This window comes from Diadema setosum, chromosome 12, assembly GCF_964275005.1.
Source record: "Diadema setosum chromosome 12, eeDiaSeto1, whole genome shotgun sequence".
In the NCBI taxonomy this organism is placed as follows: domain Eukaryota; kingdom Metazoa; phylum Echinodermata; class Echinoidea; order Diadematoida; family Diadematidae; genus Diadema; species Diadema setosum.
In genome coordinates, this window is record NC_092696.1 from 5,765,231 (window position 1) to 5,837,319 (window position 72,089).

At 38.8% G+C, this 72,089-nt stretch overlaps 3 protein-coding genes across 3 annotated transcripts in view; all 3 read left to right on the forward strand.

The window, feature by feature from the left end:
• Positions 1–2,162: 2,162 nt before the first annotated feature.
• LOC140235583 (dynein axonemal intermediate chain 7 homolog) lies at positions 2,163–42,415 on the forward strand. The gene is made up of 16 exons (XM_072315588.1): positions 2,163–2,252; positions 10,437–10,545; positions 18,215–18,306; positions 20,556–20,660; positions 23,195–23,335; positions 24,004–24,150; positions 29,184–29,287; positions 30,094–30,361; positions 31,341–31,416; positions 32,490–32,690; positions 33,352–33,523; positions 34,323–34,429; positions 35,198–35,364; positions 36,292–36,462; positions 37,464–37,613; positions 40,118–42,415. The coding sequence occupies exons 1-16, from the start codon at positions 2,250–2,252 to the stop codon at positions 40,355–40,357; spliced, it is 2,253 nt and encodes a 750-aa protein (XP_072171689.1). The 5' UTR covers positions 2,163–2,249; the 3' UTR covers positions 40,358–42,415.
• A 5,015-nt stretch (positions 42,416–47,430) lies between these two features.
• On the forward strand, positions 47,431–58,853 carry LOC140236315 (1-aminocyclopropane-1-carboxylate synthase-like protein 1). The gene is made up of 12 exons (XM_072316267.1): positions 47,431–47,553; positions 49,457–49,516; positions 50,190–50,330; positions 50,811–50,877; positions 51,871–51,968; positions 53,623–53,700; positions 54,215–54,315; positions 54,919–55,060; positions 55,355–55,496; positions 56,048–56,190; positions 56,575–56,728; positions 58,795–58,853. Exons 1-12 carry the CDS (start codon positions 47,431–47,433, stop codon positions 58,851–58,853), a joined length of 1,308 nt encoding a protein of 435 aa, XP_072172368.1.
• A 3,645-nt stretch (positions 58,854–62,498) lies between these two features.
• LOC140235613 (prostaglandin reductase 1-like) overlaps positions 62,499–72,089 on the forward strand; it is a 12,880-nt gene continuing 3,289 nt past the window's right edge. The window contains exons 1-7 of the mRNA XM_072315619.1: positions 62,499–62,687; positions 63,755–63,800; positions 65,027–65,077; positions 66,596–66,763; positions 67,313–67,430; positions 68,546–68,701; positions 71,012–71,117. Coding sequence (XP_072171720.1) covers positions 62,570–62,687; positions 63,755–63,800; positions 65,027–65,077; positions 66,596–66,763; positions 67,313–67,430; positions 68,546–68,701; positions 71,012–71,117 — 763 coding nt within the window. The 5' untranslated portion in view covers positions 62,499–62,569. The remainder of the gene's footprint in view (positions 62,688–63,754; positions 63,801–65,026; positions 65,078–66,595; positions 66,764–67,312; positions 67,431–68,545; positions 68,702–71,011; positions 71,118–72,089) is intronic.

The following is a 72,089-nucleotide window of genomic DNA, read 5'->3' on the forward strand; positions in this document are numbered from 1 at the left end:
ATGTACGAAATGCGAAGAGATTATTGGGAGAAAAATACAGGACACATTTTCAACCCCTTTTGGCCAGTGCATCATAAAGATTACAGCCGAATAATAATTCATGAAATCATCGCAATCCCGTTGAAGTTTGAGGAAACAATAGGCGCAAAAAGAATCATGATTTTTGGCCGTGTCGTATATCTTTTAATCACGCATTTACGAAATGGGAAGAGTTTATCCGGGAAAAATAAAGGACACATTTTCAACCCATTTTGGCGCGTTATCATAAAAGATTACAGCCGAAGTTATTCATAAAATCATCGCAATCCCGCTGATATTTTAGGTAGAAATAGGCGCAAAAAGGATCGTGAATTCTGCCGTGTCGTATACCTTTCAAGAACGCATGTACGGAATGGGAAGAGATTATGGGGAGAAAAATAAAGAACGCATTTTCAACCATTCTCGCCGGTGCGTGCATCACAAAAAGTTACATCCGAAGTAATTCATGAAATTGCCACAATTCCGCTGATATTTGAGGTAGAAATAGGCGCAAAAAGTATCATGAATTTGGCCATGTGGTGCATCTTTTTAAGAACGCACTTACGAAATTCGAAGAGTTTATCGGGAAAAATAAAGAACACATTTTCAACTTCTTTTGGCGCTTGCATCATAAAAGATTACAGCCGAAGTAATTTATGAAATCGTCACAATCCCGCTGATATTTGAGGTAGAAATAGGCGCAAAAAGTATCATGAATTCGGCCATGTGGTGCATCTTTTTTTTTAAGAACGCTCTTACGAAATTCGAAGAGTTTATCGGGAAAAATAAAGGACACATTTTCAGCCTCTTTTGGCGCTTGCATCTGAAAATATTACAGCCGAAGTAATTTATGAAATCGTCACAATCCCGCTAATATTTTAGGTGGAAATCGGGGCGCAAAAAGGATTGCGAATTCGGCCCTACATGTCGTGTACCTTTCAAGAACGCATGCACAATGCGAATAGATTATCGGGAGAAAAATAAAGAAAATATCACAGCTAAAATAATTCATTAAATCGTCGCAATCCAACTGACCACCAAGAGCAGGTTACGCAGCAAGTTCGTGCGCCGATGTTTAGAAAAAGTCACAAACGCATTTGATACAATCTGATTTTGTTCATTATCATTTTACACTGTAATTCACAAACAAACATTCTATTTTTTCCTATCTTTTTTTTTTAATTTCTTGTGCAATAAATAATGCAAGTTTAAAAAAAAATATTAATCTGTAAAATGTACATGGGTAAGGGGGTACGTCCATAAAAAAACAAGAAAATAAGTTTGCAAATCATTTAATGTTTTTTTAGGTTGTCGTTGTTGACCGGTAAATTTTCTGTTCGGACCGGTAAAAAATGGTAAACCGGGGCATTTACCGGTCCGACAGAGACAGGTTGGACCGGCAGAAAAAATGGGTTAGTGTGCAGCCCTGCCTAATGGGCCTAATACAAGTGATGAAAAAAAAAAGGACGAAATTATGTTTACAATATCAACAACTATTCGTTGAAAATAAGCCAGAAATTTTCGTATACTTATATGACAAAGAATTCCATGACAAAATAAGTTGTGCCTTGCTGTATTACGTTTTTATCTTTGTACAATGAACTTGGCGATCGAGGAATGTAAAAAATCATTTTACAAGTAGGCCTACAAAGAAAAACCGAGTTTACAGTTCAAGTGATAAACGAGTGGTCACCGACCTAACGGGCCGAACCGAAGTTTTAGGCCGGAAGCAGTTGAGCATGTTCGAGGCGGAAAGGAAAAAAGAAAACGTCTTCAGAATTTGGCGGAATTTTTCTCAACGGCGGGCACTTATTTATGCAAATCATCTGCTCCGATCCGTAGAGGAGAATGCCGCGTTACCACCACGTTTGAGGCACGGGTGTGACCACCTCGCGTGCCTTGCTCGTGGCATGCCATTAAAAGCGAAGAATGTCAACAATGCAATTATGCCCCGTTCATATCGGTGATGCTTCATTTGGTAATAAAAAGAGAGATTGAAAATGGGCTTTGTGCATTCAGCCAGTGACATCAAACAAGATACAAAACTCGTATTCGGCAAAAGCTTTGGGAGCGAGCTGTGGCGAGCGACCCGCCGACGACACACACGATATCGCGAGTGTATCATGTGCATGCATTCCTATCCTCAACAAGAATGACGCCGGTATCGTTCGTTTTCTGCGCATGCGCAAGCCTCGCGTTGCCATCTTTCACCGAGAACAAACAGAGGCACCATGGTGAGTAACGAGCCGAAAGTAACCGATAATTTCTTGTGCTGCTTACTCATAGCGGCGTTGAATTGCGCTGATTCTCGTCGATAGCTTACTAAAGACTACATCCGTACCGAGCTTTAGGTCATAATTCTTGCGAACATCGCGAAAATTTAGCTCGACTTCACGGGATGTGGTAATCCTGTCGGCGTGGCGCTTTGAGCGCAGCGTGCATGCAGTGAGCATTGTACACACGCGACATGCTTTATATGTACCAAGTGGGTTTTGATGTGTTCTTAAAATTGTCTCGTACATTCTTGGAAATGTAAACGCTCTTATCCAGCTCAAGAAAATGAATATTAATATCTGGAGCATGTTTAGCCCATGTTTACACCTTTGTCAATAATATGGCTTTTGCAAATTTACCCAACACTTCATCAAAGTGACTTTTATTACCCAGAAACGTTCCCCTTAATTTCGTGGTGGTGATGAGATTGTGATAAAGGTCGTGCACGGAGAAAGGCCTGTAATCTCTGTGCGACTGCCGCTGTTGAGTGATGCTGTGCCGCTCAAATTGGCGGGATGTAGGCAACCGGGGCATGACGTCGACCGTGCGTGGACATGGTGGTGGGACTTTGGATGTGTGCATGTCGTGTGGTCAACTCGGCCCGGATTAATCTGCTTTCTGCACCTGTGAACCTCATGAACAAAGAGAAACACGCAAAATGGTTCACTTAGAATCTAGGCAATGAATGGCATCTAGTTAGGCCTGCACTGCAGCTAAATTTATAGTATGATGGTAGACAGATTTGACTGTACATACAGGCAGTGTAGCTTATGCTGTATCTTGATTTTCTCTTTAAATTTGTGCCATTATGAATTGGGCAACTGACATTGTGAACATTGGGGGTGGTGTGTGTGTGTGTGTGGGGGGGGGGGATATGGAATAATTCAGCACTTTTATTTTACAGTCAATATAGAGTAAACAAAGAGATTACATTTATACCTAATCAAGATTTTTTTTTTTTTTTTTTTGTAGATTTGGTACACATTTGTTGATGTTCATCTAAGTTTTTGTCAAATATGGAATGAAGGATACAGTCGGTGGTATGACCATTTGTAATGATAGCAAGCACACACATTTCTATAGATTTAGATTTTAGATTTAGATTTTATTTTACTCTATAGTTCTAACTAGTGTTATACATCATATACATGTATCATCAATGCTGTGGTCGCCTAAGGTGCCCTTTTCATTGTGAGTTTCCTTTTTTTTTAGTCATGAAATCAAAGAGAAAATCTTGTATCCTTCACTTTCTTGTCTAGATCTAGCATTTGTAGCAATCTACAAATTGTAGCAAAGACTTTAAAGGGGCAAAAGGTTGTCAAATGCAAAATATTCAATAAAAAACAAGAATTACACTTCTTGAAGTGCAAACCAATCATTGCCAATAGGCCAGATGTTGTACAATTTTGTATATGATACACGTACATGGGTAGTTAATTACAATGTACATTGTAAGTCATCACTTTAGTTAATTTACATAAAGTATGTAGGCCCTACATGCCTGTTTGTGTGTGCCTTGAATGTAGGTAGTTTGATAAAAATGTGAAACTTGGAATGCTAAAAAAAATCCTTGTTTTGGATTCTTATGAAACATCTCACATTTTTATCCTTTTCAGTTTACTCAGAAACAATATTGACTTGTAACATGGTGGGGAATGGTGCTTTAAATAGAGCAAAATGTTGAAGGAAATGGCGGTGACTTCAAGTCCTGTCTAATAACGGAAGTGGGTAAGCCTGTCCTCTTGCATCAAGGTTACTGACGCAAAAAAAAAAAAAAAAAATGCATTTTGTATAAAGATTTGTTGAAATATTTGTAAATTGATTACTTATCTTGTGGGGGGGGGGGATGAATCTCTGAGAGCATGTTAAAGTGAGATTTATTGTCATGTATGCATATGTACTTAAAGGGCTGGTATAGTATTGGTGAAGTTAAGGATTGGGCTTCTAACTTTTTGTGAGATATCAAGAAACCTATGAAATAGTACTGAGCATATTTGTACTATTCTAAGAGGAATTCAAAGTTTATTTGATGAAAATTGGTTTTGGAATGGCTGAGACATCCTAAATTAATGTAAAACAAAGCGATCGTAATAAAAGGTGGGTCCCACATTTGATTAGGATCGCTCTGTTTTGGATATCTCACCCATTTCACAACCAATTTTCATCAAATGTTGAAATCTTCTTGGAATTACATGCTCTTTCACACTTCATAGGAGGTTTCTCATTATCTCGCCAGAAAATGTTAGAAAGCTGAAGTTATGACTCGACCAAAACTATACAATCCCTTTACTTAGTCTTCTTTAACCATGCCAAAAATGAAGTGGTACCTACATTGTACATTATTTAGTTGTAGTTCCATTGTTACTGATAACAAACTTGACTTGAGGCACATAACTACAGTATATGGCTTCGAAAATTTAATTTGACTTCCTTCCCCATAAAAATGAAACAAAGAACGGGAGAAACAAATTATTCTACAACCGTGTAATTCTATACTGCATAGGCCCTATAGAGTATAGTGTGCACACCTAAACAAAATAAGCCAGGAAGTGTGAAGATCAAAATTGGTTTAGTTTAATTTTGATCCATGGATGGCATTGAATCAAGTCAACCCAAGTGCATTCTGAATTCAATTCAATTCAATTCAATCATAGTTTATTTCCAATCAACAAAAATCAAAACATAGTACAAAGTAACATGTCATGAAATATTGTTCAAACATTTGTAAAAGATTCATGTAATATCCCGAGAGAAATTATATACCGTTAACAACATTATACAATAATTAGGTGGAACAATGCATTAAAGTTCGTGGGCGTGCGGAAAATAGATTCATTTATGGAAAATATGATCCACTAAAAAGCAAAACTTGTGGGACGTGGATCGCTAGATAAATAATGAGTAAATGATATACCGGTATTATTAGGGATTAAACTTCATAGAATGATGATCACACTTCCAGCCAGTAGGGTGCCAGGGACAATAGTTTTTCATGTTGTTTCTATCATGGTATGGGATGTACAGAATGGCCCGAATTCACGAAGGTGGTACAAATGAAACCATGGTTTAAACCATGGACAAAAACTGGAGTGCCAAGTGTCGCACGGTATATTTCGTTACGAAATTGGTCATTTCGTCGACAAAATGACCGTTTCGTTAACGAAATTATCATTTCGTGGACGAAGTATTCATTTAGTTACCATACGTCATTTCGTTACAAAATAATCATTTCATTGACGAAATGACTGATTTCGTAACGAAATATTCCATGCGACACTTGGCGCTCCATAGATTTTGTCCATGGTTTAAACCATGGTTTCATTTGTACCACCTTCGTGAATTCGGGCCAATATGTACAGTGGACAACAAATTGTTGGCATGCACAAAGCAACCTTTAAAATGTGCTTGAGACTACATTGCAAATGTAACAGCTACTGACACAGTTGCAAATATGTGGGACAGTATTCTAATGCGTACCTCTATCTGGTAGTCGGGTACTCGTGACAAAATCATCCATGTCCAAATATTAAATGCAGATAAGATCAATTTGTTTTTCCCTGTATCACCTACAGTATACTGTATCGGGTATATTCCATGATGTAATGTTTGTACATGTAGCTACAGATCTATGTTGAATTAGAATCATCAACCTATAGTTTAACTTTCCCTTTATACTTAAATATTTTTTTTTTTCTTGGGGGGGGGGGGGGGTGCTGTAGTTGAACAATGCCTCTTTGAAAAAGCACATAGCCTTTGATTTCCTGCCAAATACAATGCCATGAAAAATGATATGTAGGTCTCAATTCATGAAAACAATGTCACTCTTTAATATTCTCACATGGTATCTTGCTAATTTTGGACTCGTCTACCAGTCTCATCCACTACATGCGTGCGCAATACTTTGTACACCCGCAAACGTTGCAAACATTCTCTGTAATATGCATACCCTGTTTGCTGCTTTGATTGAGAATTTTTGTAGTTTGGATGATTATTAGCCCCATTATTATGAAGGTCACATGTATATCAACCATGACTAAGGGGAACCCATCTTCATTCTCTCTCTCTCTCTCTCTCTCTCTCTCTCTCTCTGTGATGCCTATAATAATGTGTATGATAAATGGCAGACCCCATTATGAAATTATCCACAAATGCTAAATGGGAATTTCCTTTTTAAAGTCATCTCCCAAAGAATGTTGATGGCTCTGTTTATCCTGCGAAGAGAAGGGAAGTTATCAATCCCATGCAGAATGCATTGGGACAAAGAGAATGGACTGAGGACTTCTAAGTGTACACTGTACGTATACGTGGCATTCATGGATTGTATACCATATAGTGTTCATGACTAGCTATAAAGTCAATTGGACATACATGTCCAAGTTTATGTCATACTGGAAAACATGATATATTTGCGGCATGAAAATTTTGTGAATCGGAGCCAACGGCCTTTCTCGCAGCATGAAATTTTTTGCAAATTGCCACTGAATGCATATTGTGTAGGCAAGCACTTTCGCATGCATTTTAATTTCGTGAATTTCACGAGTGTCAACATTCGCCGACATGCATTTTAATTTCGCAAATGTTGGCACTCGCGAAATTTACGAAATCAGAATGCACATGAACATTCCTTGTTTTACAGTGTACTATTTTCACTTGCATAATTGATGAAACGCCCATTTGCGTAGAGCAACTAAAACACACTCTAGGACAAGTAGAATAAATGGGCATTTGCCCAAGGGTCCACTTGTGCAAGTGAGAGCATTTAGAATTCATTTTACTTTTTTTTTTGTATACCTTGACAGCTGCAGTATCATGCCCAGCAATTGAATTGTCAATGTAGACTGTGTTAAAAATGATTTGAATTAAAAAATAGAGTAATACAGGGAAAAAATTTCCAACTCAAATTTGATTAGCAGTTTCAGTTTGTGAATGATATTTCATGTGGTAAAACTGTATATCCTGTACACTTCTGTGGAAGAAAACTGGAAAATAGTTTGTGTTGCAATGGTAGAAGAAGTGCATGGCAAATTGCAATGTGATACCAGGAAAATTATTCTCCGTATTAATCAGAACAGCAGATTGGGAGTATTTTCATCAAAATTGGACATAAGAAAGCTATGGAATGTTGACGTTTTACATGTTTTTATAGAAGTACCAGTAACTTTGATTGTAAATACTGGTACACATACACTTGGAGGAGGCACTGATGATGATATTCCTGCACAATTCTTCCTATGGGTGCGTGCACATGTGATATTAAAATCATGTTTTATGCCACTTTTGTAGGAACTGCACTGTCTCCCCCCCCCCCATAGGCATTGCTGTGAGATTATTGCAAAACAACAATTGGGGCAAGGAAGACGTCTTCATTTTGATTGCCTCCTGCCCACATGTTGCTCAATACAGGGGCATTTATTTCTTGTTCATTTATTTCTTTTTAAAAAGGAAATTTAGTTAAGGTCCGTGCATACAGATGTAGTTGAAATATGATAATATGTTTGCCAATGGGGGTACATACATATACAATGTATGTGGTTCTTGAAAACTAATATCGCCTTGATGAAAACACATGGAAACTGAAATGGTAGTACTGGTACATGTACATTCTTTTTAATATCTAATTTTAGATCTGGCTTTGACAAAACCTCTTCAGTCTTGTCAGTGGGATTTTTTTTTTTCCCCTCCAGCATTATTGCTTGACACTAAAAATGATGTGGAAATGCACTTTGGAAAGTCATACCAGTATATTACCCCCAATAGTGTACTGCAGTAGTCTGTGGTCTTCCGGAAAGAGTCGTAACATGAGATGCTCAATGAAATTGCACGTGTACATATTTCTAGGCAGCGGGTCGTTTGGATTGTAATAATACAGTGTAGATGGTAGAGCTTGTATTGAGTGAATGAACATTTCCTGACTCAGCTACATTGTATAGGGACTATTCTGACTTGGGTACAAGGGGTAACAGAAGATGGCAAATTGAGTTTCCTTTCATGCTACGCTTTCTTTCATGTCCCCTCTTTGTGATTTCAAGGATCTCTCTCGTTCCATTCATCTTCTCTGACTGTCTACGTGTCAAAGTGTGTGACTCCTCCTCCCTATTGTGTAGAAGGAAGTGAAAATGATCTCTGAGCTTTCGGGATCGTGGTTAATGAAAACAATGGGTGGCATTCCACATGTACATGCATATTAAAACAGAGTACTTTCCTGTGTAGCACCGTGCACTGTAGCCTGTATGAGCAGCAATTTGTTAAATTTCTTATTATTTGGTGATATTGAGTGGTGGGAGCTTTCTAGGTACTGTTGTAGTCAATACTAGTATCTGAGTAGTACCAGTTAGTACATTTAAAGGGACTGTACAGTACTGGTTGAGGTGGGGATTCAGGTTTATGATATTCCTAAGTGAGATAATGAGAAACCTCTTATGAAATATGAAAGAGCATGTAATTTTAAGAAGGATTCAACGTTTATTTGATGAAAATTGGTTTTCAAATGACTGAGATATCAAAAAAAGTGGAGATAAAAGGCGACAGGCCATGCCTTTTATTAAGATCTCTTTGTTTCACCTTGTTTTTGGATATCTCAGCCATTTCAAAACCAATTTTCATTAAATAAACCTTTGATACCTTTTAGAATTGCATGCTCTTTGACATAATAGAGTGGTTTCTGAATATCTCGCAAAGCGTTAAAGCTAAATCCTCACCTCAACCAGAACTGTAAAGTCCCTCTAATGATTAATAGCACTGGATTACTTGTAAATATATGCAATTACATTGTGCTAACAACTAGATACTTTTGTACTTATTCTGTGAGATTAAAAAGAAAAAATGTCATTTTAATATCACAAATAATAGGAGTACATGTATGTGTACCATACATTAATGGTGTAATCATTTGATACAGTAAACTGCTGATTCAGTTTTTCAAGCAATGGCTGCCAAAGGCCATCCAAATCATTGGAGAAGTTTGAGTGCAGATAACTGCAGCCCCACCCCCTCCCACTTTCACTGAGTATTTTGAAACACTTCTGTAGCCACACACAGGGTAAAAAAAATGTATTCAGCTAGCCAGGCCATTATGTGTGTAATTGATGTGTTTGGAAGCTGCATATAAATTGCAGAGCTAATGAAGGATGTTTTTAACATAGTAAAAGTTTATGCACAACTTCAGAAAAAAAAAAAAAATATCCTCATCAATCAGAAAGCTTGTTTTACGTAGTACAACCTTTAAACAACCAGTGACTGTACCTATCCAGGTCTCGTGTCATGACAGATGTTATGATAGCAATTCTTGTAGAATGGTAACTTCCTGTAGCAACACACAGGAAGCAGGATTCTTGTCATTACTATGGCACTTGCCATTGCAGCAAGAGTGCGATCATTGCAACTTTTCATGAAATGAAACCCATTCAGGCAACATAGGGCCTCATTGCAAGATTTAGTAAAAGGCATATAACGGGTGCAGGAGCCAAAAATTCCTTGCATAATGTTAAAAAAAAGAAAAAAAAAAAGAAAAGACATCCATGAAAGTACAAATGCTACAAATTTCATTATTTATACTTACAGTGCATTGCGGTGGCAAAAATTATAGAGAGTGTTGATAAATGCAATAACATTGCAGCAAAGTTGTGTTGCAGTTATGAATATATGCAAATTGTTGTCACATGAGCTGAAGATAGTTTTGGAAAATGGTGAAGTATGCAAGTTTACATTAAATTTGCTCAACTCTGCAAATCCATGACTTGAATCACTTCATCTGCAGTGGTCAACCATGGATGAGTGAGATGGTGACCATGTGATGAATGACCGTCTGACCCGTATTACACAGTGTGTCTAGAAGACAGCGCTGCACACTGACACTGGTCTGACGGTCCCTGACCTGAAAATGTTGATTTCCAATTTTTTCAACAAACCTCAATATCATCCCTGATTGGACAAAAAGAAATGGAAAAATTGGGTACCTACTGGTCCAACAGACAGGTCAGACCAGTATAAAAAAAAAAAAAAAAAAAAAAAAAAAAATGGGTTCGTGTGCAGCCCTGCAGAAGAAATCATGCTTTGTACATTTTTCATCTTGTCATTTTCCCAGTTGCGAGTGGTGTTGATTATAAATAAAAACGCATCATCCCAATTTCTTTCCGCTCCCTCAGCCTCCGAAACCAAAGTCACCAGCCAAGGGGAAGGGGAAGGGGAAGCTGAGCAAAGCAGAGAAGGAGAGACTGAAAAAAGAGGAGGAGGCACAGAAGCTCAAGGAGGAAGGTAGGTGCCATCCTTTTGTGATGTCAGCTCCGTGTCTGGTTTTTGTTGTTTGTTTGTTTGTTTCATTTTCGACAATTCTTTTGTTTGTTTCATTTTCGATCTGAGAAGATGGCTGGATAGCTCATGTTAGTGGCACAATGCTTAAACAGGGGCAGCAAAAAAAAAAAAAAAAAAAAAAAAAAGAAGCAAAACACACACACAAAAACTGAGGTCCTAAAGCCATGACAATACCTTCTTATATTGAATTCCTTACTATCTCGGGGTATAAAAACAAAAATATTCAGATTTGGGATTTGCAAAATCATCCCATTGTCATGGTTTTAGGACCTCTTTTTTTTTGGGGGGGGGGGGGAATGCCCCTGTTTAAGCACTGATGTGTTCTAATAATGTTGCTGCTTTAACCCAATCCACATCTTATTGCTATTTGGGTTTTGGTTTCCTTTAAGAATGCTGTACTCAACTTTAAAAAAAAAGAAAAGAAAAAAGTACAATACATGTATGTATGCCATGACGGAGAGAGATGGAGAGAGGGGTGAGGTAAAGAGAAAGATGGAGAGAGAGAGAGAGAGAGAGAGAGAGAGATAGATAGATAGATAGATAGATAGATAGATGGATAGATCTATTAGGGAATAATTTTCCAACTCAAATTTGATTAGCAATTTCAGCTGATGAACAATATTTCAAAGTGGTATCCTGTACACTTCTATGGAAGAAAACGGCTTCACATAAGTTGGTTTGTATAGCAGTGGTGTAAAAATGCATAGCAAATTGCGCTGTGATCTTAACCAGGAAAATTATTCCTTGTCTATGCCTGCATGCCAGATGGAATATGGAAGTAATTGCTCCTGAACTGCCCCCACCTCCCCCCCCCCCACACACACACATACTATACGCATGTATACCCTACCACATCTAATCTATCATGTTGAGGGCAGAATAAATTAAATCATAGTTACACACATTGCAAATTATATCAAATGGAATGATAGATACTGCCGTTGCGCTAATCATACAGTATAATTTACCTGAAGGACATCAGAACTTGCTTTGCAGTACGTGTATCAATGACTTGAATCTGAAACGTTTCTGTGATACAGTTGAGACAACAGTATTCAACCAGCTTCTAAAAGCAGGCTATTAAAGCTAGTTTATTGGCTGGTGTGTTTAAGGAAATTAAAGAGTTTATATGTTCTGCTGACTACTTTAAGTTTAAGAAATTCAGAAGAATTCCCATGAGAACAATCGTATGTATTGATATTCTGTTTCATGTGTGTATGATATCCACATACGTCAGGATATTCCCAAAGATAATTCTCTACAGTACCCTTCCCATATTGTCCTGTGGTCATGGGCCCTATAAAAGTTGAATAGAGAAATGCCCACTTTTGTTACTTGTGTGACTACAATAGTATAAATTTTAGTTGCACAAGGCACAAGGCACAGGTATCTGGAGCGTGTTACACCATGAACTGCTGTCTTTTCTGGTGGAAATTTTCTTGTTAGTGCTCATGTGACAGTGTGTGTTGCATCTACAGTGTACATTGTTGTACATGTACTTTCATGTGTCATACTTTGCTTCTTGGTATCTTTAATAGCTCAAGCCCCTGTGATGCAAGGTGTTTCAAACCTGTTGAGGATGGGATGATTTTGCTACAATATGCATTTCCCATACACCCCTGCCCGAGTATACTTGGGACTCGTCCTCAACAGGTTAACTCGATACATGATAACTCGGCTTGTGCACTTCAGCCGTGTAGTATGAATGCATGGATGGTCCTGTGAATGAAATGTTTCCTTTTGTGGGCCATTTTGGTATTGTGTGTGCATTTCCACTGTGTGAGTAACTGGGAGATATTCCCAATGTGAAGAGTGGACAGGACATGAGATAATTGCACAAATTATGGCTATCACGGATACAATGCTTTGCTCACTCATTATGGCACTTTGTCATGAGTGGCAGATCTGGCTAGCAGGTAGAGTTATCACAGGAAGTCAAGTTCTAGGCCATAATGGCGAGGTATGGACATTGATTTGATAAGGGACATCCCCCCTGAGCCTGCTTGCCAGCCAGTGTGGACCATACACCAGCCCTCAACCTGTGAAGTATGGGGACAATTAACGGATCATTGAAATAGGACGTAGCCTCATTAGAAACACTGAGCAACCCATTGTGAAGTTTGGAGCCAATGATAGTCAACTTTCCCCTGCCGAATCACCACCCCCAACCTTAATCCACCCCCCCCCCACCCTGAAGTCCCTGTGCCTGCCTGTCATTGTGACTAAGACCCGTTCTGATTGGTCGGTGAAGTTAGCACTTCCTGTGCCTGAAATCTTCACAGGTGGCTTTATAAAGAGACTGTTCGATGCTGGAGTTTAGCAATACGCTCTGGAGCCAGTCTATGAATCACGCCGTGAATCACGGCTCCTGCCCCGCGTCCTCTTCTTTTCGTTCTGGACCTGTCCGTTCGCCCTGCCGCGGGCCGTGTGAGTTGTACTTAATGGGACCCGTTTTGGGCGGTGGCTGCCAGTTGACGCAGCCTGTCTCCTCTGGAAAGCAGCTCCCGGGGATGTACCTTCCCCGTTGCTAGAACTTGTGAACTCGACTTGGCATGGGCCTAAATATCTACGAAGGTGCCTTTGCTGTTGGGAAGCGCATGCTGCGTGCTTCTTTTGTGTGCTTGGCCAGACTGAGGTATGTTCCCTTCATTTTTGGCAACTTAAACTTACCAATCTTTAGAGAAACATTTATCAGTAAATTCTCATCTCTGCTATTAACTATCTCCAAGCTCTCTTTTATTTTCATCTCGCTATGTGATTGTGCTAGTGTATTGAGTAGTTAATTTTTCAACACTTACTGCATTCTGTACAATTGTGTTTGCTATAGAGTCACTGTGTGTTGCCAAGCACGATTTCTTTTTCTTGGGTGATTTGCACACATTGTGTGTGGTAACAGATGGAGCAGCAGTCTCGGGGCAGATCAGCTTGTAAATGAATATCAACTTCGAACGAATACTAGTAGTGTAGCGCTGTTGTTTGTCATGCTCTCGTATTAACTTTGCGCAGCTGCTGTGAGTGAAACGTTTAGATGGTGGTTACAACAGCTCATACCCAAACGTGCTGATGTGGAAACTGAACTTGATATTGTTTGCATTATTATGGAAGCTTCGATGTTCTGTAGCAGTCAGGGTCAAACTCTTGGTCAGATTTAGCAGGGAATAAATTTGGTGCAGGAATTTGCCCCACGCACGTCTCTGGTGATGCCTCACAAACTTTGAACTTGCCTGCAAATCACAGATGATTTAAAACCCAGTGGAGTCCCATTTTCTGTGCTCAATTTTTCACTTAAAATTCAAACTTGATGCTTGTGGCAGCTTTTTGGTAAAAGTGATGCCCAATTACTGATGAGATTTTTTGCAGAGAATTTGACACTTCTAGTAACAGGGGCAATGCTGGTGGAATTGTCAAATGAGGTTGATGTCATTCTGTGGGAGATGACAAAAGATACATGTACATGCATTTTTGTCCTGTCCTGTCTTTCTGTTTATAGTGCAAATGTTTTCAGCAGCATCATATAGACTCTTTTGTTTTTACATGATTGACTGGTCCAAGGTAGAATATGACTGGCAAGTAATTCCCTTCCTGTTTTGATTGATGTCTTGAGAGTATGAGCAGCTTTTTTCTTTTTTTTTTATTTTAAGCACAACCCTCAATCATAGCACTTTTTTATTAATGGGTATGCTGTATCACGCTTTGACAGATTAATAGACTCAGATAGGCTAGCTACTGCAGTTGTGGATGTGGATGGCATATAAGTGTTGGTGTTCAATTGCTGTAAGCTGCAGGTTAGCGCAACTTCCTCCAGAAATACTGAAACAATGATCAGTCGGTTGCACAATGAATTTGGTTCGGAAGCAGCCTTTCCTAGTCCCTTTCCGGGCGGAGGAAAGCTCAGGTCATCAGCGTGTCACTGTCTTCCAAATATGCACACGGCTTGTTATTACACCTGTAGATAGTCGTCTGCGTTGTGATGAGAACGTCCTGAGAACCTTTACAGAGTGGAGAGCCGCTGTGCAGTCCTCTATCACTGCATTCATCCTTCCATTAATGTGTGTCGGCTTGAGGTTATGTAGAGAGAGATCATAGAAAACCCACCCTCCCAAAGCTTAGTCCTGGCCTATAAATATTCTTTTATTTTTTATTTATTTATTTTTGATGATGACTAGGCTTACAAGGTTTAAACGTTTTTAAAGAACAGTTCACTATTTCACTTTTCCACTTGGTATATTATGCATAAAATGTACAGCTGTACAGTGTACAGTGTTTTCCCACCAAATGTGTATTTACATAGTTATCAACTGGAGCATAGTAATGGCTGTCTGCTTGGCCTACTGAGTGAAAGGACAAGTAAAATATGTATGACTATACCTTATTCAGTTTTCCTTTTTTTTTTTGGGGGGGGGGGGATTAAGTATGGACTGGACTTCAAATGGGAGAATGATTGCACACTATGTGGACCCTCATTGTATTGTAATGGCAGTGTGGTCTTGTGGCTGTAATGGGAAAACCTGGCTTGGACAGCCAGAGCAAACCACAGTCATGATTGCTCTAGCAGGAAATAGAGATTAAGGCTAGGGGTTGGCCTTTGTCTATTCACACATACCTGTGGAGTAGTGCAGTGGTCGGCCTTTGTTCTGGTACCCAGAGTGCCAATGTATGCATGGGCTGGTGCGTGTTCCGCACTGAAAGGAACTGGGCAACTTCCCGCCAGTGCCAGACGGAGCAGTGAAGGAGAGAGCGTCCATGTGTGGATGCCTAGAGAAAGAGAGAGTGCTGAAGTGAAAAGGACTTCAGAGAAGTCTTGTCACTGTTCCAAGTCACAAGCATAGTTGGAATGGGGGCACACACATTTTGAAAGAGGGAACAGCGTTTTCATTTCTTCATACCAGCACAATCATGCATAGATTTTGTGGAAGAATCATTTTGTCGCCATCTAGCGAATGGTTGCCCATGTCGGTACGTATCAAACTGCTTACCGTTTCTGTTTCGTTTCCGATGTTATACTCAGAATTAACTGTACTCCATGGTGTATGATGTTTGCTCTTTTGATTGCTGTAATTTTGCATGGCCTTTTCATCCGCTACGATCAGTCTGTTGACGATTGTTGAAAAGGGAATGATAGGATTTTACTTCTTCGGATGACAAGAGTACAATGTAGGTTGCAGTAGTTGGTGGCAGCATTGGTGGTTACAGTGGCTGGGCATGTGACCTTTGTTACAAGGAATACCATGCTATAATTAGTGGTCTTATTGATGGGCAATCTTACTCCTGTCTGCAGTCTACAACTGCTCAGAAGTTTTGATTGGCACTTCAGTAAAACTCTTCTCTGAATTCTTGTAATTTAAAAAACACAAAAAAATTAATTAAGCTTTTGTGAGGGATCAAATTGTGTGATCTTGATAGATATTAAAATTATAGCTGTTTCTTGAAAGAAGGGCAGGTATAAACCGATAAAAACTGATACCACTCGTGGATGTGGTAAATGTATGCATGCAGAGTGGTAGGTGGAGCGTGTAGTGATGTAGCCATCTGTGCCCGGTACAGGTTAAGAGTTCGCACTGGGGACAGTGACGGGACATATGGTATTTTCAGCGTCCTTGAGCCATTCTGTGGGCACTTGAGGATGTATCTGCACATGCATTTATATTCCAATCCCCAATGGTCTTTTCTGCAAAGATGTAGTGTGTAATCTGACAGGCATACATACCAGTGTATACCAGGGAGCACCTCCCTGTGTATACTGAGCAGAATGATTGTGAATAGGCCTGATGTGTTTGATTTATAGCTTTATTTTTGAAAGTGGCTCTTTAATTTTGTTTTGTTACAAGTACATGTGCACATATGGGATGTTAACACTGTTAACACTGTGTGCCTTGACTGTTTTTTTCCCTTCTATAGGTTAATTGGTAGTCAGTGTAACAATATCTGTCAGTAGCCATTGTTTAGAATCTAAACTGAGCAAGCCCACACCTCTTGACACATAGCAGGAGTTTAGCCTTGATCCAAGGCCTTTGATGTATTATTCATTGTCGACCAAATTGGGCGCATTTCCTTTACTGAAACAATGTAACAATGCACCAGTCTGCTCCACATTGTTAGTGACTGTATCAGCATGTGTGTGCAGCAAATGTGTGCATGCATTGTATGTATGCATAGGCCCTCCTGGTAAATTAACAACTGTTTGCCATAGTGCCTTTTAAGTGTAGAACCTTTAAACTTGCTGTGTGTGTTAGGTGAATTTCAGTGGTCTCTGCTACCACGTGCTTAAACATTAAGGCCCACTTTTGTATGTTTATACTTCTTCCAAGCAGTGCTGGCTGTATTCAAACCAATCACTATTTTAGGCATGCAGAGTCAATCAAGGCACATAGTATTGCAAGATTTGTGTTGATCCATAATTTTATGTGACATGCACACCTTTCCCAGGAAATCATACTAGCAAGAAAGAAAGGAAAAAAAAAAATGAAAGAGAGATAAAAAAAGAAGAAGAGCAAACTGTCTAAGGTATTTCAGAAAGTTCAAAAAGTACAATTATTTCATGAGCAATACATGCATGCTCAAATGTAGAAGACATTATTTAAAGCCACATTAGGCAGGCCATGAACTGATGATGGAAGTACTTGAGAGTTCCATGTTCTATCTTGGGTGGTGATAAGCTCAAGTACCAAGCACACATGCCCCTACATTTCAATCGGGTTGTTACGTAACCGGCTAATCAGTGCTTGCCGCCCAGCAAAATCATTTTGTACTGGACAGGGCTTGATTACAGCTGTAGCTGTACACTGTGCATACAGCCAAAGTGTGCTCGCATGCCATCAGCTTGTTACAGTTTGTGCTGGGTAGGTATGGCTGGGCTACATTTGTACCTCCAACCCCAACTTCATATGAATATGTGCATTCTTGGAAGTCTTGCTTCATGGGGCAGGTATTTTGTATTTGCTGTGTGTTTGTGCTGCGTTTTCAGCTGCTATTTGCAAGTCAGAAATATTTGCCTGTGCTGATTATGTAGTGGAAGAGGCAGTTGACAAAAATATGTTGAGTATTTTCTCTGTTTGCTAAACATGTGCACTGTATTATAAGCTGCTTGGCGGGCAGATAAATGGTGTGAGCAATGGTGCTTTTCAGTGGTGCTGCAATGTCAAGCAGACTGGTGGAATGTACTGATGTCCTCTTGGCGGGAGTGCTCGGCGTTAACGTGCAAGGTTGAAGTGGTGAAGTAGGGCTCATTACAAGGATTTTGGAAGATGTACTTAGTTGAAGAACTTTGATCTTTGAGGGCAAAACTTGATTAATAGTATATTCAAACACAGCTATGTAATTGATGAATGTGTGTAATCAGGCATAATAAGATACGGACAATTTTTCTGAAAATATGTGTCTTTGGAATGCTGTGGAAGTTCTTCCAGGCAATCAGTGAGATCACCTGATTGTTTGTTTCTCTGTCACATGACTGTGATAGGGCTTGCATGATACTATGGTATGTTGTATCTCTTTTGAAGACCTGTCAGGAATCTGAAATTCTTATTTTTCCTTTTGTTTGTGTGTGTGTGTGTTACACTGAATCTGTATTCTGTGTTGATAAATCATTTTTTTGTTCTGTCATTCTTTGCAGAGGAAGAGAAGGCCAGGAAGGAGTTAGAAGAGAAGGAACGGTTGGAGCGGGAGCGCCTTGAGCGGGAGGAACGGGAACGGATATTGGCAGCCGTGAGTATTTGTTATTTCATACTTTGCCAAGTCACCTGTCTGAAAAATATTTGTGAGAAGACAGATCAGTACAGTTTAGCAGGTTAGATAGTTTGATCACCATATCAAACTTATTGGTATTTCAGTGAGCTGTGAAAGTTCGATGTTGCTATTAAAGCAAGTGCTTCTGAGTATGAAATTTATTGACTTGTGGCATTGATGTGGGAAGAGGGGAGACCCAGAAAGAAAAAAACAGACTCCAGAGCATTGGATAAAATGTGTACCTGATACCATCCAGAGACTACATCCAGATTGCCTGGATGAACACTAGATTCTGTTGCTCTGCTCAAAATCTGAACCACAATTCTGATCATAAAGTCAATTGCAGTGCTGTGAAAATGCAGCATTAATATGGAAAAGGGGCTTTCTCCTGAGCTATCGTCTTTCCTTTGGCGGAGTGTCCTGCACAGAGTTCATATCTCTGGCTCTTAACAATCTCGCGATGCAAACTGCACGGTTTCTTGTCGACGGAGACTTCTCAGTGAGTTTTGGTTGTGTGGGTGGCGCTTTTGGAATGTCCAGAGTCAACAAACACTGAACCTTGTCTGAGCAGTAGAGTCGACCCAGGGATGACATGCCGATGACATTCTTAGGGACACTTGTGTGTGACAGGCCAGTCTACAATTAGTATGTCAGGATATCTAGATGTATTTATCTATTATTTTTCCCCCGACTTGTAGATTGGTGTAGTGTAGCATTTCAAAATCTTGAAGAAAGGAAAAGACTTCACAGCGACGAGGGAATAATGTGCCACAATAAAATGACAGGGACTGATGGATACAGCAATGTGCACACCAATTACTGCTGCCAGACATTTGCCCCAAGTTTGTTCTCAAACCTCACCAAGTACACGATGAGTCTCTTTGCTGTGCAGTACACGATAATAAATAACACGATATAAAAACTTGACATGTGTGCCACAGATAAAGGATACAAGCTATCTAAATGCTGTGTGTACGTTCAAAACAATTTGTAGCAGCAGGATATTGTAGTCATATTTGATGCAGCATTTTTGTGTGCACATTCCAAATATAATCCAGAGCTGAGAGGACACAATTTGTTTGAATTTGATGCAACAATTCACGTGTGCATCCGAAATGGTGAGTTCACAAGAGAAGGCACCATTTGAGGATGGAATCTAGAGAGATGGAACAAAGATAGAAAGGGGGGAGGGGGAAGGAAATCTCGTTGCCTTTGCTTCCAAACGTGACTCATTCTTGAGAGGGAGGTAGTGTTAAAAGTACAGGAAACTAACTCATCTTTGTTCTAGCTCTGGTGCTTAGTCGATCCTGATTTTTTTTTTTTTCCCCCTTCTCCCTCTCTTTTTTCCCTTTCACCAAAAACCATAATTGTGCATTTCCTGATCATGAGTTAGGATACAAGGAAAAGGTTCATTAGCCCACGATGAACAAGCATTTGCTCATGCTCATTCAAGGATATTTCTCTGCTCCACACCCCCTCGCCGCTACCCCCACCCCTACCCCTCCTTCCTTTGCCCTTCCCCACACAAACTAGGTCCCTTTTGTAATGTGATGCAAGACACTGAGCAGTGAACTGTATGCATAGCCTTGTTTGTTTGTTTGTTTGTTTGTTTGTTTGTGGCATATCACCATATCACACTCCTGAAAACCTTAAACACCTTGTAGAACTGGTTGATTGAACGTTTTGGCTGGTGGCACTGCCATGTGGATGCTCCTAATTAATGCTTCTAGTGCTGGCTAGGTTTACGTGAGTTTGCTCACAGAGAAAGGCATGTTTAACATCCAAACCTTCATACTCTGTGTCGAGAGTAGGTATTGCAGGATTTCTTGATGCGGATATAGCTGTTAGCCATGTCTGCAATGGCAGTCTGCATATTATCTAGATCACTTCTTGTATCAAACAGTGTGCGGATATAGCTGTTAGCCATGTCTGCAATGGCAGTCTGCATATTATCTAGATCACTTCTTGTATCAAACAGTGTGCCTTGATTAAGAATCCAACTGTTCAGCAATGCATACGATATAGCAGCTCTGGAGTAGTTTTCAGTAGGTGGTGCGAACCAGTTTTAAGATGTGCGCTCCTTTAGGCATTCTGTAGTGAGGACGTTTTGTAACATTGAATAAAGCATGACGTGACGTGCTTGCAAATGAAATGTACACAGGTAATGTGAGAATGTATTGGGCGGTGGTTTGTTCATGCTATCTTATATCATTATTTGGTCGTTGCAGGAACACCAGAGGCATGCTGCTCAGCTGGCTGAACTTGCATCCATCTTGGAAGGGAACTACACTGCCCTCGCTAACCTTGACAATGCCAGGAGGTCAAAGGCCAAGGTACGTACAGAGAGGCCAAAGGTCACGTCAGCTTATAAGGTGTTTCCCCTTCTGTTAGACTATCAGGGAAGCGTGCATTGTGGAATGCAGGTTTGCCAAGCCGGAAATCCTTTACCTTAAAGGATTCCCTCTTTACTAGGCTTTATAGATACAAGTCAATGTCCTTTGCTTCATTGCCCTGTAGCTTTAGTCCAAAATCATCCTAACGTAGGGATATCAGAAAGATAGTGGATGCATGATCGTGCAACTGTTTGACCCTAGCTTCAGTACTACAACTAAACCCAACCAAAGCAAGGCAAGTCTAATTACACTGAATAGACACGATATGTCCGCACTCTTTGCATCAAAATGACAGCAATGTAGTCTTGTGTTGGTTATTAAAGGAGAGGCGAGTTGGATTAGGAAGGAAAGTCGCTCGAAGTCAATCCATGGCGCGGTAAGGCTGTGCTGGGAGGTTAGCGCGCTGTGTGCATGGATTGCTTCAGCTGCGGGGGTTATCTCCTCACTTTGAGTGTGAGTGAGAGTGAAAGGTCGCAGGTCACCTAGAGGGTAAGGGTATGGGCTGATCTGGAGTGAGGCGGGGTGGAAGGGGGGGGGAATAGTTTAAAATCCAATTGAAATCATCCACATCGCGACAAAGCCGAAGTGGCAGGTAGTGGGCGATTACGGGGCCAGCATGGTCTGTGATGTCACCCCCCTTACTCATCCAACCCCACTTGCTTGCCAATTAACCGTGCTGACAGATCCCTAGAATGATGGGACTCTGCGGCTGCACCGCTATCTTACGCATCCCCCACCCCTATTTCTTCCCTCCGCCCCTTCTTTTTGACTCGTTAGGACGACACATTTCGGGGGGGGGGGGGGGGGGGGGGGGAGAGAGCCTTGCGCATTGCCGCGACTTCTCTGAACCGCTCTGCTCTGAATCGGGGTGTTCTGCGTTGTCGGCATCAATGCATTGGAAATGAACAGGGTGGAAATTGGATAATCTACTTCTCTGCTAGGTTGGCGGTTCCTTCAACAAAAATTCAAGCTCCTAATCCCCAGAATTGATGTCAGATGGTGTGTGACACAAACGATGGATGTAAAGAGATGCAAAAAAAGGCCTGACGTGTTCACGTACACATGCAGCGACCGGGTTTTTTGCAGTATGCCTACGTGGCTAAAGAATGAGAACAGTTAGTGACAAATGTATGGGTGGTATCATGTTGGTGTGACTGAGAGGGCAAAATGCGCCTTGACTATGATTTTCCTTGTTTGCCTGTCGCTGGATTTCGTACAGAGCTAAAAATTCGCTGAAGGCTAGATTCGGTTGTCACGTGCTGTGTTTTAATTTGAACATGTGTGCAGTTCCTCAGTCGTGATAGGCGCTGAACTTGAGAGCTTCGTTACATTTTGTGGATGAACTTTTTGTTCGATTTTTGTCTTGGCCCATAGGAGAGTTTACCCTTGTGATGTGACTGACATTTGAGCAGGATACTCTAGATCCTTCTGTTTTCAAAACCCGAAGTAACCCCTCAGTTTTCTGAGTGTTATCTTGAGAAAGGGAAGTGTGGGCGTTAAATGAGTGTGCAGCCAAGCTGCCCCATGCGAAATCCATGGGGGCAATGGATGCTTGGCAACTTCCCAGAATGCCTTGCAGCTTCCTGGTCGTGAGCGTCCTTTCTGCGGAGTGGCTTGTGGACCTTGTGCAGGAAAGGGAAAAAAGGGAGATAAGATTCATCAGAATAAAGGAGAAGGGAGCCATCGCGAGGCGGAAATCCTCCATTAGTCGCTGCTACAGTCAGTATGAGAGCACTTCCTGTGAGACTGTCGGCAGTTCTCGCAAGACAAGGCAGGCCTCCGCTGGAGAGGATATTGGATAATCGGCTTTTGTTCTGCAGCGAATTAGCCACCCGCGATTGCTCATATGCTGGTCACGGCTCGGCAAGGGTGCAGATGACGTGCGCAGGGGCTGCGGCGCGTGCTTGCAAAGGGGCGGGGAAAGCGCATCGCCTCCAAGCAAAGAACGCTGGTGCTGCTTGGACGCAAATTGGATAATTGAGCTTTTGTTGTGGCAAAATTGGGCATAGCGATGTCTCATGTTGGCATTGCAAGTAGCTTTGGAAACTTCTAGAGGAATTGTAAGTGATGAGACATTTTTTTTTTTTGGTGGCGTCAGCTCAGATGACGATTCTGAAATGCAGCCTCCTTTAATCTCTCTAGCGATAGGATAGACCTTTTATGACCTTGCAGGGGAATAACCTGGGAATATCAGAAAGGCGCAATCTTTGTTCTTTGTGCTGATCCTGAATGGCTGCGATTGTTCCAATTTCCAGGGCAGCCTGTGACGAACAGCTCGGGGATGATTCCTGCGCCACCATTACGCATAGGATGTCAACAATCAATGCAGGAATATGAAATTACTGGAAGGCTGATTCAGCCATTCCTATGCAACTGTGATCCTGGCATCTATTGATTGATGTTTAATCTTGTCACAGAAATTATTAAACGTCCTCCTCAATACCATTTTATTCTCGTTTTTATCTCATTTACAGTGGGAGCGTTACATGCGATGTGATGGCAGCCCGGATCCAACGATCCCAGCCGAGATCAACACGTACATCAATCTATGGAAGGACGACGTGGAGAGGAACAGTATCGACTGCGTCCTGAAGGAGAGCAAGCTTGTGCTAGCGGTAAAAATATCTATTTTAAAACCTATCATGGTTAAATCAAATTGTGAAACCTCGGTTTTTATAATGACCGTATTAAAAATTATGTAAAAAAACAAAACCCCTTCAAATCACCAAAATGTTTGTTGGGACTAGATCGGCAAGAGCATGCACACACATTATACCGATATATAGTCTGACCTTGACTATCCGGCCATCTTCTATCTGGACTTCTTTATTATCCAGATATGTTCCAGCAGTGAAGATGAAAAAGAAGAAGATGAAGATGAAGAAGAAGAAGAAGAAGAAGAAGAAGAAGAAGAAGAAAAAAAATTCAATTAAAACTCCTACAGAACTCAAATGAATATTCCCAACAGAAACAAGGTCAAAATTCTACATTTAAATTGTCCTATTTCCGTGAAAAACAGACTATGATTTTTAGTAGGCTGTAGCATAGATTACACCACTGTTGCAGTGTGTACTACCTACTTTAGTAGCTACCTCTGCGTCAGGATCTTCATAAATGTACATTATGTTTCTCCCACATCTCGCTCAATCACTGATAGGACACTTTCCGGGCCGATATGGTTGGAAAGCAGAGGTCGGAGTGAAGGTCCCAAGTCTTTCCCCTGGTTTCTTTTACATCCCCCTCTCATCTTATGACTCTCCTCTCCCTCCTCCTCTCCCGGCAGCTGATCCACGAACTGGAGTTCCTGATCGAGGACACGCCGGACGACCAGCTGGACGAGATGACCGAGCTTCGCTACGAGGACACCATCGTGGAGCTCCAGAACGTCCTCATGGCCAAAACTGACCAGGCCACCGTCCTGCTTCTTAAGGTACAAAACTCCCTTCAGGATCTCCACTGAATTGTCCTCATGGCCAAAACTGATCAGGCCACTGTCCCACTACCAAAACTGCATTGTCCTTCAGGCCTCAAAACTAAATTGTCCTCATGGCCAAAATTGAGCAGACCACTGCCTTTCTGGATCTCAGACCAAATTTACATCAAAAGGACTGAAGAAAAAAATGGATTAAAGCAACACGCACACACACAAAGAATAGACAAACTAGAATCTGCAAATCATTACCTATCTGCTTCTTAAGGTACATTTCCCTTCATGATCTTAAATTGAATTTTCATGAAAGAAAAAAGAAAAAAGGGTTAAAACAACAAGAAAATAGACAAACTGAAGACTGCAAATCATCACGCCTCTGCTTAAAAATCTTCCTCTCATCTGCACGCTGCAGCCAAATGTAAAATCTCCACAGCTTTATTCAAGAAAAATGAAAAAGAAAGAAGAAATAGACTATCCCCACACTTTTGTATGTGAAAATCTGGCAAGCAGTGCATTGGAACATTTTCATCCGTGCACGAGTGGCACCGAAATACTTGGAAATGAGAGCCCGAGCTGAAAAGTAGGCAAAAATCTGATACATTCACTAATACCCCTTTCAGGTAATCGCGGTTCAATTATCCGCATCCAAATAATGCGGATGAAGTAGTCAAAATCGCGTTCATATATCCCATGAAGTGCGCACTACTTTTACGAGCACCCGTTCATATAATGGTGCGAAGGACGGAGTTATTTGTCATGGTTACGGCGCACGCCTCTATAATGACGTAATGTTTCCGGTGAATATCCTCACGTGTATGCACACCTCTCGCGCGCTCAAGCTCAGCAATCAGCGGTTGTGCGGGAAATCGAGTGACCTTTGACCGAACTGTGGAATGTTAGTGCGGATAAGTCGTAAAACGCGTTCATGTATTCTCGATCTACTCCTTATGCTGCAATTATGCGCATAATAGCAGCATCAAAATAATGCGCACTTTTCTACTCCTCTCCCGTTCATGTAATCGAAATTTTACGACTTTGTGCTCCTATTATCCGCATCCACGATTACCTGAAAGGGGTATTAATTGAGGAGGAAAGAACATAAGGTCAGTGAGTAGGAGGCTCTAGTTCATGCAGAGATTTCAAAGGGTAGGCGAGGCATTAATCTCAACAATCAGAAATGGTGGCGGAGTGGGGAGGAGAGGATTAGGAGTGCATGAAGGAAGAAACATGCAAAACCTAGGTCCTCCGATAACATGCAGAAAAATTTTGGCTTCCATATAATTTTCCCCCCACATATCTTGATGTGATCATGACAGAAAATATGTTCAGTTTACTCCAAATTGCTTTACCCCCTCCCTGACAACACCCATAGTAGAAATATTATTCATGAATTACATACAGTGCTTACTCCCCAAAGCAAAACTTTCCATAGCCAATGCTATGCGCGCCATCTGGTGCTGTAGTGCGTACTAGCAACTTTGTATCGCTCTGTGCTCTCGAGGCAAAAGTCCAATAAAATCCAAGCCAAGGGAAACTAAATGGTGTCTAGAAACCCCAAGCGATGGGGTCATAGGTCACTGTCATTATATGGTGTGGGGGTGTGATGTGTGCTGTGTTAATCAAGGCATAATATCTTTCAGTTCGTGGAAAAAGCTGTGTGGTGCATACATGGGCTATTATGTAATACATCGTGACCTTTGATCTTTTCCTGCCTGACTAGCTTGAGCATTCCATTCATTCTGCAGTGAATCTGCCGGAGTAATTACATGCTCTAGGTATTTCAAGAATGCGAGCAATGTACTGGCTGTACAATGCATGGGATGTGCCATTGTCTGTGTATTTCTGTGTGTCTGCTTGTATACATGTGAGAGTGTGTGTGTGTTTGTGTGTGTGTTTGACTGTAAGTCTTGTGTGTTGTGTGTTTCTTTCTTGAAAGCGAAGGAGAGCCCAGAATGTTGGTAGCTCTGTATGAGGGCTGATATCAAGAGATCGTTTCCGCTCTGTGAGTTGAACATAATACCGTGAGTAGTCTGTTGGTGAAGGGAGTCGGGCAGATTCGCTTTCACTGCTGTTGATGTATCGTTAATCATTATTTTGCAATCACAGTCTGCAAGTATGGAGGTTTTGAAAGCCTTCTGCTGGGACAAGTGCTCGGTCTAACAAATACCTTCTCTGCACATGGTGGTGTGAATATAATAAAGATGTTAAACAACTTGCAGATCACTCTAAGCTACATAGTGTATTCATATATTGCAACTAATAGAATCGGATACATAGTTTTGAAGGTATATCGATTTCTATGTGTGAATCAAAAGTATCTATAGACTCTATCTAACCCATAGAAAAAAAAATTCTGTGCATTTCTTCATTGTCCTACATTTTGTACTTCAACCATGGTATATTCATACAAGTTGCAAAGTATGACCGCAGGATTTCTGAAATCTCCTTGTGGCGCCCTCTATCATCCATCTTGGGGCGCAAGAAGGGAGAGATTAAAAAAAACAGAAACAACGCACTGCTTCCGAAGGCGAGTAAATGGCAAGCTTTCTGAACTTTCGCTGGATTATTAACATCTCTCCACGCCTTCTTCTTTTCCATGCTGTGCAGCTGGGGGAAAAAAAAAAAGTGGAATCCTGTCGCTGAATTTTTGCTCTTCAACTCCACCCTACTTGTGGTAGTACTGGCATATGGACATTGTTGTATTATAGTACGGTCAATGTTCATTTGCCGGTACTGCCAGGAGACTGGGTCTTTCTCTTCAGTTCATCTCATTCCATCCCTAGATATATTATCCATGCGCAAACGCCTCGCCTTATGTATATGCACAGCCTTCCGTCGGTCAGAAGCAATATGAAAATTGTTGCCTAGTAACAGATGTAAACTCTAGTGTATATTCTGCTTGTAGTATCATTTTCATGTGAATACTAAGGGAAGACAGTCGTTCTTGTATCAAATCACCCGGAAAAAACAAAACAAAACAAAAATCCTTCCAATGTCATCTCCTACACTTGCAAGTAAGGTTTGATGAACTGATGCTTGTATAATTGTCTGTAACGTTAGTTCTAAAATTTGATGTCTGACGGTAAATGCATTTTGCTTTTCCCTTACTATCTCTTGTGTGTATGACTGATTGTGGTAAATAGGAGCATGTAAAAAAAGAAAAAAGAGTAATACATTGCTTCTAGTGAATAGAGCTTCTAAAGAAAAAAAAAAAAAACAAACATCTTGTATATTATGCAGGAAAGAATATCATTGACATATAAAGTATGAGTAGCCAAGTCAAATATTATTGATATTTTGTAGTTATTTAGTCAAATATTGATTCCAGTACAGAAGTATGACAATGAATTTGGATTATTTTTCTTGTCTCTGTCTATTTTGTTGTACATTTTTGATACTTGTTTGTCCCAGTACATGAGTTTAATTATATTGCACCATGTCGGTTGTTTTAATTGAATGTTAAGGAAAAGAAAAAATCTTGTTTTCCCAAAGGATGTGATGGCACCACCCATAATACACAGTTACCACTCCCTGTTTGACAGGGAGTTCTTATCAAATTTTCATGGTGCACAGGCTTGTAGGTGTGGTATGTACAAAGCCACGCTTGTGTGTGTACGTGGAGTCTAGAGAATAAGAGTTTCTGCAGAAAAAAAAGAATATGCGGGAATGAAATATTAATGATCTTATTAAAAGATATTTTAACAAATTTTGATTCTGTTACAGAATCTTGAGGGTGGAGTGTTTTGATCTGTTTTTCTCATCTCCGTGTGTTGTACAGACTTGATATTCATTTGTCCCAGTATGTGAGTGTAATTGTAGCGTACAAAGTTGGTCATTTAGAATGTAAACAAAATAATAATAATAAAATCTTGTTCTTGACGTAGGATTTGATGGCTCCACCCTGTACAAGGTTACCGCTCCCTGTTAACGGCGAGTTCAAATAAAATTTTCATCACCTAGGTGATGGCATGTTCAAAGCCATACGTGGGTGTGTCCAAATTGGTATTTAAAGATGAATATAGGTTCATTGCAGTCTGTGGGCTCAGCAGAAGATATATTTTTTTGATTCTTTACTTTTTGAACCCATAAAGTCCTGGTGAGATTCCGCTGCAGACAGTATCACCTTGTCCGAATGGAATCTGTAGCTCTCAATGTTACTTCTTATCCTTAAGTTTGAATAGATAGGATGGAACTTGGTTGGATTTATAAGACTTGCACAAAACCAGAAAAATATCAGAATTGGCCCACTTTCGGACAGAAATGTTCTTAAAAATTGTTTCCTAATTACAGTATCAGTCACAAATTTCTGATTTAGGTGATTTTGATAAGTCTGAAACCAAAATAAGCCTTTTGACTGAAGCAAGGCTCAATAATAATAATGATAAAAGAAAAAGATATACATGTAGCACCAAACCACCAAAATATGATATTGTGAACCTGATTGGTGACAAGAAAAGTTAGGAGTGTGCAACAGGTGAACCTCTAAATTCTAGTAAAAGTTGCCAGATTTATGACTGCAGATTATATCACACAGTAATAGTATGAAACTCCTGTAGTACTACTCTTGGTGTGTTAGTATAAAAGTAATTCCGGTCAAAGGTCACATTGTACATGGTACAGTATGTTGGAAGGCTATTGTGTACAGTTTGTGAGAACATGGTGTTAATGAGAAGTCAAGTGTTCGTGTTAAATCTTGACTTGGATTCTGAAAATGTGGTGATAATGATTGTCAGTGTGATAAAGGGTGGGGAAGTCGAGTGTAAGTGTTAAACGTTGACTTTTATTCTGAATGAGTTGTGATAGAGATTGTCCGTGTAATGAAAGAGTGGGATGATCAAGTGTTTGTGTTAGTGTTTGATCTTGACTTTGATTCCAAATATCTTGTGATAAATGTTTACACGTGTATGCAGTGAGTGTGTAATGGTAAGTGTTTTGGCTGGTCTTGTTCATTTCTAGAGAAATGTGTTTCTGTTTACATCAGTATGGCATGAAGCTCTAATGGTTGGTGTTTTTGTGGGTGTTGTTTATTTCAGGATGCGTCCTCCAAAGCAGACTCAGAGACGGGCAACCTCCAGTTTGTGGCTGGCAGCGAGGACCTGGTCCTGATGCTCTGGGGAAATTTGGTGAAGAATCCAAGGTAAATAGAATGGACATATTAATGCTCTATGTGTATTTGTCCATGTAGCCATCTACCTCTCCCTACATCCGCCGCTCTGTCTTTCCAACCATTCATTAATCTGTGCATTCTTGCATCTCTGAAATGTCTGTCTCTATCCATCTAATTGCTTTATGTGCCAAATATTTTGCAAGGTTTTCATTTTTTTGGTGAATTTCGCAAGTTACGCGCTATTCGCAAAATGAAAAACACTTGAAAATATTAACTATCATCCGGACATGGATGTGACATGCACAAATACATTTCTCCGACCAGGACTGCACTCCACAATCATGAATTCAACCACTCACGAAATTGTCGGGAAGTCCCAATTTTCGCAATACATGTGTATTTAACTCGCTAAATATATGGTGTATACAGTATATTATGTTTATGTCTACATTTCTATCTCCTGGTACACTGTATCTAGCTGTCTATCTGTACATATATCAACCAGTCTGTCTGTTGATATACTCATCTATCTCTGCGTGTATCCATCAATTTCCTTGTGCATGGATGTCCGTCCATCTATTAATCGGTCTGTGGATATAATTATCGGTCTGTCTCCCTTTGTTTCTATTGATTGGCTAATCAAAGTTCAATGATTTTTCAACTGAATAGCTGTGTTTTGAAAAAAAAAAAAAAAAAAACAGACACGAGATTTGTAGCAGTATTAGCTGGCTGTTGAGAAAACCCAATCCAAACATGAAGGGGTGTAAATATTGCCCCTCTTGTAGATATATTAAGAGTTTCTAACCCCCTTGTCTTCTCGCAATCTTCTCCACCAGGTTCAAGAGCTACACATTTGAGGAGCAGGAGCTGACCTTTGAACTCCCGAAGCAGCTGGCGCTCTCTGACATCGGTGTCCGGGTGGTGCACACCAGCTACGACCACCTCTCGCACCGCTGCCGCACCTTCAAGCTGAAGCGGCCGCGCTTCCGCCCTCCGCCCCCAGAGGAGGAGCTCCCAGAGGAAGAAGCCCCACCCCCAGTTGAGGGGGAGGGGGAGAAGGCGGAGGGAGAAGAGGGGGAGGGGGATGAAGCTGAGAAGGGAGAGGTGAGAACCCATGCTGGAGTACTATAAAAGCCGGGGGTTTTATTTGCACATTGTTTTCGCTATTGACACTGAGGTTATTGTCAAGTGCACTAATGCCTGTCTGTTCAGGGCTCCACTTTACTGGACATATACTTAATATTCAACTGGACATACACTTAGTATTTAACTGACCGCATGAAGATACGAGACTAGCACTTACCGTAGTGATCGCTACTAGGACCGGGAGAAAACATGAGTCCCATAGCATGCGATATATCCTGCCAGCCGTAGCCATGGCTTCATCCATGCTCGAAGGCGTCGAATGCAGCGAAATGTGTGCGTTGGTATTTCTGTGCCCCGAATTTGATGCGATCGAGATCAGGTGGTGAAAGCTTGATGTATCATTCAAGTTTCTGCCCAACAATGATTTGCGAAAATTAAAACCCTGGCAAAATTAAAAGCCTTGACAGCAGTCCCGCCTTGACAGTAGTCCCGCCTTACAGTTTATCTGCTAAGATTTCTTCCTGTGTGGCACATCTTGTGCATCAAGACCCAATACATCCTTTAGTCATCTCATGAAGTATTGATAATTAATACTCCATCTCAACAGACAGACTTAATGCCTCTTGATGTCTGGTAAGGTCATCTCACTGACCCAGATCTATAAAGAATGCACAGTCAACCATTATGTTTTCCACAAAAGCAGTTTTAAGTTTCTTAAAGTCTTATGCATAGACTGCGACATATTTACTTGCTCTTTCCCTCAACACTTTTCAAATGAAGCGTGCTGATATTATTATATTACTAAATTGTGCAGACCACCAGTTTTGATAATGCGTAACACACCCTTCTTTATGTGCGTGGCACACCCTTTTCTTATGTGCGCAACACACCCATCCGCTTGACAGAATATAGCCAGCTGCCTTCTATCGTAAAGGGTGTGGTTTGAATTTGATGGATTGTTTTCTCCATTTCCTTGTTTGATACGAAGGTGGGGGAGACAGATGACGCTGATAAAGGGGAAAAGGCCGATGCTGACGAGAGTGTCCCGCCAACCCCAAAAGAGCCGGAGAAAGGTGAGCGGAATTTCTTTCACGTTCTAATGAAAGAAAAAAAGAAATAAATCACTGTGATGATGAAATTAATGTCTACATCCAATGCCAACACAGTTCATGTTGCCCAATCTCATGTGACGTCCTTCAGAGTGTGGTAGTTTAAAAAGGATATTCGCTTTTCTGTGTGTGTGATTTTATTGTGCCATCAATTAGTCTTCAGCGAAAACTGCAGGTAGGCTTGTTTGTGATCTGCAAAACATTGTGGTAAGTTTGCAAATCCTGTGTTTGCAGTCGCTTTCCCATTGCAAGACATACCTCCCTGAGACATCCCCTTCAGATCACTGAACGCATGAGATGCACTGTTGTGTCGGGAAAGATTGCTCCACTGTGGAAAGACATGTTAGAGGTCCTGTTTACCTTTGGGAGCAGTGATTTATTTAAAAGATGTTCAAAATATCACATTTGATGGATATGTATAGGTCTGTTGTATCACAAAACATCCTACCATATAAAATTTTTGCAGTAAAGCCTAAAATATAAGGAGATATCAGTATTTTTCTCATTAAACCGTAACTGTCGACGGTTTAGTCTGGAAACATTTTTATTATAACTATTGTTCACATTTTGTATATTCAACAATACTTAACATCGATTATATGGATTCAAATTTTTATAGTGGTTGTTTCTATCCCTAGCTCTTATTTAGAACTATTTTAAAGCACTTCTGCAAATGGTAAATTATGTCTTTAAACATATTGCAACAAATTTGTAAATGCACTTTGATCTGATGCATTGTGACTCACACAGAGTGTATGAAACAAGTCAGGAAGACATAGTGTGGTTTTGTGTCCTGTTGCTGTATGAGGAGGAAGTATGACCAATTTAACCATTTCTGTGCAAAGGGCTTTGGACAGTACATACAGTAGTATTGGGGTGTTTTTTGCAAATTGGTACTCAAGGCGCACAAAGTGTTCAGCTACTTGCCTCCGTGCTGCAAGTCACCTTGATGAACTGTGGTTGTGAAAATAATGTGGTGAAGATCATAAAGGAAGTCTACAACTAACCTTTGACCCTTTCCCTCTGACGCTTACCAGCCAAAGCACCAGCGGAAGAGACGGGCGAGGAAGGGGAGGAGGAAGAGGAGGAGGAAGAGGAGGAGGGGGAGGAGTACGAGCTGGAGGACGAAGACACCGTCGACCTGCGCGCCTACCAGGTCCTGGGAGGGGTCATACACCTTGACCTTTTGTCCCTGCCGCCACAGCCGAAGCAAGTGAAGAGCTGGCTCATGACACAGGGTGAGTTTGACCTCACTTGACCTTACTTTGCAGTATGCAAGTGATGTATGGGTTCGATTGCGATTTAACAGGGCAGAGCCAAGATGAAAAGATTGTCTTAACTTTCTGATAAATTAAATTAGAATCATGTTCCATTGTAAGAATAGAGATCATTCATTATTTGTTTTATGAAACACCTTGAATGTTAATGGATGTACTGTAGGGCAAGACTTGCATACAATAACCGCCATTTCCCATTTTTAATTTTAAAAAAAAGTGTTTTTCTTCAGATTATTTAGATCTTTCCAACAAACAAGCTTCCAAACCAAGATTCTGGAAATGACATCGGTCTTTAACTGTTAAATGACTAGTATCATTGACAAGCTGCATTGGAATCCACCTTCCCCTAGAATGAACATAACTTGCATGTTGCCATACAGTGGCTATTATCAATCACATCGGTGATTTAACAGTGATTGTGAAAGGCTGTCATTGGTTTGGAAACTGTTATGTGAATAAGAATATCAGACAAATTATTTTAAAATGTATGGCACATATTTACTCATTCTTTTGGCCACATAAGTGATAATCAGGGTATATATCGACATGCATTTGCATTGTATGGATTCTTTCAGTATAATCAGTAGGCCTATTTGCCTTTTCACACTTTTGTCACTTCCAGAGACGCCCAACGAGTTAAAGCGGGTTCCCTATGGCAATACCGATGGTGTCAAGCTCGGAGCGTCACTGTCCGGTACACTGACCATGGGACAGACAATGGACCCCAAGGCGGCTGCCTCGGCCGCTGCGGCAGCCGAGGCACTCGGGGCGCCCCCTGTAGGCGTAACCCTCAAGTGAGTGTCTGGTTTGGATTTGTTTCTGGAGCCCATCAAAATGCGATTGGTATAGGAATGTGATCTCGCCCCCACTGTTCTTCACTGTAAATATTTATGCTGATGTGCATCGGCTCCATCACAGCAGTTGACAATCACAGTACAGCTTGAGTCTTGTACCAGCACCATGAGCTCCATTGATAATATCTGGGCTGAAATGACTCTCCTGCACAAGTGATACATTTTCTAATCCAACAGATTTGCTCAGCAGAGCCAGTGTATTTTCATGTCTGTAGTAATACATTCCCATGAAAATGAGTTTGTTACAGGAGTGCCAGATATTTATGGAAGAACAAGGTCGTATATCATTTCTTTAACGAGGCACTGAGGGCAAGCTGTTAGGGACAATACTATCAGTACCACTGTTGTCTTGAAAAGCTTGCAAAATAGGCAAGTTGATGGATGAGACTAAAAAGAAAGACTGATTTCAATAAAGTATGGATCCATGTTTGATTCCCAACTTCTCGAGTCGGGTTATAATTCATTTTCATTATTTTAATGTCCATACTACTGTTCAAGGCTTTCCTTGCTCGAAATCTGTGAATGCTAGTGTGAAACAGAAACAAAATCCAAAAATGGTGAAACAAGAAGAAACGACACGAAATGCCTCAAAGAAACCAAGAGTCACCAATGAATGTGTTTCCTTAGAGCAAGAAGGATGTAAAGACCATTCAGAGTCAGCTGGCACAGCGCCCTTCTCGATTCGTATGTGTGGTGCAGTGTTTTTTAACCCTTGCCCTGTCTACTGTTCCCCCCACAGGCTGCCGGAGAATGTGCTGTTCAGTGAAGAGCCTCAGATGGTGTACTGGTGGGACGAGGGCAAGCAGTGGAGGCTGGACGGCTTTGTGGACATCAAGTTTGACCAGGGTGAGTGACCGCAGCCACCTGTCACACAGTTCCTCGTGGATTGAAAACTTGAAAAGGATGGAAGAGGGTAGGGAAGTGGGGTACAGAGGGGTAATGAAGCAGGAATAGAGAGAATTGTGCTGTGTTGTACACCCCATCGTCCATAGGTTTCTTCTCATCCGAGTCACTTGATTGAGTGCTGTCTTTATCATTGCTCTAAACATGCTTTGCTTTGGATGTAAGTGTACATGTGATCTTGTACAACATTTTTGCATTTGTCCTTCCATCCACAAAGATGTGATAATATTTTTTGTACACTGTCGGGCAGAAATGTATGCACAGATTTATGGACTCAAAGGCACCAATTTGAGTGTTGTGCTTTTAACCCTTCCATATAACAGCATTTCAAAATCACCATTTATTTATATGAAAGCATTTTCAAATCACAAGTCTCTTGATGACGATGCTCCCTTTATATAAAGGCATTTTGAAATAACGTCTGGGCCCTGTTTTTTGAAGAGTTAAAATTTCAACTGTAAGTCTTTGGCAGCCTGTGTGGTAAGGAAATTTGAAAATCGATTTTATCTGTTGATAAAACGGGGCTCTGGATGTCAATGTTCCTATCAAAAGTTCCCCCTTCTGAATCTTCACATTTCTATTGAAAAAGCCCCCACTCCTGAAGAACTTAACTTAGTGCGTGTGTCTTATCAGAGGAATTCGCCTGTGAGAGAGTTTGATGAAAGATGCCTACTTACTGGTATCGTCTTGTCTGGTCCATTTTGGCTACAGAGAATCGGACACTGTCCTTCAAGACGATCAAGTTTGGCCCCCTGGCCTGCATCCAAGACAAGCACATCAACATGCCCTTCCAATCCTGGGAGCTGTATCCGCTGGGTGTCAACCACACCCGACTCACCATCATCGCTGCCATCCTCGAGGTGGAGATTGAGATCAAGGTACGGCAAAATGGTTTCATCGTCTTCTTGCAATATCGGTCAACACAGCTCTTTGCCAGCCATCCTTTTCCTCCTTTTCATGACATTATGAAAAAAAGATTGTTCAGAATTCATTCTGTAAGCATGGCAAAGTTTCGAAAATTGTTTTGTCCAATGTGGCAAGTATTTCTTTGATTATAAGATTCAAAGAGTTGGGTGTGTTATGTGCAAAGGTATTTTGATACTTCCATTTTTTTCAGTAGAGTATGCAAACTGACATTTAAAGTTGTATTCTCCAAATAAAAACCTTGTGGGCAATCACACAGATTTCTCCAGAGCTGTGATTTATGCCAAATGGAGATGAATTTAGATTTGCAGCATTTTAAACAAATGCTTACTTGCCCCCATATAGACATGAGATTCACAAGACACCTTAGTGAGTGCCAAAGTGAAAGTGCCTGGGCATATCTCATTAACTGGAATATTCCCGTTTCTGCAATGGCATGGTGGAACGGTGCTCTACTCCTTGTATGATATTTTGCTTGACTGTATAATCATGCCAGAGGTTCAACGTGAGGTTGATTGCTTAGTGTGTTTAGGAGCATGGTTACACACTAACTCTCTAACATTCAAGTTAGGCAAACCTTAATCATTCCAGATTATTACATTAAGATTGTGGTGCGCGGAAGTCTCATTACAACAAACTCGCGTACAATGTGGTACAGCTTTTAATGAGAAAAATTAGGCAATCCTGATTTTCCATTAGTGTCTCTAGTTGATCTCTTTTTCTTTTCTTTTTTCAGTATGGTTTAATTGAGGTACCTGTTAAAGCAAAAGTAAAATTGTCGGTCCCAGCGACCTTGTTATAAACTGGAATTCCCTGTGCTGACACGACTCGCGTCTCTTCATTGCAATTCACATCATCAAATCCTCTTTTATGCATCCTAGGATCACCTGTGCTGCTTCCGTCAGACGGGGGAAAACGAGCCCAAGCCGGAGCTAGCCTCCATCACCGAGAAGTGGCTGGAGCCCAAGGTCCTGATTGAAACGATGAAGGCGGCCGGCGTCAACCTCTTCCCGGAGATCGACTCCAAGAAGTACGTCAGCGTCAGCGAGAAGGTAAGCCAGTGGAAAGTGACATCTAGCGAAACAAACCGTGAACAGTGAGCCCAAACCAGGTTCAGTCTAGCAGGTCAATCATTCTGCCCTGTCTTAAGTGAGCAGGTGTCTCCTATCTCCCCTGTCCATCCCCTCACCCCCCTCCCAACAAAGGGATCTTCATCACTAGAACTGTCATACACATCAATCTGTGCATTTCTAGAAAATGTCGATATAAAAATTCTGTAAATGTTTCAGCTTTTGTTAACGAAGTAATAAGTCGCTGAGGGAAGGACTGAAGGAATAAATGCATGAATTTATAGCAATTTCCTTATGAATACTTTGAAAGTCGATATTTTCGTTTAAGGAATTTTTTTGCGGTGAGTGGCTCAAAAACATATTCATGCATTCGTGAATTCGCACTGCGTAATTGTCAGCTTAGTCAAAATGTGCAGAGAAAATTGTGAGGATATGTTCGCTTGTTTTATAATTCGCGCTGGCAGAAAGTAGCTCGAAATATGCAAAAATCAATGTACTGCAGAAATTTTGGCATTTACACTAGTATTTTCCAGCCTGCCAACAAGATTCAAGTTCAGAGATTTTGAAAATGGGGCATGTTCGTGTCAGCCTGATGAATTTGTGAAAAAAACCAAAAAACAAAAACAGGACATATAATCTTAGAATGTGATTCTGTTATTGCTCAGATTCAAAGCAGCCAGCACACGGAAACCTTCTCAAGCTGCTTGGTTATTGCCTAGATTTCCTTGTTATATCAGGTATGTCCTAATATCAGGGATAAAATCGAAAGAATGTTAGGGACCTGCAAAATTAGTTCAAATCAAATATCTAGTTATTTCTCACCTTATATCAGGGATAAAATCGAAAGAATGTTGGGAACCTGCAAAATTAGTTTTAATTATCAAGTATTTAGTTATTTCTCACCGTGTTCCACTGTACCACACCCCATGGCAAGCTCCTGATTAACCTCTGACCTTTGACCGACTCTCTTCCTCTCCCCCCAGGATGAGCAGACTGAGGCAGCAGCCTACGATCAGATGGCCCTCTCTGCCTCATACTTCGCCTACTCCTGGAGCAAGTGGAATGCGGAGACTCCGCCCGATAAGGTCATCATGCTTGGAGCCGAGAAGCTGGTGGTCGAACCGGTCAAGGATGTAAGTTTGACCACACCTTCTTTCCTTTACCCCTCCCTCCCCCCCCCCCCCTTTTATGGGGGGAGTGGTGACATTTGTCACTTACAAAGTCTTTTTTTTTTGGGGGGGGGACCTCGATGTTGGAAGCTGATAGTTATGATGTGAGAAGTATTTTGAGATTTATCAGGAGATGACCAAGGAAAGCTGTGTTGCAAAATTTGAAGAAATTGTTTCAGTTTAGGTGCGCCAATTTGACCAATATCTTATTTTGAGGTATGCTTGGATTATTCGAATAGAATCTTCGTAACGGTCGCTAGGTGATTAGAAGAGGGAGGTGGGTTCTCGAGGAAATATCCATGAGCATCATATTGACAAAGTTATTCATGTAGTCGATAAATCGTGCGCAGTATTTGGAAGACTTTGTGAGATGGCAACATGGTTCGATGGCATGGAGCAGAAGTAGTTACTGTGCAAACATACGTGGGAGGTCTTAAGTTTGAAACAAGTTTGTCTTGTTTGGGGGGGGAGGGGAGAGGGGAGGGGTCAACATTTGGAAGGATAGCACCTACAATTTGTGGATGTCTGAAGTTGACGGGCTAACAAACTGAAGGAGCGGGATTCAGTGCTCATAGCGAGACGATGATTCAACATGTATATTACCGTTTGGAAATTGCAGTGTCTCTTGTTTTCTTTCCCATTGTGTTTGACGTACCATGCCAAACAACCAAAGTTTGCCTCCCTCAAATTGAACATACCCTAGTGAACAAGTTTTATTTTATGTGAGTCTGACTGAGTTGCAGTCATCATGTGACTATTTGTCTTTGGTTTTTATATCCCCCGCTCCTATGCTGATCATTACCCTTTGATGTTTCCCATCTAAAGACCAAGGTATTGTTCCCCACCGTGTGTTTTGTGACATGAGTGCAAGCGCAATTACTCGCCCATTTATGTATGCACGCGGACCATGCACAATGCCCAGTGTGAATGCACTGGCACATCCAAGGGTGTAGGGGGGTTCACAGAAGAGCAGAACTTTGCAATGGGCTCACACCAGTCATCTACAGGAATAGAAAATTATATCATGTCGCACATTCCTTGCCTGTTCACATGCAATAGCACGCTTTCTACCACATTTGAAATTTTAAACCATGGCCTTCTGTCTGGACACACAAGAACTATCAATCAGAGTAGTAATTCTAATTGTTGATTCTTTGTCTTAGCTGAAGCTGAATGCATTTAGATCAGGATTACATAGTTGTAGATTGTCCTGTTCCAGTGTTGATGTCTACAAGCATCAACCTTGTTCTTTTGTTAACTGCAAATAGGGAATTTTTCTGCGTCAAAGGAACACCAGTCAATCAGCCAAGGTTTCACTGTATAATAGTTTTCTTTGAAAAGTTTATTTTCAATTTTATTTTTAGATATGTAGGTATGATAATTAGACATTAGTGATGATAAAGAGAGCTTCATGATTGCAGGTGTTGTTGTTGTTTTTTTTTTTACAGTGTTGCAAAATCAACAACTGATAAATAGGGAACACGAGATCCATGCATGCAATGTGTCTAGCAGGATAGCGTTTTGATAGATTTCTTTATCTTAGCTGCAAGCAAGTTCATGTTTTGGGAAAGGTGCTTTTTTTTTGAAGTGATGTGGTTCGAATTTGAAATTGCTGCAGTACCACTGAGTGTTAATACTTCTGTTTTGTTTTTCTGGATATAATTAAATGTGATTTTATTTTATTTCGATAATTGGTGTTATTCACTCTTCCTCATGAATGCAACTCATCCTTCCTATGTATAGGGAAGCCGAACATGTTATGTTTAACAATTTCCTTGCGGGTGAGATGGCATTGGGAGGAAATGGGGAGATTGGTTGACGTGTGTGACACCTGATTGACATTCGGGATCTAAAGGGGTCACTGACCTAAAAGCTGTGGTGATCGGGGAACATCCGACATACTGTCTTCTTTCTATGTTTATGGGGCTTCTTGGGGAGTGCGTCTTCGCTTCCAATTTCTTTCTGCTTCTCTCTCTCCTGTGAAACCACTTTGTATTTTGCCTGTGAATGTACAAATGATAACCTTAGTTGGTCTTTTGCTGCCAGCATTCTGGGCATGAGCAGAGTCCCACTGCTTTATTCATTTGTACCCTCTGTATGCTTTTCTATTCTTTCATAGCAGCGGGTTGTGCGTTGTTTAGTTCCAAATTGAAGAGAAACCAAACCATTTACACAAATCTAGAATTGTGATGACATACTGAAACTTTGCAACAAAAAAAAAAAAAATGAAATGCAAGTGTGAAATCTTTGCTGTCATGATTTTGTAGAAAATTAATGTTCCTATGTGGTATATCCCCTCCCCCCCCCCCCCAAAAAAAAAACAAACCACATAATCCAACTGTATGAGAGAGGAGCAAGAAAGGTTTGATGATTTAGGAGAGTTTTTGTCAGTTATGATTAAGATATACTCAGCAAAGTGCTAATGTTTCTCTTTTTTTCTCTGTCTCATCCCTTGTTGCGGTCACCAGGAGGACTGGGCGGTCATCTTGACCAGCAAGGCCCAGACCTGCAAGCTGAAGATGGGCGAGTACGATGAGGAGTTCTCCGAGGCGCACGCCGAGGGCACGCAGTTCCACGCTGACCTCTACCACATGGTGTGCGACCTCTCCACGGAGGCCGGCATGGAGCGCATGCGCAACACCAGCTTCCGTTTCGTGGACGCGGTCCACACCATGCTAGAAGCAACGCGGATCATTGCGTATTCCTAAATGCCTTACGTTAATCCAATCGGCTTTGAGCCTGACTTTCTTGTTCAAGGAACATTCCATCCCATCTATGTACCACGCAAGAGTGTTCCAATTATTAAAAAATTATTTTCACTTGTGTTGGCATTCATGTAAAGCTTGCATAGGGGAATTTGTTGTGATAGGCTCGGTCAAATAGCTGACATTTAGGTGAAGACCATCAATGCAAATTTTCCTGTCAAGGTAGGAAAAAAAATAAAAATACCATCTGCAGGTGACTTTGGAGCTGTTATTTACTTGCCAACATGTTTTATGGCATATCCTGTCAAGAAGAAGAGCCTCGCACCTCGAGCTTGTCGAAAAGATGAAATCTTTGTTGAAAAATTTTGTCTTCATGATGTAAAATGCCATCAGGTTTGTTTGGTTTTGCTTCCAAAATTATAACCTTTAAAATGAATTTGTGAGAGAAATCCTGCATTATTTATTTATCTTTTCTTTTTTTCTTTTCTTCTTTTTTGTACTGCTTGATTATATAAATAAACCTAATATTTTGAAAACAACAAGCAGTGGTCTGCCCCATTCCAGGGGGAAAAAAGCAAAAGAAAATAGACCAAAACGTCATATATTGCGATGGGGATTTTGGAATATGACATACTGCTTCAAATTCTGTCTTCATCAGTCTTGTGCCATTTCGACACTGCTGTATGTATAGTGTAAATATGCCATGTAAATAAAAATGGACCACATGTCTTTCATTCTATTATCATCATCTCTCCGTCCACCAATGAGACATAACATTAATCACCTTGATTTCAATATTTCAAAGAATTTATACTTGAAGTTGCGTGAGATTCGTTGCACTGATATTGTTTCATTTCAGGATTTGTTTGAGGGGTAGATGGTGTTGGTGAACTCCACATGTAGAGATGTATGAAATAAGAGCAGAACCAAATTAATGAGCAAAGAAAGAGAAAGAAAGAAAAAAAAAAAGAAAAAGAATACAAATGCTTTGTGCTCAGTGATCATACTACTAATGATAAAGAAAAGAACCACACACTTTATGTCCCTTCCTACCATTTGTAGAGCTGCCACATATACCTTATTTTATAGGAGTTTCTCCCTAAAAAATAACGAAACCTCTGTATAGACTAGCAAGAGAACTTTATATCCTGATTTTAGGAGTTGTATTTTCGACAAATGAGATGCATTTAACACAAGTATTTCTCTGAGTACTCTTTTGAACCTTGCTGATATTTCATGTGTAAATGTAGGCAGCCCTGTATTTGACGAAAGTTGAAGTGTACGCATATTTTCACCGGGTGTTTGGTAAAATCATTGTCGAAAATGTGTAAAGCTGGGCCTGTGGTGTACATCGTGAATAAAGAATATACTGCGTCTTGTGACAAGCGTAAAATATGTCCTGCAGAGATTAGGAGATAAGGAGATTACCTGTAACCATAGGCAGGGCTCGACACTAACGGTGGCCCGGTGGCCCTGGGCCACCAAAATTTCAGAAATGAAGAATTTGGTGGCTTGATCGGGCCACCAAAAAAGGCCGGATGTTTGCCTTTGGGCCACCAAAAATAAAAGTTAGTGTGGAGCCCTGCCATAGGGATTATCTGATCACTTCAGTAACTATAGCATCATGCTGTGCTGGCCATCCTACCACCCTGCAGATATGCACATCGAAAAATCTACTACTACTAGATTGTGGCAGTTCATTTATTCATTTCAGTTTTTTAAAACGCTTTCACAAGTGATGTCACGTTGACGAAAATGAGCTGAAATGAAAAAGAGAAAAATGGATTTAACCGTTGACGCCATCATGCGAGCGTTCAGTGAGCTGTGTGGTGAAATTTCTGTATTCATTCTTGAAAATGTTTCCTAGGCACCTGCTGATGCACAAAAGCAAGCAAGAATTATATTTATCCTTGCTGTCTTACCCCCTCATATGTAATCCTATTGAGCTGCTCTTCCCAGATATCTGTGTGTACATTGTACATGTATTTCTATCAGATTTTTTATCCAGATGTTTATGGTAGAGAAGTTTATGAATAAAGAGAAAAAAGTCTTTACTACGAATCCGTATGCATTGAGCCATCTCTTCATATGAGTTCTCTGATTTATGACGTGTGTGTGTGTGTGTTTTCATTGTACAGTGGACCATCTTTACATCCATGAAAAAACAAACAAACAAAACAAAACAAAACATTGACAGGGTGTCGCCCCAACAGGGTACAGTATTGTCAAAGATGCGAGGAAAAGCGATTATGAAGAGCTAGCTTACAACATGGTTCTGCTCGCAACAAGATTAATTCGACGGACCCATTTTTCCATTACAGTACAAATTGTGTTTAGCTAGTCTCTCTCTCCAGTTTGTTTAAATGAGTTTCTGATTATAATGAGGAAAATTAACTGTTGTGAAGAACTCGTTTTGACTGGCTTTCTCTTTCTGTCTATCTTGCATGAATGGGCACTGAAGCAAACACCCCAAATTTGTAGCGGGCAAGTGCCCATTTACGTTACGCTTGTACACGTACTAGCTTGCATGTTACTAATCCGATAAAGAGAAGACATTGCAGGATGACATGCAAGTTATGTTCAGTCTGTAGCTGGAATGAGCTCTCCAATGTCTTTTTGTTGATTATATTAGTGCTTTAGCTGCAATACACTGTATTTTAGAGACGATGTCATTGACAAAATCTTGGTTTGGATTTTTTTTTTATTTTTTTTATTTTTTTTAATGGGCGTATCCAAGAAATCTGACGAAAAATAGAATATAAGTGTATATTATTATATATATATATATATATATATATATATATATATATATATATATATATATATATATATATATATATATATATTATACATGTATATATATATATATTTTTTTTTTTTTTCATGGCTGCACAACTCTATGAATTGAAAAAAAAAATCCACAACAAATCACTTCTTTTCAATAATTTAACAAGATTACACCCCCCCTTTTTTTTTTATTTAAGTCCATCATGACGTCAATCTCAAATAACAAAAAAAGAAACAATTTCGTTTTCTCAGAAAAAAAGAAAAGAAAATAATTTAGTGAAAACGTGCATAGAACAAAATCAGAGACCCACGAGTTTCGGGCACGGTATTGACACTGTCCGTACATGAAATGTTTCATATTGAAATGATTGTAACCGATATTGAAATGATTTTACTAACAATGACACGAACGGAGACATACATTATTTTGTAAAGTCGAGGAAACAAGAATAGCTGGAGGGTCAAAATTTTCATGGTCAAACTTCTGATGTACTATCAATGACAATGGCACTAATGATAATGAATAAAAAACATGATACATGTACACCGAGATACCGGATACATTCATGAAATATGAATGGATGTATTTGGAAATTGTTGAAGCATGGACCTACTACACATGGACATTCATCGCTCGTTAATTAATTCATGCACATGTTTCTGTCAAAAGCGTCACAAAAGCATTTTAAGCGTGCTTTCCTGCTTTGATCTTATCATCACCGCCGATAGCCAGTCTGGCTAAAAACAAGACGACGATTTGAGAAATCTAAAAACTACATGTGCAGAAGATAGTAATTCTCTTAAATCAAGAAAAATGCATGTGCAGTTGTAGTGTACATTGGTAAATTATCGCTCACGTAATTTCATTTGCGAAATGCGCGTACTTTATAAGAGAAAGCAATTATTTTGACATGTTGGCTGTGATTTGTAATCTAATTTTCTACATTTTTCGCATATTGTTCCAGAGTAAACATGGACAGTAACGGTAGATGACATGTATGTCCTATCATTAAGCCATGTTACATGCTTGTCCACAAAGGTAGTGTCCACTTCAGTAATCTTAAATTTTGTGACAGGAAAACTGTCATGTTTCGGGTTTGCTGCTCCCTTTCATCGGTGTTTACTCAGAGGCAGTTGAGTTTGAAAAGGCACCTCAGCAAAATATGACCGCAGTGAGGGAATGGTTCTTTTGTCAGTGTCTTTGCACGATTGCACAATCGTTATTATCCAAGCACCTGAATGTACTCACTAAGATGCACATAATCGGATGGCGGCGGTGATGATGGAATCAAAGAAAGACCTTCGTTTCTAGTCCATAATATGTTGTAGGTCCATGGTTGAAGTAACGCTTCTTCGACGTTTTGGTTTTTTTTTCTTTTTGCACACGCTGTGAGAATGTATTGATAATTACGAAAAAGACAACGTTTAAGATTAAAAAAATATATATACTTTGTATGCAGAACAACCTCTTATGCAGCTTCTCCTGAGGGCGTCCTAAGGGCGACTTCATGCTCTCAATTATCTCTTAAGGCTGTTTTTCAAATAATGTACCATTGTATATGTACAACATTCTTATTGATTTTATTCTATGCTTTGCTTTGATTTTTTATAATTTGTTGATTTATTTTTTAATTATTAGTCATTAGTAGTACTAGTATTTTTATTATCTCGAGTTTTGATGTGATGTTTTTGTAATCTTGTTAATTTGATCAATAAAAACGCGATGAAAAAGAAAACAAAAAAACTCTTTATGCAGCTTCTATTGGAGAAAAGCTTCTCCGGCAAATTTATGTTCGCGTGCGATAAGCTTATAAGAGGAAGGACAAGGGATATTTGGAGTGCACGTTCGAACGCACAGAGACAACCTGAAATATTATTCGATAGGTTCATACTCTGCTGCACAACACACACAACACAATGACCTATGCCATATCATGAAATTATGCAAATGTAATTTTGTGGGTGTGTGAGTTACAGAGGGAAGCATTCTCGATCCCGCACGTTATTGACCAATTCTGTTCCAGATTCAACTGTGCTCAAATTTCGCACACAAACCTATGAACAGGTATAATCAAAGTGGCGCGCAGAGGGTTAAAGCCCCATTACAACCAAAACAAACAAACAAACAAACAAACAAACAAACAAACAAACAGACAGACAGACAAACAAACAAACAGACAAACAAACAAATCAACAACAGCAAAAACAACAACAACAACAACAACGACGACGACGAAAAAATGCACCGAGTGTAGGGCCTATATTATCATTATGTGATTGCATTTGTTTTGCATAAACTTGATATAAGGGGGTGAAGAGTTATGATTTTAATGTCAAATACGGACTCAGTTTCTTCGATCATTTTATTGCAGCATGATTTCTGAGATTTTAGTTTGTTGCAGGCATTTTTATCATGCTGTCCTGTGTACTTCTCTATTTTGTGCGATTAAGCAGATGCTATTAAGTTTGATCAAGTTGATCAAGGCGAATTTGTATTGCAATACATATTTGCAGGTTTTTGTACAAGTCTTTTTGTTTATTTACATGAATCTACCTAAAATCATTGTTTGTTTGTATTCGTTTTATCGTGAATACAGTGGTGATATCAAACGAAATTCAAATAAAGAATATAAACAACAACAACAAAAAGACCCCGAAAGACATGAGAAACAAAGAAATTCTAGGTAATAATGTAGCCACTGTTACGACGTTGAAGTGTTTGTATTGGACAACCGCTGCTCATATGACATCGTGTGCTTGGCTTTGAAGTGCAATTCTTTTCTATGATTACGTCGATTTAATTTCAACAAAAGGAGTAAATTCAAAAAAAAAGATAATAATAAAGATGGTAACAGTTTCGCCAGACTGGAACAAAACGAGAAGATTTAAGGAATTATTAAGTTTCACATTTTTCGAGTGGTATCATGACAGGTTCAAATCAGATGAGGTGCTGATTCATGGCTTCACGAGGCTCCCAGTGACCTACACAATATAGTCCTTAAAGGAAACAAACACCCAAAGAGAAATGTAGATTGAGTGAAAGCAGCAACATTAGTAGAACACATCAGCGAAAGTTTGAGGAAAATCGGACAATCGATGCAAAAGTTATGATTTTTTATTTTTTTTTTATTTTGGTGTTGGAACTGCTGGATGAGGAGACTACTAGAGTTATAATGTCATGTGAGGACAACAATATAAAGAAAATACACATGTATAAAATGAATTCCACCATGAAAATTACACATTCCATCAACTTGATACTGACATAATTATGTTAAGGGTAGCAATTATTCTCCCTGCTTTCTGAAAGTGATTAGTCAAGTGCTCTTTCATTATGCTATAGAAAAGGGAATTTTTGTGGAATTCCCTTTACATTTAAATTGAAATAACGTAGTTGTTCACACATGACGTCATAACCTCTAGTAGTCTCATCCTGCGGTTTCAACACCAAAACTTTAAAAATTCATAACGTTTACATCGATTGTCCGATTTTCCTCAAACTTTCACTGATGTGTTCTACTAATGTTGCTGCTTTCACTCAATCCACATTTTCTCTTTGGGTTTTTGTTTCCTTTAATAAATATCAGTTTTTGACATGAAATTCTGCGGGAAACACTTGAAGGGTCTGATCAAAAAACGGGTTAAGCGCCACCTTTTAGTTTTTAAAGTAAGCCCAACGTCAGACACAGCAAAAATGAATAATTTCCAGTGATACCCCATGCACTTGTTACATAACAAGGAACATTCTTGAAGTAACGTTTTAAGATGTTTCATATTTTCTTATTTCCGTATTTTCTTTGGGGGGATGGTGGTCAGGTTTAATAGCAAATATCTCTCATGACTATAAAATGTAGTTACCTCCTTTTGCAATCAAACTCTTCCTCTGTTCATCCCTTGATCATCCACTGTTGCATCTTGTGTTGCAATGATCAAGCAGTCGTGATTTTGTTTTGCTTTCTTTCTTTTTATAGGGGGAGAGGGTTTAGGGAAAGCGTCATAGTTGTTAATTATCAACCAAGATGATACTCATGACTGAACAATAATATGCCAATTTTGACAAAGAGCTGCACTGCACAACTGCGAATAACGTTTTAATCGGAAGTGATGATCACCGGTCCAAAGGTTCAAAGCTGTGCAAACATTGATTTAGATTTATCCCTCCAGTATCGTCCCGTGTCTTCGGAACAGGGCATATACAGTGAACAAGTACTACAAATATTCTTTTATTTTCTGTCTTCCCTACGTGAATGTACAGGGCAGTACATTTCCTTGGACACCAGTCGAGCAAAATGGCGAGCGAGAATTCGTACCTTTCCAGCCGAGCCGAGCGCTATGTGAATGTCAAGACAATTCTGGTGGACTTACTGGTCAGGGCTGGCCAAAATCCTTTCCACCTGACCGATAATCCAAAGGTGAGGCGCGCGGCCTTATAGCGTATCATAGTTTGCTCATACTGTTGTAATACCTAGCTTGGTGACATCAAAATATAGGGCTTTATAGTTTACTTATCATGTTCTCAAAGATTACCAATCATTTTTCTCATACTTATGGATGGTTGTACGTATATTTGATACAACACTTGATTTGTCATTAATAATAATAATAGACGACTTGCTGCAAATTATCCTTATAAAGACAACTCAAAGATGCTCGCTTAACGAAACTACGATGAGCTTCATGTAAAAAGGGGAGAAAACTGAAGTGAAAAAAAAAATAAATCGTCATCAGCTCACAAATTGCTAATGGTTAATAATGCTTATTGATTATAAAAGTCTCGTAACGCAGCAACATATATGTTTACTTCGGTTAGTCCAGTGGAGTCCCGGTTTTTCTGGGAAATGCGACAACTTGCATTGGATTCCGACACCACGCTTTTAGCCTAAACATAGCTCAATGAATTCTTGGAAAAGACATTGACAAGTCTCTGTCACTCGTCGGCAGTCGAAGACGAGCTCAATAAAAACTGCTTTTATAGATCGGTTTCTTGCGACTCCTGTTGTCTGATAACACTTTTAATGAATGGACAACATAACCTGTGTTTGTTATGTGTTGTAGAATGAGAGATTGTCATGGTCGGGCCTGTATTAGCCCTTGTTGCGGAAATAATGCGTGAGATTTCTATTGCTATCAAATTCGTTTGAGGTCTGTCCAAAGCATCAATTTGCGTGTTGTGATACAACATTTTATCACAACACACAAACTGGGGTCAAGTATTGAAATCGGTTGTATATATAGACAATTCAATCTTACCTTTTTATTTGCCATGATATTTTTTTAGCAATTCCTGCTGACTTTGTGTAGGTGAACTGAAAATTGACAACTCCCTTAAGAAAACGCACTCGAATTCAAAATTGCGAATTAAAGCGAACAACATAAATATTATAGTCTTCGTGGCAAATGCTACCCTTAGGACTCATTGGGTAAAGCAATATCGTGTCTGCTAAAAATGAGTGTTTGCGGCGTTCGAGATGGTTATGATTAACGCTAATAACATATTCATTCAATCACTCGTATGAATTCATTAAATATTTGTTGGTCATTATTACATACACACACACACACACACACTCACACACACACACACACACACACACACGCACACACACACACACACACACACACACATATATATTTATATATATATATATATATATATATATATATATATATATATATATATATATATGCATATCACAATGTTCATGCAGGCTCTGTATTCTGTATTTCAATTCAATTTCTCTGTGTTGTATTAATGCGCTTTGAAACGCCCGTAGTAAGTGAATACTATTAATTTGTTGGTCATAGCATATCACAATATTTATATCACAAAATGTTCGTAATTAGGTCCTGTATTCTGCATTTTGATCCAATTTCTCTGTATCGTATTAATGTGCTTAGAAACGCCCGTATTGAAGTGACATGTAAATGTTATTTGTTATTATTATCATCATTACAATGATGATGATGATGAGTGTTATTATTGTTGTTCTTGTTCTTGTTATGTAATAATGATAATAATAATGATAATAATAATAATAATAATAATAATAATAATAATAATAATAATAATAATAATAATAATAATAATAATAATTATAATAACAAAATTAATAATAATAATAATAATAATAATAATAATAATGATAATAATAATAATGATAATAATTATCATCATTATTATCATTATCATTATTATTATCATTATTATCATTATCATTATTTTTATTTTTATTACTATTATCATCATTGTCATTACTGTCTGTCATTCTTACTCCAATTTACGTCTTTTTCTCATATTTCTCTGATGGCACACAGGGTATCATCAATTTTAGTACGGCACAGAACACCAGCCTCTCACCGGTGATCATTGAGAAGGTAATGAGGCTTGAATGATGGTGATCGTTAGTTTGATGTTGATGATGGTGACGACGATGATGACAGTCACGATATTCTGGGCATACCGTTGATCGAGTTTATGGCAGTGATTGATTGATGGCGATGATTATACGGTGACTGTAATAAGTATGTGGCCGAATTAAATGGAGGTTATACTGACGCTTTCTTCTAAAGGAGGACTGTCATTAATATCTGCGTCTTTCATGTCTTTCTGAGTAGCTTGAAAAACAAAAACAAAAAACAAAAATGAAATTCCTGAAGGAAAACCGTTGTCTTTGAGAACCTCTGAGTTGAGTTCAGCAGATGAATACCCCTTCCACACTTCTGGACTAGAGTAAAATGAGTTCGTCTGTGGATATAAAACACGAAAGACACTGAGGTTTTCTTGTACTACATAATTATCTTTCATCTTCTTTTAAATTCTTAAAATGTATGTCTATGGAGAATCACTTGATTGGTTTTATCGCACTTGTTAAAATTCTAAAGTAAATTTATCTTCAGATTTTCTTTGCTGTTTTAGCCGCTTCAATCGCAAAGAACTCAACTTATTGTTGTCAGCTCGTTTTGCGATAAAACTCCTCACGTTCAGGTGTAGACTAAATCACTGAAAGCAGATTTTTAAACTGACCCATAATGCATTGCTACCGTGCAGCTCAACCAGCCGGGTTTCATGAAGTGGGATGAGTGGATGCTACCGTACACGGAGAAGCCGTGTTTGTGGAGACTACGCGAGGCGGTGGCGGGCTTTCTCACAGAACAAACTGGCGCCAAACAACCTCTAGACCCAAAGATGGTGCGTCCGTAATTTTTACTTGAGCATTAACATTCACTTGAATGTGTATGGAAAAGGTAAATGAAAATAACAGTATAACCACCATTCGTTGGTAAAGAAATTTACATTGCTCATGATGCAGGGATCATTTTTGTGATGAATAAGATCAGTGTCCTTCTACAGGTAGTAACCCTCCTCACCATCTCTCTCTGCCTGCGCGCGGGCGGGCACACACACACACACACACACACTTTTTTTGATACACGCGCGCACACACACACACACACACACGCACACACACACACACACACGCACACTCATACACACATTCACACACCAAAATCTCTTTCTCTTCCTCTCCCAAATATAAAGAGTCTATGCAGAAGGCCAACGAGTCACGTGATCACATATCGACATTTCAAAGATATTATAACAATGAAAAACAAACAAACAAACAAACAAACACACACACTGTATATCTGACGGTCTTTCCCTATGTAGGTTCTGATAGTGAACGGCGTGACGGCACTCATAAGCTTGGCGGCATTTGTTCTCTGTGACGACGGAGGTGAGTGATTGTCACATAACACACAAATAAGAGAGGTAGCTGTTCTTTCAGAAACGGTTAGATAAAAAAAAAAATGAAACAAAAATCAATATCCAGTGGGCTATAGTAATGTCTCTTTTTTGCAAGGATAGACATATCATAATGGTAATATATAAATGAGATAAATATTTTGCCTTGTATTATGGGTTATAGCTAGCCATTCCGAATAAAGATCCGTTATTCCGAAGGATTAGTTTTTCTCTAAAATTTCGTTAATCCGTCAATGAATGAAGATTTGGTTATCTTAAAATGAATAGATTATTCTAATCCGTAAAAAGAAAAAGGTTTATTCTGCCGAAGATGAAAAAGGGTTCGTTTATCCGAAAATAAATAGAGTTTGCTTTATCCACGAAAACAAAGCAAACACATTCTTCTGTAAATGAAAAATACCGTGTTATAATATTTCATTTTCGGATAAAAAACGTCCAAGGTACAGTAAATTTTGCGTATTCTGTATTTCTAACGAATCTTCGAAATGACGAACATTTCCAGTTTTGTGTATAGTGTCTTCTTTGGTCTCCGCCTTTACAAAGGTGATCTGTGAAATGGTTCGTAAGTTAACATAACTTACAGGTAATGCTCAGTGTGAAACTTGTCTTAGATATTTCAGTTTTTATTGCAGTGATTATTTCAACCTCCAATGCAAATAGTTAAATTGCCATTACTCCCATTATTGTTATCATTCACAACCATTATGAATTTACACAATTTATGCAATAAAGCTATTATTACATACCAATGATTCAACACAGTGACACATTATGGATATTTTTTTTGGATAGTTTTGATTAGTATGATATGCTTTGTACACAATATATTTTTGTTGAAAATGAAATGAAATGAATTAAGAATGAAAGAAAATAATTGGGATGGACCGTTTGTTGAGATGTATGTCGGGGTATATATACATCGATGTTTATATATTTCTCTCTCTCTCTCTCTCATGGTATAAAGACACTATTTTGACCCCTTCACCGATGTACGGCGCCATACCACGTGACCTCTCCTTTGTCTCCAACGTTCACACGTACCCTGTTCATCTCAGTAGCAAGGTGTGGCGCTTTTCTTTCTTCGTCTGTCGGAATTATGTACAGTATTATATTTACACACACACACACACACACACACACACACACACACACACACACATATATCTATATATATATGTATATATATATATATATATATATATATACATATATATATATATATATATATATATAATAACATATACAGAGAGAGAGAGAGAGAGAGAGAGAGAGAGCTAACGGAGGAATGACTGCTGGCAGACGTTGCAGTATGTTTATGTTCACTTTGCCTTTAATTCTCCCAAGCTTTCGACCGAGTTATCGGTCTTTTTCAAGGGCTTAAGGCGTTGGGGTATACCTGCTGTGTGTGGTGAATATATAGATATATATATATTTCTCTCGTACTCTTTTCTCTCCCTTGCTGTCTTTAATTAGGCCTATAGATTCGATTTGGCTACACTTTCACCCTGTTTCTCCCTCGTTATTCAATGAATGGTATCCCTGTACTTTAACTACCAGTCATCTATTCGTAGATACATCCTCTCTTTAATTGTAAGATACACAATTCTAATCATAATTTATATACAAACACATACATTACATACATCATTTTGTGCGTAGGCCTATATGAACAGTGATGAATATATCATTATATTATATACATTCGATTATTTATGTGTTTGTTTCAGCATGTTTGTGTGCTTATCTGTTGCAACTGATTAAAAAAACTGCCCTTCATTTCAGTTTATGAGCACCGATTATACAGTGTTTTAGAAAAATATCCTTGATTTAATGATAGTAAAAAGTAGACAGGCATCACACCACTAGACTATAGCGAGTTTCAGCCCGATAGCCAATGATGAATGTTATCCCAATTACAAGGGATATTCTGCATATTTATTTGATTTAATGATGAATGATAGCAAAGCTAAGCATTCATTAAAACACGACGATTAACATTGATGTGAAGAAGTACAGTTGATAAGATGTCGTCATAAAACTTTACGATTTAATTTCTTAATTGCTTTTTTTGTCTCTTTTCTCTTTAATATCATAACAAACAAATTGATTATTCCGTCCGTCAAGTTCTTTATGAAGAAACCACGTCACAGCAGCCCATGTCGTGATTATTAGTTGCAGATTATTAATTTTCTTTCTTTATGTCATTCAAAAATTGTTCCTACATCCATGCAAACTTTAGGTTCGTGAATCAGTAACTTATGAAGTAGTCACTGCCCGTATGCCTCATCACTCTCGGTTCATTGCTAATAGTGCTGATTATTGATACAGCTATCAATTTCGCCCCATCAAATACTAACTTAATGAATGATTTAATGAAGGCAGGTCTGAAGAGAGGAAAGAGTTAATGATATGAGCAACGAACAAACTAATGAATGGATAGACACATGGATAGATAGATGAATGAATGAATGAATGAATGAATGAATGAATGAATGAATACGTCGATGAATGCCTGGAGGAATGCATGGATGAATGCATAAATTGCATAAATGAATGAATTAATGACTAATTGATGAATGAATAGATGAAAAAATGAATAAGTGAATAAGAATAATATTGAATGAATGAATGAATGAAAGAAAGAAAGAAAGAAAGAAAGAAAGAAAGAATGAATGAATGAATGATTTTAATACGAGTGACTTACTCTAAACCACAGGCCGGCCGAGATGGCAGTGAACCGTTCGAGCTCACCGTTGATCTACTCGAGGAGACGCTGCGTGAAGCTCAGGAAAAGGTATACAACTTTACAAGCAGCTATGCGGCGACTCCTTAAATGCGCGGTATTTTCATGATGAATGCCTGATCCTTTCACTTACCTTTTAATTCTTCTCTTTTTAAATTCTGCTTTTTCCTGGACAACCACAATTATAATATAAAAAAAGATAAGCAGTCAACATAATGAATGCGCACTTGACTTACTTCTTTTAGAAATCAGGAAGAACGACACTACCCTTAAAGATTATTAGTAATAAATATCGGTGATACAAAAATAAATGAATAAAATGAATGAATGAATGAATGAATGAATGAATGAATGAATGAGTCGAGGGTATACATTTTAGAAGAAAATGAAATTTTGTGGAATTCGCTTCATATTTTCTTTTTATCGTTCTTCTAGTTAAACACATCTTGCTTTGTGGATTGAACTTTTGTTCTTATTTTTTTTTTCATCTTGCAAATGTCTTCTCTATTAAATTAGTCAAATACTCATTCAAATTTTAAATTTGTCTTTTATTCATTCTGAACAGGGACACAAAGTCAAAGCACTTTTTCTCGTCAATCCAAACAATCCACTCGGCATTGTGTACACCAAGGAACAAGTCTTAACCTACATGGAGTTTTGCAAGAGGTACAAATTTGTACGGTTCGGTCCTCCACTGTCAAACATATCTTCTTGCAGACTATAATAACGATATTGATAACGACATTGCGAAGAATGCGAATCAAATCCTGTTCTGAAGGAAAAAAAAACAACAAAGAAAGGTGAAAGGCTTATCTTTTTGAATCATCGAATCGTGGGAACTCTCATCTTCGGTCATAGTCGAAAAGCTTATAATCTTGGTTTATTTCAATCTCCCCCCCCCCCCCAAAAAAAAAAAAAAAAGATAATCGTTTTACCCTTCCCCCCCCCCCCAATATGAAAGCAACACAATAATTGAACTTTAATATATTTCCAAAACTTCTAGAAAACGTATGCTTATATCGCATATCATTTCCTTGTATCTAGTTGTTACGGCTGTAATATACTTCTCTGTACTTTCTTCACATTTTGATACCCACTGCATGTTATTACGATCAAACTGCACACTGTGAATATAAAGAGGTGAAATTCTACATTCCGATCAGTGGATTTATCATTACTTAAGTTTACTTTGAAACCATATTTTGTTTAGGTCGACACTGTGGATAGAGAAGAGAACATTTGTTTCGATTTTAATTTTCCTTTGCTCAGACACGAACTTCACTGCGTTATAGACGAAATCTACCTCTGTTGTATTTACGATCAGTCCGTACCAAACTCGAGCGCACTGGGGTTTGACCCGGAAGAGATCCCAGACATTCAACGAACTCACGTTATGTGGGGATTCAGCAAGGTCAGTCTATAGCGGTGACGAGGTAGTGGATATGATATGAACTGATTATGAACTCGCTCAAAACTGTTGCTAGCTCTATAGAAGCAAGCACAAGAAATCATTAGTAAGTAACTGATTAATGATACAACATCGCTTCCATATGATTCTACGATGTAAAATTTGCTGTAATCATTCCTTTGTCAAACCTGTTTGTTAAGATATTTAGTGTAGTAAAATTCTGGTGAAATGCCTGCAAAAAATGTCAGCAATTTAGAATTCGTAAAGAATTATTTTTCACATGTCGCGTTCGTGTAGGACTTTGGAATGCCTGGTTCACCTGTTGCTGCGCTGTACACATGGAACAACGACGTCTTTCGGGGAGTGGCCGGCCTGGCGGATTTCCATGCCGTGCCTAGCTACAACCAGGAAGCAGCAGCTAAGCTTCTAGAAGATCGCGGTATAGCATCTTCATTGTGTTGGAACTTTAAAAAAGAAAAAAGGGGCGGGGCGATCCTTGACAATACTTTCACCCCATGTGTATATTTCGATAGTGCCATGTTTATATTTGTGGAATTGATTGTGGTCCTTGAGCAGATAAGCTAATACTCTAAAAAAAAAAAAGAAAAAAAAAGAATACGCTGAACAAGGCTGATGACACAGAAGGCTCATATTATATTTCAGTAATCTGGTAATGTAGCAGTGTATTTGCATGAGATTAGAATTACGTACCGTATTACTTTTTCGGATGAACCAACCTTCAAAATATCGAACCTTTTATCATTTCCGGATTAACGAACCTTCGGAATAACGAAACTTATTTCATTTTTTTTTTCTTTTTGATTAATAAACCTTCCGAATAACGATTCTTATTTCAGTTTTGGATTAACGAATAATCTTCGGAATAACGAACCTTATTACAGTTTTCGGATTATTAACGAACCTTCGTTACAGTGATCGAACTGTAACCGATAATGTGATCGCTGTCCGTCTCGCTTCCTGATCTTCTAGACTGGCTCCACAATGTCTGCCTACAATCCAACCTCGATACACTCAAGGAGCATGCTGAGATCACCATGGCAACGTTGGATGAGATGGACGTGCCCTATGTAAAGCCATCTGCGGGGCTGTTCATCTGGCTGGATTTACGAAAGGTATTCTTGGTGTACTGATTTAAGCTTTACATTTCAAGTGATATAATTCTTATTAATAAAACTAAAATAGCAACATAATCTAATGACTATCTTCTCATTTTCTTCATGTCTCTTTTCTCTTCTCTCTTTTTTTTTTTTGGATCATTTTTGACACAATGCCTTGTTCTTTTCTCTGTTGAACTTCTTCTTTGTCGACTCTTTCTTATGTCCTCTCTGTATTTCCACTTTTTACCTGTTTTTGATTTTACATTACTGTTTCTCGTGCATTTAATTTTCATTGCCATCTCCGTTTACATTTTTTTCTCTTCCATCTCTCACACCCCTCCTCACCTACTTCTCCCCCCCCCCGCAAAATGTTTTAACCCCTCATAATGACACGCCCAGTTTATGTCGACGCCCACACCTGAGGAGGAAATGCGACTGGCGGAACACTTCCTGGACCAGGGCGTGGTCGTTCCTCCAGGGGCAGGCTTTTTCTATGATGAGCACGGCTGGTTCAGAATTGTCTTCGCCGTACCCAAGTATCAACTGGTGGAGGGTAATGTGTCACTTTGTTTTTCCCCTTGAAATCCAATGAACATGCACTGCAAAATCATCGGTGTTAGATTTAACACCATGGGTGTTAAATCTAACACCGACCAAGTGTCGATAGGGGACCACACCGACAGGTGTAGAATGTATTTTGTGATGGTGTTGAAAAGTGTTCACCTGGCACTTTGTGGTGTTGATTTGACACTATAGCTGGTGATATTTTGACACTGCGTTGGTGTTAATTCAACAATGGCACCACATGGTGTTGATATGATATTACTGGTGTTAATGTCAATGGTATAACACCAGCCCAGCTTCAATAGGAGACCACACCAACTGGTGTTACTGTGGTAAAAATGTTTTCACACCTTTTTAAAAAAATCAAGTACTTTATCGGAAAGTTCTTGATCGTCTTGTTAAAGTTTAAAATCAACAAGAAAAACAGTACTTAGTAAATATTCAAAAAAAGTTTCATACATTGAAGTGACAACAGGGGGTGTTAATTTAACACCAAAAATGAGCACCGTAAATTTACACCAGCTCGGTGTTTCATATTTAACACCGGACTTTTTGCAGTGTGAGAAATAATAAAGAAAAGAAAAGAAAGAAGAACACAGCTTTGATAATAGGGAAGGTCCACAGTGGTAAATGTTTTCCAAGATGGGGGGGGGGGGGGGAGGGTGCTTCATGTCAAACTCCTCCCAAGGGTCCTGAAAGGTAGATTCCCTATACTGATGATGCCCACCCCCCCCCCCCCACACACACACACAAAGAAAATACAACGGGATCCTCCCCAACTATTACTTTAAAAATAGTGAATCTGTCTAAATACAATTTCAGGGTTTGAAAATATAATTTATTACGCATATCTGATACAGAAAATTACGTCTGATTTGCTTCAGTGGTCAAGGAGAAATTATTTAATTAGGATTTTTGTAAAGCATGACAGGATTCCCTTCCCTCCAAGTTCTGTCCATTGTGTTCACGCATTAATTATATAGTTCCAAAAGCATCCAAGTGCTAAAAACAGAACCATGACATGCTTTACAATGATCCACATTTCTCTGTGGCTATCACTTCGGGAACAAACTCTGAATGAGTTTGTTTTTTTTTTTTTTTTTCCAAAGTATAGGAAAGACGTTATATTTTTAGACCCTGAGTTTTAGTCATGTTGAAAGTTTTTACTGCTGAAATACGATTGTATTTTTTGACACAATTTATATAAGTACATGTATAAATCACATAATATATAAATATAGCATATCATATATAGATATATTTATATATCTTATGCAGTATATTACACAGGTATATGTGTAATATTATCATGTATATTATAATACACATTTGTATGCGTATGAGTATATGAATGATTGTACACTTTTTCGCATTGATCAATGTTGATTGGGTGTGATTTGTATGAAATAAAGTACTAAGATTATATGATTTAATATAATGAAATAACACTATACTAACTGCACGGTATTATAAACTTAATCAAAACAAAGAAGAAACATTATATGCCCTAAAACAATACTTTGTGTCATTTTATTTACTTCATCATCACTAATGGCTGGGACCTGATAGTGTACTTTATATGATGTACTCTTCTGCTTTATCTTATTGCACCATCGTTATCATGCATAGTTGCCAAGTACAAAGAAAATCCAGATACAACTGTATTACATGTATATATATATATATATATATTTTTTTTTTCCTGAGCTTCATTAATTTGAATATTGTTATAAGATTATCATGGTTAATGTTATTATCATCATCATCAGTATTCTAATCCTTATGTTCTTATCATCATTATCATTATCCTGATCATATAATTATTTCCAACATTCCAAATGCTATTTTCGTCAGAATTCTTTTTCTTGTTACAGATATCTATGTAACCAGAATACCGATACTAGGATCATACACAGTAATAATCGAATACACTACATCAGTCTGGCAGGGCTATCTTTGAGTCTTATCCAGTAGTCGTTTTATGTTTCAAAGTTCACATTCGTAATGTTTGTCCACTGATCATAAATATATGATTTTTCTCTTTTTTGTTTGCAGGTTTGAAGAGAGTTAAGGCTGCCTGTTTGTCGTTTGAAAACAAGTCCGGAAAAGCCTAAGAATACAGCTCAAAAGCCATTGTCGTCGAAATGAACTTTAGTCAACAATCTACGCTGAAATATATTAGATTACCTACTATCAGTCCATGGACCTATGACCAATAGAGACCAGTAGAGTATGTGTCTCGTTTATGGAATGCCGAGTGTCAGTTATTATTATTATTATTATTATTATTATTATTATTATTATTATCATTATTATTATTATTATTACTATTATTATTGATTATTTTCCCTAGGCCTATTCTGCAGTTGTATCGCCAACTATTGAAATGGAAAGTTAATGCAAATGAAAAAAAAAAAGAACAACAGAATAACACTCACTAACGCACAGAGAGAGAGAGAAAGACAAGCGAACTAGATGCAATGAACAATTATAGTGCTACAACAAAGATGAAAAAAGGACCTGTACACTGTTTGTTATTGTTCATGCATCTCTTATTTCGTTGTGATTGCGTGCAATACGCGATCCAAACAAAGTGCAGATTTATTTAGACAAGTAAAGCTCGTTCTATCGCTTCAAAAACCATCAGGGTGACAAGGTACCATGAGCACCTTTCGATGCTCATGGTACTTAAAAAATGAAAAGATAGAAAAGATAAAATAAGTCTATACAATACTAGTTCAAACATGACAGCAGAGAAGAAAATGACAAACAAGAAACACATATCAAAGTATACAATATTGTTCCGAACATTATAGACTGCAATTATAATCCGCAGTGTGAGAGAAACAGATACCTCGTTTTAAGTTTGGATTTGAATGTTTCTGTAGATGGCAGTTGCCTTAACTGAATAGGTAACTGATTCCACAATTTTGGTCCCATAACGGAGAAAGCACGATCACCCCATCTATGTTTTACTCTGGGTGTTTGGAGTAACAATGCATCTGTTAAGGAAACTATAGACTTCGTGTCGGATTGTATTTGGCAGTTTGGGAACAGAGTCATGTAGATATGTGGGGGAAAAAGAATGACCTGAATGATGTACTTATAACATAATCTTGAAGATAATCCTTTTTTTTTTCCTACATGTAACCAGTGTAAAGAATGGCAAAGAATGGAATCAAACTTATTAGTAAAGGTTAACAACCGGGCGGCAGAATTTTGCAGCCGTTAATGTTTTGTGACATCTCATTATTCATGATAATAGTGCGATCATTTTTCACATGAGAACAGAATTGCATGGCATTTAACTATGAACTCGGAGTGTAAAATGATTATTGTAGTCGCAAAATAATGCATATGAGAGAGAGAGAGAGAGAGAGAGAGAGAGAGAGAGGAGAGGAGAGGGAGGGAGAGAAGGAAAGAAAAAGAGGGGGCTCAGAGAGGGAAGCTCAGAAGAACGTTAACAATTTGTTATAATGTTGATTTATGATTTTGATTTCCGTTCGGGATTCATTACGCACGTCAGTGTACACTTTGACAAAATATCACGATTTTTCAGGGATGTTTGTTGTCACTGGCATGCTGCTATTCTGAAGTCATGTCATAATAGGCCTACATGTTTGTTTTGTTTGTGTGTGTGTGTGTGTGTGTGTGTGTGTGTTTTATGTCTCTATCTTTATCTTGAATCTGAGACCATTTTATATAACAATCTGTTAATAGTAAAAAAAAATGTTTTGTGATACTTGATAGGTCATCATCTACGAATGAACTGCTGCAATAGCTGTTGTATAGTTAGAAGGAGATTTAATGTGTGAATTTGCTTTTATCATGAATATGCAATTATTGAACCAAGCATTACCCACTATTTCCCTGCAAGGGAATGGTTATTTTACTGATGGATATTAAGAAAATGACTTTACACCGCACAGCACGACTCGCATTACTTTGTACTTATTTGAGTCTTTTGAAAAGCTTCGATTGTTTTTCATGTGTGCATGTAAGCGTATTTGTGTCAGCATCATTCCTATCACTACATGCACATGCGCATAAGATACAAACAAATTAGAGATGGTCTGTGAAGGATATCTGATAGATTCAGAATCCATGTTTAGCCCTTTGCACGGATCATTTTCTTTTTCACAATTCTGTGGTACATAGTTACGAAAATTATATCAATATGTGACATGTGCGGGATTATCAATAAGTCTAATGACAGATGTGGTAAAGCATGGTATTCTCTTCTACATCCAATTAGTATTGGTTAAATGACATTATTACTTCATGGTCTACCGTTGTAAGCTGTTATTGTTGAAACTTTTTTTTAACACTTAAGAACAACAACAACCATAATAACAACTACAGTAACATCAAAGTTGAGTCAACAAATTTGAAACTGCTGAAAGAATAAATGCATAAATTGAGATAGGTATAGATAATGATAGATAAATAGACAGATAATATACTAATAGATTGATAGAAAGATGGAGAGAGGGAGAACAAGAGAGAGAGAGAGAGAGAGAGAGAGAGACTCTATAAAGAGAGAAAGATAAGGTGGAATGAAAATATGCCAAAATGTGACAACCCCGTGGCCATTTGAACCAGAAGTTCTCATCTGGCAAGATAATCTATTTACCGTAATTAATCTCGTTATCGTGGTATCGGCAACAAATGATTTTTGGCTCTTATTGGAAGATCCGGCTTCCCATATATAGATATCCCTTCAGACAGCGTACAGTGACTGTCTCCTGAACAAACATTGATTTATACTCCGTACAGATGTGTCTCTCTGTGACCTGGTCCAGGTTGTTTCTATGTGTATTGTAATGTAGGCACCTTGTAAACTTTTGCTGATGTGAATAATGTTTAATAATCATTAAGACCTTCGAAGAAGTCGTCGTACTACTGATGAGTCTAGCCACTACCAGATTGCAGTGCTTATAGCTGGATGCGACGGTAATATTCTAGTATTTATAAAGTTGTTAATGATAACATTGCCATATTTTCTGGCAATCTATTATTTATAACATTTTCACTGCAATGATTATTTTCCGATGGCCTCCTAATGAACAAAACATCTGGATTTATTTCCATAAACCTAAACTTAGGCCAACTATCTTAATCCACCTAAACTTCTGTCTATACGCTAGGAAAAACAGTCTTTGCACCTTTAAAGGTGCTCCCAGTGTGACACTGGTAAATGTGCAAAGTTGAACCTATTTTTCTCAGCGTGGATAGCATCTTTATAAGACATTATGGATTTATTGAATTCTGCATCATTTTACCACACTCTTGACCTGAACTAAGCATTTCTTACTCGTATAAAAATGCTGAGCTGAAATATATCTGTAACTGAATCATAACCTTAGAAGTAATCAATAAGAACCAGGATACATCGAGACTCGGTGTCATGACACCAAACCACTATTCATCTTAGAGAATCTGCCCAGGGAGGTGGGAAGAGATCTCTTCCCACCTCCCTGATCTGCCCAACACGACATGGCATTCAACTAAAAAAAAAAAAAAATAGTGCTCTCAACAACACTACTTTTTCAGCAGCACAGTTATACCGCCACCTATTGGTATCTAAGTTGGGGACTTCCCTCACCCAGCCAGGGACCATCTAGGCACGCGCGCAGGTAAACAGCGTAGTTGACGCTAGTTACATGTACTTCGACCTCCTTGACCAGGGCTGCAGTGGTCAGCTGTGTTGCCCCCGGGTCATAATTTCCACTCTCTGAACAGACTCGATACATTTCTCTTTTCCCATTTCCTCTCTATTTGAATCATATTTATCATTTCGTTGGGTCGTGTCGTGTTTAAAACGTCCAAAATGGCTGCCAACAAAAAAGTGGCTAGGAGAATCGTCCTCGCCAAGGATTTCCACGGGGAAGTTACGGCGTCCAACTTCCGAGTGGAGGAGGTGCAAATTCCAGCGCTAAATGAGGGTGGTAAGTTGACTCTCTTCAAGATAAACTGTTATTAAAACTGGGAATAAAAAGTTTGTGTCTCTGTCGACGACTGTTTAGCAGGAATAATTGTGTTTTATGGTATTCGACTTGCTACTACGTACAATTGCTAGTCGAAGCTCGAACGTTAGATGAAAAGTTGCAGAATCGGATCTAGGTCTAACATGGTTAGAGTCTAGTTCTACGCAAAGTCGTGCTCGTGCTGCCCTACCACCTAGTGGCGTGCAAAAATGTATTGCATGTGCAGGGAAGTTCCATCTCCCTGTTGTATTCTATGTGCACATTACGTAATGATATTGCACATGAATGACATAATGATATTGCCCATATGAATATTATATGCCTTATTTAGTGGACATAGCATTGAGGATGCAGGGCCCCGTTTCATAAAAGATGTTAGGATGTCAACTCTTGCTGGAATGTCAACTTCCCATAGCAACAGCCAATCAGGAAGCTGCATTCTTGTCGTTACCATGACAATTGACATTCCAGCAAGAGTTGTTATCATACCAACTTTTTATGAAACAGGGCCCTGATCGCTCATTGTCCAGCACAAAAAAAAATAGGCTAGGTATTGATTTACATGCTTTTAATTTTAAAGGGTTTCATGGTCAGAAAGTAGAGTATCTCTTCTACATTTTTGATGCTCCTCAAGATCTGAGCAGATCAAGAAGAGAAGAGTACAAGTCAAGTGTATTCATATGGCATCCACAGGCATCCTGATAACAAAATGTCCAGTTACAGCTCAAAATAAGGAATCATTGTTTTAACACTGAGACTTGCTTGTGTTGCTAGTAGTACTGTAACTGACCTGCCTGAACGCAGTGCGTTAGGGCTCCCACAGTGTAACTGTGTGAAGGAGCATCCCGGGTTAGTAGTAGTGCAGAAAATGACTGAACGCCAACCTGTCATGATTTGGATATATGAGAGGTCTTTGGTCTTTAGAACAAGACTTCATCATTTAATTGTCTCTTTTAATTATTTGTGATTACTTTTCTTTTAATTTCTATTTCTCTGTAATACTCATTTAATTCTTGTTCTCATTGCAGAGGTTCAGCTAGAAGCTCTCTTCCTCTCAGTAGACCCATACATGAGGTAAGAATTTAACCCCTTCCCTGCTGCCCTCCACCACCTGTTGAGTACTAGCTAGTTGTCTAGCATCCCTGGCTCATAGGCACCCATGAAATACCCAGATACCAGAAAACAAACAAACAAACGAATGAACATACATACAAACAAAGAAACAAAAACAACAGCAGCAGCAGCAACAGCAATTTAAAAAAAAAAAAAAAAAAATCTGTGTCACAGTTGTCCTGTATTGGGGTCTAGGGCAATTACCCCCTGGGCAATTACCCTGGACCCTTCCCCTGGCCCTAATCCTAAGCCTAATCCTGAAACTAATCCTAACCCTAACCCAAAATCCTAACCCTAAACCTAACCCTAACCCTAACCCTAATCTTTACTCTAACCTGACCACTAACCAGTATTTAGGCAGGGGTAATTGCCCTCTGGGGGTAATTGCCCAGATACGCCTTTATTGCTCCCCTGTGTACATATGAATGCTCTGTACACTTCAATGTATTCTTAAACTTGTGCTCATGACTTACCTGCCACATGTGTCTTATACAGTGACACAACATTTGCTTGAACTGGGACAGTTGCTCTGGTCATATTTTGTCCAAGGACTTGGGGTTAGGGTTAGGGTTGTGATAGGGTTTTAGGTTTAGTTTGATGTGAGGATTAGGATTACGGTTAGGGTTATGTTTGTGGGTAGAAGAAATTCATGTTTGGCTTAGCATGGAGATATTTCATGGGAGAAAATGTCATGGAATCTTTTAGTACACACACCATTGCGAACTGCTTTTCTTTCCTACTTTTACACCAAATCTTTCCTATTTTTCAGTCGGGAAGGTTGGGAGGTATACCAGTCCTGTACACTAGATGCTTATGACCTATGCCTACAATCTTATAAATGCAATGGTTATTTATTGAATGACATCAAATATACTGTACATTAGGAAAAAAAGTATTGTGCATTGGGTGGGATGGGAGGCTGTTGAGAGGCTTTTGACTGGGAAGGACAGATTTTGTTTTGATAATGGATTTCAATTCTTGCTAATGATCCTTGTATCGTAAGCTATGTAAGCTTGTTTTCAAATGATTGACGATTCTTCTCGCATTTTCATTTACCTTTGTTAAACACATTCAAGTCAGTGGCTTTATGCATTACTTGCTCTATTTATCAAAAGAAATCAAATAATTTGTTTGTTTGTTTGTTTGTTTTTTTCATTTCTCCCTAAATTCTTTTTTACTTCAATCAGAGTATGGGGAATCAAGGAAGGAGAGCTGATGGTCGGTGAACAAGTTGCCAGGTATAAAAAGTTAATTGCTTTTTGAGACTAAAGTACCAGGACTGAATTTCTTATTATTGTGACAGAACATTTCCATGCAAAGCAGTGCAATTTCAGTATGAATGCTAACACCATTTTAGTTTGGATTAATCTCCTGAACCTCTCCCATGCCAGAGATCTTTGACAGTGTGTACATTGCTATGAGATGTTCTGTGTCAATTTACACTCAAAAGCACACAAAGGGGTCCAGTCCAGGATTAAATTTAAATACTTTGTTTAAAAATTGATTTATTTGAATGTTTGTTAGTCTCCAAACATCTTAAATGTGTGTGATGGTATTTTGCTTTTTTTTAATTGTGTGTAATGTATTATTTTGTTTTTCATATGAAACCAGATGAGTTAAGTATCATTGAATGTTTAAAGGATTTGTTATGAAAATTTTAATTCATCAAAAATGATTGAATTTGATTGGTTTTGATAAAAAAAAAAATGTGTAGGACTCCAGATCTGCTGTCTCAGAGGAAAAGCATATAAATGCCTTTAACTTAACTACAAAGAATATATATCTATTCTCTAAAATTTGACCAAGGAACTACTTTATTTTCTATTGAATGTATTATGAAGTATCAATGACATCTGATGATTCCAAATGTCATCATTCTTCTGCTCTTTGTTAAATTTAGTTAACCTTTCACTGCCAGGCTGCAGACAGGTCTATAGGTTTAAATTCTTCAGTCGCTATAGGAGGATATAAAATTATGTATCGATGGTTCAAGAATATGACTGAATGGTATGCAGAGATTATTGTATCACAGATGTTGGTTGATTTGCTCATTAAAGAGACTGTATTTGTGGGGAGGCTACAATGAATATATTGCAAAGGTTGGCCTGACTTGCTTAAATATATAATCGGGAATTCACTTAAAATGTTGGTAAATGCTCAACACAACAGGCTCTTAGAGACCCATTTTGAGAAGAATATTGGGCTCTAACCAAAATGGACTTCTTTCAGCTAGCCTTGTAGTCTGTGCGTGGGATTTGTAATTTGTTCCAGTGCTCATATACACTGATTTGCAATTCTATTCTTGCAGGCCTGCTCTAGTTAGTCATATATATATATGAGTTTGTTTGCAAAAACCGATAAGTCCATTTTTGAAGATTTTGAAGTACGATCTCTGTCATAAAGTACAAAATAATACCTTTTAAATAAGATATTGGTCACTACATATAAAGGTATATTTTTGAAGTTATGGTCAAAAGAAGCAAAAATTTTGTTATTATTCTCTTTATTTTTCTTGACCTTTAATCGCAAATATCTCCATTTGGCAAATATGGACTTATCGGTTTTTGCAAACAAACTCTTCATATATAGTTACTATCATTATTATTGTTATTATTATTATTATTTATTATCATTATTGTTATTGTTATTTTCTTTAAGGTACTGCTGTGGACAGTGAGTAAAGAAAGATTCCATCAAAGAAATATGATATCTTATAAATATATATGATATAAAGATAATATTGGTTTTCCTTAAAGGGTGGTAGAAAGCAGAGACCCAAAGGTACCAGTGGACTCCATTGTCCAGGCCCAAGCAGGCTGGACCACTGGATCCGTTGTCAATGGAAGTGATGTCATAATCGTAGCAGACTACCCCTCGCCTGATTGGCCGAAGTCCCTGGCTATTGGGGCACTGGGAATGCCGGGGTAAGTGCTCCTACTACCTCACTTCAAAAACACACTGCTTATCTGTGAACTGTGTATGGGTACGTTTTTTATTTTTGTTTTCTTGATCAAGAAATAAATCACAGAAATATGCATTTGATAGTTTAAAATGCAACCAGCTATAAGCAAATTATATAAAGATAATTGCTGTATCCAACAATTTTTTAAAGATCCCTTGTAACTTACTATAAAGAATCTGTAACTGGCAGAATGCAGCTTGAAGAAGATTTTGAGATGTGATATACATACATGCTTGGTTTTATAGCACTCTACTGGCTTCTTGTCAATGTTACACTGAATGTTTTTTCTTTTGTGTGCTGGTGTTTATGTGTGTATGTATGTTTGTTTGTTGACTTGTTTGTGTACCTGTGTGTGTGTTGTGTTTTGTTAATGTGTGCATGTGTTTACCTGTAAACTCAGACCGTATGCATGTAGTTGGAAATGTGTGTGAATGTGTATATATTTGACTTTATTTTGCCTGAAAACAACAAAAACTTACCAGAATGTATATCTCTCTAAAACACCTAAAAGGAAGACAGCCTACTTTGGCTTTCTGGACATCTGCAAGCCCAAGGCCGGAGAGACGGTGGTGGTCAGTGGTGCGGCCGGAGCAGTGGGAGCAGTGGTTGGTCAGATTGCCAAGATCAAGGTTTGGCTCACATGGAAACACACTTGGACACACGACTGACCTCAGTGTAAAGTTTAGTTTCATGTCCAGCTCAGCATTGTGTGTGGTCCAAGAAGGAAATATACTGTAGATATATGTCTTCTTCTAACTTCTTACAGATTCACTCAATATATATTTAGCTCAAGAACATATGAGAAAAGGAAAATTAGTTGTGTAATGTCCATATTTGATTTCTGGTTGTTTTTAGAAATCAGCTGGAAGATTAGGTGCTAGCTCTTCCATCATTTGAAGAATTTAATCATATAACATGAAAAGTGGAAAATATTGAAGATCAGCAGAGCTGCTATCATGTGGTTGACAGTCAACTCTCTGGCATGATAAGTTTGAATAAATGAAGATGGATGACACTGAAATTACAAGCATGAATTAAAAAACAAAATAGATTCAGCCCACTCAATTGCTATCCCTTCTGCATTATTTCTTTGTTTTATGAAAAGACAGTAGATTTTCAAATTGTTTTGTTTTTGGTTATATGGTTGGTGCTATAGAGAATTTATAGGAGTTCAGATATCCAGAGCAATCTGATTCTCTCTTGTCTCCGAAAATACCATTGAGACGTTTGACGTGGTGATGCTGACAATTCACAAATCTGTTGAGCAGATTTTCTGTTAACACTTCATTATTCTGCGCAGTACTTAAATGCACAAATCTGACCATAGAATTCTAACCTGGGCACATTTTTCATAAAAATCGTCAGCTCTGACAATTTCAATAAAATCCTTGGTTTTGATTGGCTGAGAAGCTCTGATCACTGACTGTTACTATGGTGATTGTCAGAGACTGACAACTTTCATGAAATGGTGCCGTGTTTAGTTGCAATGACTGAAATTGCAATCCGAAGGTCAAATATTGTTATTCTGCCCACATTTTTCATGTTTACCCTAAAAGAAAAGTGCAAAAATTGTGTATTTTCAGTCAAAAATAATTTGCATCATCCAAATTACTTTCCTAAGATCTGTTGTATTTTACATGTTAAATTTTTCAAAGTACTTCTGTTTTCTGAAAATCAGAATTTCGTAGGAGCTGAGTGATGAGATAACACGGCTGATTTACACATAACGTTTGGTTTTCTTCAGGGGTGTCGCGTGATTGGATTCGCGGGGTCAGAGGCCAAAGTGCAGTACTTGAAGGAGCTGGGTTTTGATGTCGCTCTGAACTACAAGACCATCACAGACTTGGACAAAACTCTCAAGGAGGTGGCTCCAAAGGGTATCGATTGCTACTTTGACAATGTAAGTCTTTTCATTTTAACCCTCGGGGCACCACTAGCATACCTGTGCCATAGACTCCTACCAATGGATACTTGCTGCATGTATTATGTTATTCAAAGTTTTAAATCAAGCCATGAAGTCTTCATAGATTACCAAACTTTTCCCCTGTCAATGAAATTTTTTAGAGCACACAAGATGCGAATTCATAATACAAATTGTGTATGTGGCTATCCCACTGACGACAAGCTGATTTTTTTCTATAGTACACATTTTTCATAGAGCCGACCTGCCCGAGTATACTTGCGACTAGTCTTCAATGGCAAAGCTTGCTGATCCAGCAGCAATGCAGGCAATTAAAGTGAGGTGTACTACCAAATGTAAGAACTACTACAAAATGTATGTGCATTTCCATATCATTGTCAGCATTACCAGGTCTATTCTTTGCATCATTCTTTGTTGGTATCATAATCTGTGTCAGGGTTGAGATCAGAATGATCATTACAGCCATACTATGCGCAGTTGCATTTGCTTGTTTTGACTGTCAGTAGTTTCATTTGTTGAGGTATTTGTTATTTTCTCTGTCCATGAAGTAAGATTGAACAAAAAAATTCAAAAGCTCCCCCTGGCTCTTAAGCCTACATGAAATGCTTCTCATTGTTGTCTCTGTATGCTGTATTCTGCAAGGCTTTTTTTGAGTGACTGGACTTTAGACTTTCACAACAATCTGTTATATTGTTTGAATATTTACGCTGTTACTTTTTTTTTTTTTTTTTTTTTTTAACGAGCTATCATGCAAGGACAAGGAATGGTTTGGAATGTGAATGGGGCCATTTTAGAATCTATTGATTTGAATTAAACCTCTTATCTTGAGATAAAGTAGTATTGCCCAAACAATGAAGTGATAAAATACTTCTGTGTGATCTAGATATCACAATTTCATGACTGGAGTTCAAAGGCCAACTAGCAGCATAGGGTTCAGAGAAATTGTGTGTTAACCCATTGACGATGGACTCATTTTACTGCAATTACACACATTTCCATAGACACCTGCCCGAGTATACTTGGTACTCGTCCTCAACAGGTTAAACATAAACCCAGTCTGACAAATGACATCATTTTGTATGCAACTAATTCTCAATATATTTTCTGTGCCCTATGCTGTTTCAAGTGAGATTCTATACATGCACCATGTGGTATCTTACTGTGGCTGTGCATATACATAGGTTAATATTGTTGAAAAATTCATAATTGTAAGTGATACGGGTGTTTTAATGTCATAAAGGTCACAAAACTCAATGTTATGGTGAGTTTTCTGTATTGATGATTGCAAGGTATCTCAGCTAGAGAAATGCATATGACTAATCACCATGATGGTAGCTGCAGTTCACATTGTAGATATATATATATTTTTTTTCGTAAAAAAAAAAAAATGATGCACATAATTTAATGGAAGTATTCATACTGTTTTTTAAAGAGATTTCATCATAATAAATATTCAACTAGATTTGGTACAATCGCATCATACTGTGATTTGCCTATCGTGACAGAAATTTTGCTTTGATTTGTTCTCAGTGTACACATGACCTTTGAACTATGCCTTGGGATAGGGTGGATTTTTGAAATGTAGTTTTATTTGAAATAAGAGCAGCCTTTATATGCAGAAGATGGTGTACAATTATGATATTTGTAGAATGAAAACAAAATAAATAGAACTTCACTACTTGATACAATTAACCCACTGAGGACGAGTCCAGAGTATACTCGGGCAAGTATCTATGGAAAATGCATGTTGTAGCAAAGTCAGCCCATCCTCAATGGGTTAAAAAAAAAAGAAGAAATGATGCATACACTCTTTGATCTCAATGGTGAACTTATTAGTCATTCAAGTTATTGTTATTTTTTTCTTTTTACTCACAAAATTTGCAAAGATGGTGTACAATTATGATATTTGTAGAATGAAAACAAATAAAAGCAAGAGAATATTAATCAGAGGGTTGAAGGTTGAGGTATGAATTTTCTTCAATTTGTCTCCCTCTACAAATGAAATATGTAAGATCGCAAATTTGAAGAAAATTGGAAAAAAAATACACCGAAAACAAACAAAACTTCACTACTTGATACAACTGGAAAGAAATAGAAATGATTCATATACTCTCTGATCTCAATGGTAAAGGTATGAGTCATTCAAGTTATCGTTTAATTGTAATTGCTTTTTTTTTTTTTTGCTCAGTGTGCGAATATATACCCCTCCCTCCCCTCGTGAAATCATCAGTATCTATACAGATATCTTCAGCTCATTTCTCTCTCTTCCTCTCCTTCTCTCTTTAATAGGTAGGTGGAGAGTTTTCCAGTACAGTCTTATACAACATGAACCCCTTTGGCCGAGTGTCTGTGTGTGGCTCCATTACTGGGTACAACGCCGTTGATCCACCAAAAGGTCAGAGTTCAATCGCCATCTCGGGGATTTCCTGTAAACCGAAAATAAAAGGACAACTAGAAAAGCATTCTGAGTGCACAGACCTACATCACGCAGCTCATTTCTATGTAATTGATATGCTAAAAATGGTCATATTGCCTCAATTATGAAGAACCGTCTCCAGTGTCTCTACCTCTTAAAGCTTTCTGCTGCACTGCGAACATGAACTCATCGGGCCACGCATGCACACCTCAAATACGTGCTACAGTGCACTCCCGTCATAACGAACACGATTGTAACAAAATTCTGGTTACAACGAAGTAAAAATTCAGGCCGCTATATTATCCGGTCAATGCATATTCATATGCGTTCGGTTATAACGAAATTTCGATGTAACGTAAGAAAATTGCCGGTCCCGAGGACTTCGTTACAGTGGGAGTCCACTGTGCTTGAATGCCCTGGTTTGTAGGCCCCATTTGCCAGTTAAAAGAATCCTTCAGAAATTAAAAAGAGAGGCTCCTGGATCCAGGTGGGATTTTGGATCTCTACCCACATTTAATCATATATTCCTGGTGTCATTATCAGCTGGATTTTATTTCCCTTTCATACCAGATGCTGACAGTGGATGACGTCTGTAGCTCGTCCACTGTTCATCGTAGATCACTGTTGGTATGAAAGGTAGCCCGAAAAGGACACCCAGGTGAACAGTGGTCGAACAATGGATGCAATGCGTGCTAGACCATCTTGCGTCTAAATAATCCAGTGTGATTTTGACATTTTAGTCTTGAAGTCTCTGCTTAATATTTTGACTTGATTTTAAGGATATAATAAACCACAGTAAGAAAGAAGGAAACAATTTTAAAAGAAACATAATTGAATTGGCTCCATCACCAGGCCAAGCTCACCCAAGCACGCTCAAGCACACTCCAGACGAGTCTCCCGTATGAAACGGTGCTCTGTCCGCACCTTGTTAGAGTCGTATTTACTCAACCA

Excerpts from the sequence above, each read along its gene's own strand:
- LOC140235583 (XM_072315588.1), top strand. Across the intron at positions 30,362-31,340 it reads ATGAAGCTGAGAAGGGAGAG|ACAGATGACGCTGATAAAGG; the intron begins GTGAGAACCCAT and ends AAGGTGGGGGAG. Across the intron at positions 36,463-37,463 it reads ACGTCAGCGTCAGCGAGAAG|GATGAGCAGACTGAGGCAGC; the intron begins GTAAGCCAGTGG and ends CTCTCCCCCCAG.
- LOC140236315 (XM_072316267.1), top strand. The coding sequence starts at position 47,431 with ATGGCGAGCGAGAATTCGTACCTTTCCAGCCGAGCCGAGCGCTATGTG. Across the intron at positions 50,331-50,810 it reads AACCTCTAGACCCAAAGATG|GTTCTGATAGTGAACGGCGT; the intron begins GTGCGTCCGTAA and ends TTCCCTATGTAG. Across the intron at positions 55,497-56,047 it reads TAAGCTTCTAGAAGATCGCG|ACTGGCTCCACAATGTCTGC; the intron begins GTATAGCATCTT and ends CTGATCTTCTAG.